Here is a 72,089-nt window from a genome sequence, read left to right on the forward strand (position 1 = left end):
TTGCTCCCACGGCTTCAACTATCATCTCTACGCTGCTGACACCCAAATCTACATCTCCGCCTCTGCTCTCTCCCCCTCCCTCCAGGCTCGTTTCTCCTCCTGCCTTCAGGACATCTCCATCTGGACATATCCATCTGAATACCTGCCCGCCATCTAAAACTCAATATGTGCAAGACTGAACTCCTTATCTTCCATCCCAAACCCTGTCCACCCCTTGACTTTCCCGACGCTGTAGATGGCACTGCTATCCTTCCCATCTCACAAGCCAGCAACCTTGGTGTCATCCTCGACTCCGCTCTCTCGTTCACCCCTCACATCCAATCAGTCACCAAAACCTGCCGGTTTCGCCTCCACAACATCGCTAAGATCCGCCCTTTCCTCTCCATCCAAATCGTTACCTTGCTGGTCCAATCTCTCATCCTATCCCGACTGGATTACTGCATCAGCCTGCTCTCTAATCTCCCATCCTCCTGTCTTTCCTGGCTTCAGTCTATACTTCACTCTGCTGCCCGGATTATCTTTCTACAGAAACGTTCAGGGCATGTACCTCCCGTCCTCAAAATTCTCCAGTGGCTGCCTGTCAACCTACGAATCAAGCAAAAACTCCTCACCCTCGGCTTCAAGGCTCTCCATCACCTCGCCCCTCCTACCTAGCCTCCCTTCTCTTCTTCTACAGCCCAGCCCGCACCATTCCCTCCTCTGCCGCTAACCTCCTCACTGTGCCTCGTTATTACCTGTCCCGCCGTCGACCACTGGCCCGCTTCGTTCCCCTGGGCCGGAATGCTCTCCCTCCATACATCAGGCAAGCTAGCTCTCTTCCTCCCTTCTGAAAGTTCTGAGAGCTACTGAGAGTTCACGTCCTCCAGCAGGCCTTCCCAGACTAAGCTCCCTTTTTCCTCCCCTCCTCCCCATCTCCTCCGCACCATTCCTCCTTCCCCTCTGCACAGCACTTGTATATATTTGTACAGATTTATTACTCTATTTATTTTACTTGTACATATTTCCTATTCTATTTATTTTGCTAATTATGTGCATATAGCTATAATTCTATTTGTCTTGACGATTTTGACATCTGTCTACATATTTTGTTTTGTTGTCTGTTTCCCCCTTCTAGACTGTAAGCCTGTTGTTGGGTAGGGACCGTCTCTAGAGGTTGCCGACTTGTACTTCCCAAGCATTGAGGACAGTGCTCTGCACACAATAAGCCCTCAATAAATACCGATTAATGAATCAATGAAGGGTGGGAAGACAGAGGGGCTTTGAAGCTGGGGAAAACTTTGCTCTGATGGACTGGAAGAGGGGAGGAGGAAATATGGGCTGACAGATTATTTTTCCATTTTCCATCACTGAGATATTTTGAAAGGGGACAGGGACATTCATAGGAGAGAATTCAATGACCTCGTCATCTCCCGTTGGGTACAGTGTCTCAGCTCTGAGATAAAAGAGGACGAACCCTAGGCTACAACCTGTTCCTTCTGAAACCATGGATTTTCACGTCGTGTCTACCCAGCCAGTATCAATGTTTCCTTCCGATCACCCCATTCGCAGAATCCCTCATCTCTTCCCAAACTGAAAATAGTAATAATAATAATTATAATCGCATTTGTTAAGCACTTGCTATGTGTCAAGCATTGTTCTAAGCGCTCGGGTAAATACAACGGAATCAGTTTGTTCCAAGCGGGGTTCATAGTCTTATTGGTGGTGCCAAAGGAGAAATTTGCTTGAAGCAAAGATTCTCTACTTTGTTTTCCCTAGCTAAGGCGGTCTTCATGGCCATAGAGGAGAACGTTTGAGATGAAAAAGAGGAAAGTTGCTTTAAGAGGAAAACCACCTGCTGCAGTTTCTCTACCTAACATTTGTAAAACCTGAAAAGACAATATTTGGGGTTTAAAAAGGAGAATTTTGCTTCAAGCAAAAACTCTCCTCCTCATTTTTCCACCCAAGGTCTTCAAGGCCTCAAAGGAGAGTACATGAGGTGCCAAAGAAGAAATCTGTTTCCCTGCACAAACATCCTCTGGTCCTTTCTCCACCTCGGGCCTTCAAGGTCTTTTAATTGAGAATGAATAAGAGAATATTTGAAGCGAAAAGGGAGAAACCTTCTGCATGTAAACGATCTCAGCTTTTCTTTCTCTGCCTGAGGATTTCGAGGCCTCTGAAAGAGGGTATTTGAGGTGAAAAAGGAGACGGTGAGTTTCATGCACACAATCTCCAATATATGCTTTTATAAACTCTTCAAAGCCTCAAAAGAGAATCTTTCCAGGGAAAAAGGAGAACTTTGCTTTACACAAATCATTTCCTGCTTTCATTGTTCTCACTAAGCTCTTAAAGGCCTGAAAAAATGCGATTTGGCATTTAAAAAAAAGGGGAATTAAAATTCTCCTTCATGCAAAACCTTTCCTGTTTATTTGTCCACCTTAGGTCTTCAAGGCCTTCGAAAGGCATGTGAGAGATTTGTTTCATGCAAACAATCTCGAGTTTAAATGGCCTGAAAGCCTTCAAGGCCTTACAAGAGAATGATTTAGGTGAAAAGGGAGAAATGTGCTTTATGTGGCAGATACCTCTCCTGTTCATTACTCCAATTCTGGCCTTCCAGGTTTTTTCATTGATACGAAATAGAGACTAGTTGGGGTTCATATGGAGAAATGTGCTTCATGCAAACCATCTACAGCTTTCATTTCTCCATCTGAGGTCTTCAAAGGCTTCCAAAGAGAATAGTTGAGGTGAAACCGGAGAAATTTGCTTCATGCAAAGCCATCTCCTGTTTCATTTGTCTAACTAAGTCTTCAAGACCAGAAAAGAGGATATTTGAGAAGAAAAAGGAGAAATGTGCTTCATGCAAAGACTTGCAGCTTAGATTTCTCTCCGAAGGTCTTCAAAGCTAGCAGTGAGAATATATGAGGAGCATAAGGAGAAATCTGCTTCATGCAAAACATCTCCAGCTCTCACCTCTCTACCGAAGGTCTTCAAGGCCCGAATAGAAAATATCTGGGGCGAGGAAGGGGAATTTTGCTGCATGCAAGTCATCCCCAGCTTTTACTTCTCTTCTTAAGGGCTTCAAGGCCCTAAAAAAAAATATTTGAGGTGAAAAAGGAGAACTTTGCTTCCTGCAAAGACCACCAGCTTTGATTTCTCTACCCAACGTCTTAAAGGCCCGAAAAGAGAATATCTTAGGTGAGAAGGGGAACTTTCTCCATGCAAACCCTCTCGAGCGTTTATTTCTCTACTTAAGGTCTTCAAGGACTTAAAAAACAGAATATATGAGGTAGAAAGGGAGAACATTGCTTCCTGCATAGACCTCCAGCCTTTATTTCTCTACCGAAGGCCTTCAAGGCCAAAAGAGGGAGTGTTTGAGGTGCATAAGGACAATTACACTTTATGCAAACCAACTCTAGCTTTTACGGCTCTCTCTAAATTCTTAGAGGTCTCAAAAGCAAGTATTTTAGATGAAAAAAGAGAACGTTTCCTTTTTGAAAACAACCTCCAGCTTTGACTTCTCTATCGTGGGTCTTCAAGGCCAGAAAATAGAATATTTGAGATGGAAAAGGAGAAATTTGCTACATGCAAAGTGTCTGCAGCTTTGATTTCTCTACCAAGGGTCTTCAGGGACCTAAAAGAGGATATTTCAGGTGAAAAAGAGAAAGGTTCATGCAATCTCCCAGTTTGTATTTCTCCAACCTCTTCAAGTCCTCCAAAGAGAACATATTTAATGCAAAAGGAGAAAACTGCTTTATGCAAACAATTTCCTCTGCTGATTTTTCTAAATCTGATCTACAAGGCCTGAAAAAAAATACACAGGATTAAAGGAGGATAATTTTGCTTCATGAAAAAACTGTCCCTCTATTTCGTCCTCCTTAGGTATTCAAGGTCTTTGAAAGAGAATATTTGAGGTGAAAAATGATCAGTTTCCATCCTGCAAACAATCTCCGGCTGTTATTGCAGTAGGGTCTTGGGTCTTCAAGGCATCAAAAGAGAATATTTGAGGTGGGACAGGAGAAATTTGTCTAATGAAAAGTATAGCTTTTATTTCTCTAAGGTCTTCAAGGTCTGAATACTTAGTATATGGCATTCAAAAAGGAGAATTTTGCATCATGCAGAAAAAGTCCTGCTTATTTGTCAACCTAAGGGCTACAGGGCCATCAGAGATAATTTGTGTGGTAAAAACGGTTAAATTTGTTTCATGCAAACAACCTCCAGCTGTTATTTCTCTACCTAAGGTCTTCAAGGCCTCAAAAGTGACTATTTCAAGTGAAAAGGAGATATTTGTTTCTTGCAAACAATTTCGTGCTCTCATTTTCTAAATCAGATCTTCAAGGCATGAAAAAACGATATGTGCGGTTCAAGAAGGAGAATTTTGCTTCAAGAAAAAGCTGTCCTGCTCATTTGTCCACTTTAGGTTTTTCAAGGCCTTTCCAAGAGAATATATGAGGTGAAAAATCATTAGTTTACTTCAGGCAAACAATCTCCTGGTGTTATTTCTGTATGATTTTGGTCTTCAAGGCCTCCAAAGAGAACATTTGAAGTGAAAATGGAGAGATTTCGTTCATACAAGCCAACTCTAGTTTTGATTTATCTAAAAGACCTCAACGCCTCCAGAGAGAATATTTAAGGTGGGAAAAGAGAAATTTGCTTCATGCAAACAAACTCTACCTTTTATTTCTCTAAGATCTTCAAGGCCTGAAGAGATAGTATATTCATTCATTCATTCAATCGTATTTATTGAGCACTTAATGTGTGCAGAGCACTGTACTAAGCGCTTGGGAAGTACAAGTTGGCAGCATATAGAGACGGTCCCTACCCAACAGTGGGCTCACAATCTAGAAGGGGGAGACAGAGAACAAAACAAAACATATTAACAAAATAAAATAAGTAGAATAAATATGTACAAATAAAATAAATAAATAAATAAATAGGGTAATAAATACGTACAAACATATATACATATATACAGGTGCTGTGGGGAAGGGAAGGAGGTAAGGTGGGGGGATGAAGAGGGGGAGGAGGGGGAGAGGAAGGAGGGGGCTCAGTCTGGGAAGGCCTCCTGGAGGAGGTGAGCTTTCAGTAGGGCCTTGAAGGGAGGAAGAGAGCGAACTAGGCGGGTGTGGGGAGGGAGGGCATTCCAGGCCAGGGGGATGACGTGGGCCGGGGGTCGACGGCGGGACAGGTGAGAACGGGGCAGGGTGAGGAGATTAGCGTCAGAGGAGTGGAGGTTGCGGGCTGGGCTGTAGAAGGAGAGAAGGGAAGTGATGTAGGAGGGGCCGAGGTGATGGAGAGCCTTGAAGCCGAGGGTGAGGAGTATATGACGTCATAAAAGGAGAATTTTGTTTCATGAAAAACATGTCCCGCTTATTTGTCAAACTAAGGGCTTCAGGACCATCAAGGAGAATTTATCTGGTGAATAAGGATGAAATTTTCTTCATGCAAGCATTCTCCGGCTGTTATTTCTCTATACAAGGCAGACCTTCAAGGGTAGATACAGTTGCTGTGCAATACTCCTCTTCAATGCCTTGTACTTGGAGAATGAATAGAGAATATTTGAGGTGCAAAAGCAGAAATTTGCTTCACGCAAACCTTCTCCAGCTTTCACTCAAAAAGGAGAAAGTTTCATGCAGACAATCTTCAGTTTGTATATCTCTAAGCTTTCAGGGCCTGAGAGGAGAAGATTTCAAGTGAAAAGGGGGAAATTTGCTTTGGAGAAACCAGTTTCCTGCACCCATTTTTCTAAATCAGATCTTCAAGGAATTAAAAAATGTACATGAAGTGAAAGAAGGAGAATTTTGCTTCATGTAAAAAACTGCCTGCTCAGTTCTCCCCTTTAGGTCTTCAGAGCCTTTCCAAGAGAATATATGAAGTGAAAAATGTTTAGGTTACTTCATGTAAACAGTCTCCAGGTGTTGTTTCTGTAAGGTCTTAGGTCTTCAAGGCCTCCAACGAGAATATCTGAGGTGAAAACGGCTACATTTGCTTCATGCAGTCCTACTCTAGCTTTCATTTCTCTAAGGTCTTCAAGGCCTGAAGAGATTGTGTGTGGCATTAAAAAAGGAGACTTTTGCTTCCTGCAAAAAATGTCCTGCTTACTTGACAACCTAAGGTCTTCAAGGCCATTAAAGAGAATATCTGTGATGGAAAAGGAAGAATTTGTTTCATGCAAACCATCCCCAGCTTTGATATCTCTATACAAGGTCTTCAAGGCAGACCTTCAAGTGCAGATATACGTCTTGTGCATTTCTCGAACTCAGGCCTTCAAGGCCTTTTATTTGAGAATGAATAGAGATTATGTGGAGAGGTAAAAAGGAGAATCTCCAGTATTTTCCTTCTCTAAGGTCTTCAAGACCTCAAAAGAGAATACTAGAGGGAAAACAGAAAATGGGTTTCATGCAAACCATCTCCAGGTTTTATTTCTCTACCCTAAGGTCTTCAAGGCCAGAAAAGAGAAGAATTGCGATGCAAAAGGAGAAATATGCTTCATGCAAAAATCGTCTCCAGCTTTTCCTTCTCTAAGGTCTTCAAGGCCGCAAAAGAGAATATTTAAAGTGTAAAAGGAGAAAATTTGCTTCATATAAACAGCTTCCACCCCTTATTTCACTACCTAAGGTCTTCAAGGACAGAAAAGAGAATATTTGATGTGAAAATAGAGAAATATGCTTTATGCATACGATCTCCAGCTCTTACATCTTTATAGGTCCTCAAGACCTGAAAAAGAGAATGTTTGAGTTGGAAATGGAGAAATGTTGGAAATGGAGAAATGTGCTTCATGCAAACCATCTCCTACTTTGATTTCTCATAATGAATGTCTTCAATACCTGAAAAGAGAATATGTGTGTTGAGAAAGGACAGGTTTTCTTCATGCAAACAATCTCCTGCTTTTGCTTCTCTGCCTAAGGGCCAGAGAAGGTAATATATGGAGTTCAAAAAGGAGAAATTACTTGATACAAAAACTCACCTCATAACTTTCTACATAAGATCTTCAAGACCTGAGGAAAAATGTACAAACCTGAAAAGGAGAAATTGGCTTCCTGCAGAAACACCTCCTGTGCAATAGTTCACTTCAGGCCCTCAAGGCCTCTGAAATGAGGATGAAAAGAGAATATTGGTAGTGAAAGTGAGAAATTTGTTTCAGGCAAAAAAAAATCTGCTTTGATTTCTCTCCATAAGGTCTTCAGAGCCTGGAAAAAAATATTTGAGGGAGAAAGGAGAGGTTTGCTTCATGCAGATATATCTCCTGTTCATTACACCACTTGAGGCCTTCAAGGCATTTTAATGGGGATTATTTGACTCGTTGGGTCACTCGGGCCCCGACCACCTCTGTTGCTGACCCATTGGGTCACCAAGCCACTGACTAACTGTCCGAGAGGTTTCGGTGAGGGGCGAGCAGAGCTTCCAGCTTGAGGTAAGAGCCCAGGACACAGGAGAGGAGAAGGGGAATGAGGCTTGGACACGAAAGGGAATTGATGGAAAGGAATCCGTTCAGGTAATAGCTAAACGAGAAAATGACTCCAGAGAAACCGAAAATACTAGCCTGATCGTTGTACCCCCTCTCCTTGGGGAATTTGGCGGGATTTGCGTGGCCTAGTGGAAAGAGCATGGGCTTGGGAGTCAAAGGACGTGGGGTCTAATCCAGCCTCCACCACTTGGGCAAGCCACTTAACTTCTGTGTGTCTGTTACCTCATCTGGAAAATGGGGATTAAGACTGTGAGTCCCATGTGGGACAACCTGATTACATTGTATCTACCCCAGTGCTTAGAACAGTGCTTGGCACATAGTAAGCACTTAACAAGTACCACGATTCTTATTATGATTATTATTATTCTTAATCCCCATTTTTCAGATGAGGTAACTGAGGCCCAGAGAAGTTAAGTGGCTTGCCCAAGGTCACATAGCAGAGAAGTGGCAGAGCTGGGATTAGAATCCAGGTCCTCTGACTCATAAACCCGGGCTCTTGCCACTAAGGTAGGCTGCTTCTTATGCTGCTCTCCAGGTTGAGCCACCAAGCCAGCCCGGGGGAAAGACTTAGGAAGGATTTAAAGTCATTTCTCCTTTTCTCTAGATTTGCAATCAGAAGATGTCAGAGAATAAAACTCATTAAATGACCGATTGATTGCTTGAAGTCATGAGCAAGATGCAGCACAGGGAAGCAGCATGGCCTAGTCTATAGAGTATGGACCTGGGAGTCAGAATGACCTGATTTCTAATCTCATCTCTGTTACATTTATGCTATGTGACTGTGGGCAAGATTCTTCACTTCTCTGGACCTCAGTTCCCTCATCTGTGAAATAAGGGATGAGACTGTGAGCCCATGTGGGACGGGGATTTGCCTGACCCAATTTGCTTCTATCCACTTCAGCGCTTAGTACAGTGCCTGGCACATAGTAAGCGCTTATCAAATACCACAAGTATTATTATTGTTATTATTATTATTGCTAAGGATGGGGAGGGGGGCTTTTTACACAGGCCCAGACCGAGATAATTAATCACCCTGAGACAGGGAAGCCCAGGGAAGCAGCATAGCCCAATTGATAGAGCATGGACCTGGGAATCAGAGAACCTGAGTTCTAAATCCGCCTCCACCACTTGTCTGCCGTGTGACCTTGGGCAAGTCATTTGACTTCTTGCCCCAACTTCCTCATCTGTAAAATGAGGATTAAGACTGGAAGTCCTATGCGGCACAGCGACTGTGTCCAACCTGACTAGCTTGTATGTACTTCAGTGTTTAGAACGGTCCCTGGAAAATAGAAAACACTTATCACGTACCATTATGAAAAAAAATCAGGTATGGCCCCGTGGATTTAATAGCGTTTCAGGAAGGTGTTTTGAAGATGGCAAGCCCTGTGGTCCGGTGAATATGAAAGGAGAGGGCATTCCAAGCGTGGGAAAGGTGGTGAGGTAGGGGTCTGAGTGGGGGGAGTTGGGAACGAGACACAGTGAAATGGTGAACTTTGGCGGAATGGAGAATGCAGATAGGAATTCTGTAGGGGAAAATAATACATAACAATCGATTGATCATATTTATTGAGCACTTACTATGCTCAGACCTTGGTACTAAGCGCTTGGGAGAGTTCAATATAACAATATCACAGGGTTGGCTGATACATTCCCTGCTCATGATGAGCTCACAATCTAGAGGGCAATATCTAAGATGGATTGCTGCAGATTTCAGATGGTCCCAAGCCCTGGAATGGGATGAAGCTCCAAACCTTAGAGCTTAACCAGAACACTATTATAAATCAAAGAAAGGGAATGATGATTAGTCTTTTGATGTTCCCAGAGTGGGAACCACGTGGGACTGGACAGTTATTTAGGTTGTGGGGGCCGGAACCACAAGGAGGGAACGATCCCGGCATTCCAAAATTCCCTGACAGTCAGCTGTCTCAGTGGAGGCCCGGGCCTGTCCTCCCACGGGGAATTCCCCAGGAAATAACCGGGCCGTCATCTGAGGGAATGGCGCAACCATCCGGAGAGCCAAGAGGGGGAGCAAGGATCCTGACAGCTCTCACACCTCGTCCAGTCTTTCCTGTCACCTCCACCAGCGTCCAGGACTGACAAGATGGAGTGAGCCTCTCTCTCAGCAGAGGTAGATACTCTCCCGCCCAGGACAGGCCCGATGACTCCAGAGAGGAGCAGGGGAAAGGTGAGGGAAATTTTAGTAGGGAACTGGATGACCGGGGTCAGAGTCACAATTTCTCTAAATCAAAAGCAGTGCCGCTTGGCTAAAAGAGCATGAGCCCGGGAGCCAATAGGACCTGGGTTCTAATCCCAGTTCTGTTCCTTGTCTGGTGTGTGACATAGCGCAAGTCACTTCAGGTATTTCGGGCCCAATCCGGACCTCCAGGGATTCCCCTCGGAGTAGTGGCTGCTTTATCTTTGGGGACGGGGTCCATCTGCAGAAGAATCTCAGTGTCTGTGGGAGAGCAGAAAGCTGAGGACTCCTCGATATCCCTCCTCTGCTGACAGAAATTTGGAGTCCGAGGGGAGCCAGGGAGCCCAGACTAACAAAGGACGGCGACCCCCAGCCCAACGCTGTCCCGGTGAGTGTGCCCTGTGGTGGGGATTGAGGGGCGGGGAGAGGCCAGCAGCCCAAAGTAAATCTGTGGAGAATCTCGCACTCAAATACCAAATATCAAGTTCCCAAGTTGATGTTCGACCAACCTGGATGTTCGACCAACTTGGTTCGACAAACCCGATGTTCGGTGGGTTTGCAGGAGCAGAAACCAAGCTTCAGCAGGGACGAGACAGTGCAGGTACCACAGCACAAGCCACTAGTACTCGAATCACTTACTGTACTCAGGTTCTCAGTCGCATGGCCTTTGTACAGGTTTTTTAGACTGTGAGCCCACTGTTGGGTAGGGACTGTCTCTATATGTTGCCAATTTGTACTTCCCAAGCGCTTAGTACAGTGCTCTGCACATAGTAAGCGCTCAATAAATACGATTGATGATGATGTACCTGGACCGGTACTCATCTGCTATTTTCTCTAGAACACCCTGTCCATCGTCTCGCTGATATCCCTTCATCGGCCAGCCATCGGCCCTCCATCATCCCTCCATCACCGCTCCATCGTCCCTCCATCCTCCCTCCATCGTCCCTTCATCAATGCCCCATCATCCTTCCATCCCGCTAGACTGTCAGCTCGTTATGGGCAGGGAATGTGTCTACCAACTCTGTTGGATTGTCCTCTCCTTACCGCTTTAGTCCAGTGCTCCGCACCCAGTAAGCTCTCAGTAACTACCATCGATTAATCATTTCTCCCAGCCCTCTACCAAGTCCGAGGCGACGTATGTAATTGGGGTTCGACACCAGACCCTTCCCTGTTTAGCCAGACTTCACTCTGCAGTTCATTTACCTCGTATAGACAGCTGCAATCAGATTCCCTGGAACTGCAGCTTGTGTGAGCGTATGTGCGCGTGCTCAGGGCAGGGTAGGAGAATCAGGGAGCAAATCCAAGGCTTTAAGGAAGGGGGTTAAATGGATAGGGAACAGTTGGGAATGTTCTCCATATCTCCCTAGGGTACGGGTTTGGGGTTCAGGGAAGAGCCGAATGAGTGACTAGAGACATTTTGGGGTTTATTCGAATACTAATTTTGTATTGTACTCTCCCAAGTGATTAGCACAGTGCTCCGCACACAGTAAGCCCTTGATAAATGCGACTGACTCTGTGCGACTGTCCTTCTGTGGGAGAACCCGGTCTGTGAGTGAGCGGGAATACATGTGAAGGCATTATGTGTTTGGGTGTATTTATGTTTAGCTGTAATTTTGGGTGTGAGAATTAATTTGTGTCCTTCAGGTTGCCTTGAAGGGTTAGTATATCCTTGCCTTTTGTGTGCACAGGGGGCTCGATAAACACCGTTATAACTATTATCAGTCAGTCAATCGGCTTAGTACAGTGCTCCGCACACAGTAAGCGTTCAATAAATACGATTGAATGAATGAACATTTATTGAGTTCAGAGCAGAGCTCTGTGTGTAGAGCATTATACTAAGTGCTTGGGAGAGTACAATATAACAATATAAGGGAGACACTCCCTACCCACAACGAGCTTACAGTCTCTGTACATAACTGTAATTTATTTTATATTAACATCTTTATCCCCCTTAAGACTATAAGATTGTTGTGGAGAGGGAACGTCTACGAACTCCGTTACATTGTATTCTCCCAAGTAGTAAGAACAGTGCTCTGCACACAGTAAATGCTCAAAAACACAGTTTCTGAATTACTTGATTGATTGATACTACAACTTCTACTACGGCTTTTGTTGCTATCACAGCTACTACTACTGTGACTGCTTTCCCCTCTTGTACCTTTGTCATCTTTTTGTCCCCAGTTGGAGAATTATGGTGTCAATCCTCCTTGGGAATTCCGTCCTAGCTAGGCGGAAGGCCTTTACCAAGTTTCTAGGTCATTTTGTAATTGATAACTCTCTTCCAATATACCAAAAGTTGCTCCTCCCATAGACTCACCAGCAAAACTCCTTTTGCTTTCTTCACCTCATCAGGATCTTTGTCTTGTGTAGAGAGTCATCATCACCTACCAATGACTATCATCTCCACGGTGAGGGAATTCCTCCATCTTGGATTTTTGGAGGTCCTGGACCTCCAGCTGGCCATGCCGCACTGTTCCTCCTGGTCTACCTGGCGGCCCTGACGGGGAATCTCCTCATCGTTACATTTACCGCCCTCGACCGACGCCTCCGCACCCCCATGCACTTCTTCCTCAGGAACCTGTCCATCCTCCACCTCTGCTACATTTACGTCACCGTCCCCAAATTCATTCACAACTCACCGACCGACAGTAGATCCATCTCCCTCCTGGTCTGTGCCGCCCAGGTCTTCTCCACGATCTGGTTTGCCTGTTCAGAGCTGTTGGTCCTCACGGCCATGTCCTATGACCGCTACGCTGCCATCTGCCTCCCCCTGAGCTACGAGGTCGTCATGAACAGACCGGCCTCTGGGGAGATGGCCGCCGCCTCCTACTTCAGTGGGGGCCTGATTGGTGTCTTGGTTTCAGCTCAGACTTCTCCCTGTCCTTCTGAGGGTCTAACATCGTCCAGCAGTTTTTCTGTGACGTCCTCTTCCTGATGAAGTTCACCTGCTCCACCTCCAGGGTGAGCATCACCTCCAGGGTGGCATTAGACTGTGAGCCCACTGTTGGGTAGGGACTGTCTCTATACGTTGCCAACTTGTACTTCCCAAGCGCTTAGTACAGTGCTCTGCACACAGTAAGCGCTCAATGAATACGATTGATTGATTGATTGATTGATTGATTGATTGATTGATTAGGCGTCGTCCGCTTCATTCTCATCACCATCTCGTATGTGCGCATTTTGCAGGCAGTGCTGAGGATGCCGGCCACCGAGATCTGGGTCAAAGCCTTCTCCACCTTCCTGCCCCACCTTGTTGTCATCACTGTTTTCCTCTCTGCAGGTGCATTTGTCTACATCAAGCCGCCCTCAGACTCCTCCTTGATCTTGGACCTGCTGGTGTCCGTGTTCTACGCAGTGATACCCCCTGCTCTGAACCCCCTTATCTACAGCCTGAGGAACCGGGACATGAAGGCCGCCATGAGCAGGATCCTAAAAGGGTCATTCACCCGGCCTCTGCTCTGGGACAAAGTGTCCTTCCTTGTGCAAATAACAACACACCACCACTTAACCAAGGGGCTGCCCTTGGACCTAGCAAGAAACTTAGCTGTCCTACTGGGTTCACAGAAAACGCTGAACGTTGATGTAATGTCAAAGTCTGGGACCGATATTGCTAAGACTGAAGTAAGATGGACAACCCAGTTTTGGCGAGGCATCATGGCCTAAATACAATAATGATATCATTATTAGTTCCACGAAAATATAATGATAAGCTCTTTAGCATGACTCTGGGGGTGGGAATGACAGTTGGAAAATGGGAGGTGGTATGGGAAAATGGAAGAGAGGATGACTGCCGCATCGTCTTTGTCAAATTTGTCCCCTCACTTCAATCAGTCTTTCCTTCCTTCCTTCCATCCTTCCTTCCAACTCTTCGTTATCCATCCATCCATCCATCCTTCCTTCTAGAGCACAGGCCTGGGAGTCAGAGGTCGCAGTTTCTAATCCCCGTTCTGCTACTTGTCTGCCATATGCCCTGGGGCAAGTCACTTCACTTCTTTGTGCTTCGATTACCTCAATCTGTAAAATGGAGATTGAGACTGTAAGCCCCATTTGGGACAGGGACTGTGTCCAGCCTGATTACCTTGTATCTACTCCAGCACTTAGAACAGTGCTTGACACATAGTAAGCGATTAACAAAGACCATAATCATTACTATTATTATTATCAGTGGTATTTATTGACCACATCCTGGCTGCAAAGCAGTGTAGCAAGCTCTCTGGAGAGTTGAAAAGAGATAAAATTCCATTGTCCCTTCTCTAGGAGATTTTGATCTAATGGGGTAGCTAGACTCAGAATAAATTATGTAGAGGAGGAAGGAGAGAAGGGAAAGATGAGAAAAGTGGATGAACACTTCATTCAAGAATGCAGTTTATATAGTCAGTATGAACTGACCTTCAACGGATTTGCAATCAGGACAAGTAAGAAGAAGCAGCGTTTCTAGTGGGTAGAGCAGGGACCAGGGATTCAAAAGGACATGGGCTATGATCCCTGTTCCACACATGTCTGCTGTGTGACCTTGGGCAGGGTCGCTTAATTTTTACGTGCCTCAGTTCCCTCATCTGTAAAATAGGGATTGAGATGTGAGCCCCACGGGGGACATGTCCAAGCTGATTAGCTTGTAACTACTCCAGCACTTGGTATAGTGCCTGATATATAGTAAGTGCTTCACAAAGGCCATAAGAAAAACTTACAGTTGGCTGCTTGATTGACAGATTGAGTGTTTCAGGTTGTGAATTAGACAAAGGTGAAAAGATTCACAGTGGCTAAAGTCTGTCGTTTAAAACGGGAACCGTTGGGAAGCGCGGGTGCAGTTGCTGCTGTTCCCACGGGAACCCCGAGGGCCGGCACTATCGCTGATGCTGCAGGGGCTTGCCCTTGTCTCCCAGAAGCCTCAGCAACCGCGTGACCCGAGGGGGCTTGGCTGGTCCAGGCGATTAGGTCCCTCGGCAGGGCCCCGCGGTATCCTCCACGGACCCCACTCGTAGCAGCTCCTGGTTTATCTACAGGGATGGGGGCCGTCTGGAGAACTTCACAGGATTTGAGGAGGAGCGGAGACAGATCGAGGGCTCCTCTAAGTTCCTTCCTGGCTGACAGAACCCAGGAGTGTTAGGGGATGGGGGGACTAGCCCAGCCCTGCAGAGGTCAGCAACCGGCCCCACACTGCCCCGGTGAGAGTGACAGGGGGTGAGTGGGATGGAGAGGTGTGGGGCACGAGAATGAGGATGGACGAGATGGAGCCAATCTGGGGCCTACGTTCGTGTTTGGACCAGGGCCGCGGCCCCCAGCGGGACACGCGTGCTAGCAGGAGGGGAAGTATTTTCTATTTCAGTAACCCCCAACCATCACATGCCTCTCCTCCTTCTTCCTCAAACCTTGCTACCATGCCAACCACCCACCGGGATACGGTGCTCCAGCCTAGTTTCAGCACTGTGGACAATCAATTTGGCTTTCAGTGGATTCCAGAATCCCTTGCAGAGGCTAAATTAGAGGAGGGGCTGAGAGAGTGTGACCAGCTTTGGACCGCAACTGGCACTCTCAGCAATTCCTCCCTGCAAGAGTTCTTCCCAAATGTTGGGAGAAGACAAATAATGAGAAAGGTTGTAATCCCTCCTCTCAAGAATTTTCCTGCCTGCTGGGCTAGGTTGACACAGAATAATTTAATCAATCAATTACTCACAGATTATACACAGTATAATCAATCAATTACTCTTGAATCATATTTATTGAGCGCTTATTGTGTGCACTAAGTAGCCGGGGCAGTCCACCCCCACGGTACCCAGCGTGTACAGGCCCTCCACGACCACCCTGTTGTAGGTGCGTATACCTTTCAGGTCGTGGCTGGGGTCGGCGTAGGCGGCCGTGTCGCCCCCGAGGTCCTTGTAGTGGTCGCGCCCATCGAAGTCCAGGCTGAATAAGATGTCGTTCCAGAAGAACATCTGTATTTTGGTCTCCTCGCTGGGGTTGATGGCCATCACGATCCCGTCGATCATCGCCATGGCCCCCCACGTGGCTGACGCCATGAGGTCACTGTGTACCTAGAAGGGACAGGGGCTCGGCTCAGGGAGAGAGTCCCCGGGGCACATGCCTCTGGTCAGTCTCTGGGCTCAGGTGCCGAGAGGCTGTGTGGGGGGATGCTGGGACCAGCTGCCCACTCCCAACCCCCCCCCTCCCCAGAACCAGCCCCTAGCCACCTCCGTACCTTGAGGATGGTTCGTTGCCTCAGCAGCCGCTCGGGCAGGTTCTTCCGGGGCAGCTCTCGCGTTGTCTGCAGCTCATCTTTCCAATCCCGCGTCTGGTGGGTCGGGGAGGGGAGGTGGGAGGGCGAGGGTCAGGGGGTCAGCACTCCGCAGAGTGCGACCTCCACCTCACCTTGGCCTCGCTGGCTTTCAGAGGGGAGATGCCACGATTCTGCCAGACCTCCACCCCAGGGTGATGGGGAGGGCAGACACTGTTGCACCCAAACCCCCACAGCCACTGCCTCAGGCAGGGCTGGTCCCGGGCCCTGCCCCCTTCAACTTGGAGGATCAGTAACAGGCCAGGGAGGGTGGACAGGCCTTGGGAACGTCTGGGTGCTGACCCCACGGGGCAGGGGGCGAGGAGGGTGAGAAGGCAGGCACCTGTCCAGGGATGTGCTCCTCGTAGCCCAGCCGCGAGGTGTAGGCGTCTTCAGCCCGCACACAGTCCATGGCGTACTGGGCCTGGGGTACCGTCCAGCTGTTCATCTGGAATGGGGTGCCGATTTTCTCGAAGGGGTGGCGCTGTACCCTGCAGTCAGAGTTGGGGGGGAGGGAGCACAGCCATCAGCCCCGGGGTACGAGGACGCTCCTCACCAGCCCGGCCCTTCACCGATCCCGGGGGCTCCCTGTATCTCCCAGGACAGCACAGCTCTTGGGGCTCATTTTCTCCAGCTGGTCGGGGGCCCCAGCTCCCACCCCCTCCCCACCCGGTGAGGAGAGACCAAAAGGAGTGCCGATGCAGTCATTCATTCAATCGTGTTTATTGAGCGTTTACTGTGTGCAGAGCACTGTACTAAGCGCTTGGCAGTACAAGTTGGGAACATATAGAGATGGTCCCGACTCAGCAACGGGCTCACAGTCTAGAATGGGGAGACAGAAAACAAAACAAAACATGTAGACAGGTGTCAAAACCGTCAGAACAAATAGAATTAAAGCTATATGCACATCATTAACAAAATAAATAGAATAGTAAATATGTACAAGTAAAATAGAGTAATAAATCTGTACAAATATATGCAAGTGCTGTGGGGAGGGGAAGAAGGTAGGGAGGGGGGATGCGAAGGAGGAGAGTAAAAAGCGGGCTTAGTTTGGGAAGGCCTCCTGGAGGAGGAGAGCTCTCAGTAGGGCTTTGAAGGGAGGAAGAGAGCTAGCTTGGCGGATGTGTGGAGGGAAAGCATTCCAGGCCAGGGGAAGGACGTGGGCCGGGGGTCAATGGTGGGACAGGCGAGAACGAGGCAGTGAGGAAGGTAGTGGCAGAGAAGTAGAGGGTGCGGGATGGGCTGTAGAAGGAGAGATGGGAGATGAGGTAGGAGGGGGCGAGGTGATAGAGAGCCTTGAAGCCGAGAATGAGGAGTTTTTGCTTCATTTGTAGGTTGACAGATAGCTACTGGAGATTTTTGAAGAGGTGAGTAACATGCCCAGAGCGTTTCTGTACAAAGATAATCCTGGCAGCATAGTGAAGTATAGACTGAAGTGGAGAGGGACAGGAAGATGGGAGATCAGAGAGGAGGCTGTTGCAGTAATCCAGTCGGGATAGGATGAGAGATTGAACCAGCAAGGTAGTGGTTTGGATGGAGAAGAAAGGGCGGATCTTGGCGATGTTGTGGAGGTGAGACCGGCAGGTTTTAGTAACAGATTGGATGTGTGGGGTGAACGAGAGAGAGGAGTCGAGGATGACACCAAAGTTGCGGGCTTGTGAGACGGAAACGATGGTAGTGCTGTCTACAGTGATGGGAAAATCAGGGAGAGGGCAGGGTTTGGGAGGGAAGGTAAGGAGGTCAGTTTTAAATGGCGGGTCGACATCCATATGAAGATGTCCTGAAGGCAGGAGGAGATACTAGCCTGGAGGGAGGGAGAGGGAGCAGAGGCAGAGATGTAGATTTGGGTGTCATCAGCGTAGAGATGATAGTTGAAGCCATGGGAGCGATTGAGTGCACCAAGTGAGTGAGTGTAGATAGAGAACAGAAGAGGACCAAGAACTGACCCTTGAGGAAGCCCTACAGTAAGGGGACAGGAGGGGGAGGAGGAGCCCGCGAATGACGGGCTTGAGAGAAAACTTCCAGCTCTGATTTCTCTACCCAAGATCTTCTAGGCCAAAAGAGGAAGGATTTGAGGTGCATAAGGAGAAATTCGCTTCACGCAAACCAACTCCCTCTCTTACTTCACTGTATAAAGTCTTCAAGGCCTCAAAAGTATTTGAGATGAAAACGGAGATCGGTTACTTCTTGCAAACAGCCTCCAGCTTTGAGTTCTCAATTGAGGGTCTTCTTGGCAAGAAAAGAGAATATTTGAGGTGGAAAGGGAGACATTTGCTACATGCAAAGAGTCTGCAGCTTTGATTTCTCTACCAAGGGTCTTAAAGGACCCGAAAGAGGATATTTGAGGTGAAAAAAGGAGAAATTTGTATTCAATCTCCCAGTTTGTATTTCTCCAATACCTTCAAGTCCTCCAAAGATAATATATCTACTGCCAAAGTCCTCCAAAGATAATATATCTACTGCCAAAAGAATAATTTGCATTATACAAACCATTTCCTGCGCTGAGTTTTCTAGATCTGATCTTCAAGACCTGAAAAAAAATATACGGGGTTAAAGAAGGAGAATTGTTCAACCTAAGGGCTTGTGGGTGTCAAAGGAAGTATATCTGGTGGAAACGGATGACTGTGCTTCATGCAAACAGTCTCCAGCTGTTATTCCTCTCTATAAGGTCTTCAAGGCAGAGCATCAAGGGCAGATACACTTCCTATGCACTACTCATTCATTCATTCATTCAATCGTATTCATTGAGCGCTTACTGTGTGCAGAGCACTGTACTAAGCGCTTGGGAAGACCAAGTTGGCAACATCTAGAGACGGTCCTTACCCAACAGCGGGCTCACAGTCTAGAAGGGGGAGACAGACGACCAAACAAAATATATTAACAAAATAGAATAAACAGAATAAATATGTACAAGTAAAATACAGGAGAAGCGGCATGGCTCAATGGAAAGAGCCCGGGCTTTGGAGTCAGAGGTCATGAGTTCAAATTCCGGCTCCGCCAATTGTGCGCTGTGGGACTTTGGTCAAGTCACTTCACTTCTCTGGGCCTCGGTTCCCTCATCGGCCTTGAAGACGGGCCTCCTGCACACGGCGTTGTTGAGGAGTCCTGCGCAGTAGCCCATGCAGGCGGTGTAGACGAGGCGCGGGTCGGTGATGCCGGGCGGGGGCAGGCTCCTGGCCTGCTCGTGCAGGAACTGCAGCGGCACGGACCCCGGACGCACGCTCATCTTCGCCCGCCGACCGGGACCTTCAAGGCCTTGTAATTGAGAGTATTTGCGGTGTAAAAGGAGACATTTGCTTTATGTAAAGCATTTCCAGCTTTTACCTCTCTGTCTAAGGTCTTCAAGGCCATAAAGGAGAATATTTGAGGAGGGAAAGAGAAACTTTGCTTCATGCAAACAACCTCCAGCTTTTATTTCTCTACCTAAGGTCTTCAAGGCCAGAGAAGAGAATATTGGAGGTGAAAATGGACAAATTTGGTTCTTGCAATCCAACTCTCGTTTTGATTAATAAAGACTTCAAGACATCCAAAGAGAATATCTGAGGTGGGAAAGGAGAAATTTGCTTCATGCAAACAAACCCTTGTTTTTATTTCTCTAAGTTCTTCAAAGCCTGAAGAGATATTATATGACATTAAAAAAGGAGAAGTTTGCTTCAAGAAGAATATGTCCTGCTTATTTGTCAACCTAAGGGCTTCGAGGCCGTCAAAGAAAATATATCTTGTGAAAAAGGATGAATTAGATTCATGCAAATAATCTCCAGCTGTTATTTCTCTATATAAAGTCTTCAAGGTAGAGCTTCAAGGACAGATACACTTCCTGTGCACTACTTCACCTCAGGCATTCAAGGCCTTGTAATTGAGAGTATTTGAGGTGCAAAAGCAGACATTTGCTTCATGCAAACTTTCACCAGCTTTTACTGGAAAAAGGAGGTTTCATGCAGACAACCTTCAGTTTGTATGCCTCTAAGGCCTTCAGTGCCTCAAAGAAGAAGATTTCAATTGAAAAGGGGGAAATTTGCTTTAGGCAAAACCATTTCCTGCACTCACTTTTCTAAATCAGATCTCCAAGGAAATAATATATATATATATGTATATATATATATATATATATATATATATATATATATATATATATATATATGAGATTATAGAAAGAGAATTTTGCTTCATGAAAAAAACCTGCCTGCTCATTTGTCCATCTTAGGTCTTCAAGTCCTTTCCAAGAGAATATATGAGGTGAAAAATGCTTAGTTTACTTCACGTAAACAATCTCCAGGTGTTATGTCTGTAAGGTCTTAGGTCTTCAAGGCCTCCAAAGAGAATATTTGAGGTGAAAAGGGCTAAATTTGCTTCATGCAGACCAACTGTAGCTTTTATTTCTCTAAGGTCTTCAATGCCTGAAGAGATAGTGTATGACATTAAAAAAGGAGACTTTTGCCTCATGCAAAAATGTCCTGCTTACTTGACAACCTAAGGTCTTCAAGGCCATCAAGGAGAATATTTGTGTTGAAAAGGGAAGAATTTGCTTCATGCAAACAATCCCCAGTTTTGATTTCTCTATACAAGGTCTTCAAGGCAGACCTTCAAGCACAAATATACTACTTGTGCATTCCTCCACCTCAGGCCCTCAAGGCCTTTTATTTGAGAATGAATAGAAATTATGTGGAGGTGTAAAAAGGGGAATCACCAGTATTTTCCTTCTCTAAGGTCTTCAAGACCTCAACATCAATTACTGGAAGGAAAATATAGAAAATGGGTTTCATGCGAACCACCTCCAGCTTTTATTACTCTACCCTAAGGTCTTCAAGGACAGAAAAGAGAAGAATTGAGATGCGAAAGAAAAAATTTTCTTCATGGTAAAATCGTCTCCAGCTTTTACTTCTCTAAGGCCTTCATAGCCGCATAAGAAAATATTTGAAGTGGGTAAGGGAAATTTGCTTCATGCAAGCAGCCTCCAGCCCTTATTTCTCTACCTGAGGTCTTCAAGGCCAGAAAAGAGAATATTTGAGGTGAAAAAGGAGAAATTTGCTTCAGGCAAACCATCTCCTACTTTGATTTCTCATAATGAATGCCTTCAAGACCTGGAATGAGAATATATTTGTTGAGAAACGACAGGTTTTCTTCATGCAAAAAGTCTCCTGCTTTTGTTTCTCTGCCTACGGGCCGGAGAAGGTAATATATGGAGTTCAAAAAGGATAAATTTCCTTGATACAAAAACTCACCTCATATTTTTCCACTTAAGGTCTTCAAGACCTGAAGGGAAAATGTATGAACTTGAAAAGGAGAAATTTGTTTCCTACAGAAACTCCTCCTGTGTAGTAGTTCACTTCAGACCCTCAAGGCCTCTGAAATGAGAATGAATAGAATATATTGGTGGTGAAAGGGAGAAATTTGTTTCATGAAAAAAACATCTGCTTTGATTTCTCTCCATATGGTCTTCAGGTCTAAAAAGAAAATATTTGAGGTGAGAAAGGAGAGGTTTGCTTCATGCAGATATATCTCCTGTTCATTACACCATTGAGGCCTTCAAGGAATTTTAATGGAGATTATTTGACTCATTCGGTCACTCGGGCCCCAACTACCTCTGTGGCTGACCCACTTACTATCTGGCCAAGTGGTTTCAGTGAGGGGCGAGCAGATTGTCAAGCTTGAGGTCAGAGCTCAAGGTAAGAGCCCAGAACACAGGGGAGGAGAAGGGGAATGAGGCTTGGACACGAAAGGGAGTCAAAGGAAAGGAATCCATTCAAGTAATATCTAAATGAAAAAATGACTCCAGAGAAACTGAAAATCCTAGCCCGATGATTGTACCCCCTCTCCTTAGGGAATTTGACAGGATTTATTCGGCTTAGTGGAAAGAGCATAGGCTTGGGAGTCAGAGGATGTGGGTTATAATCCCAATTCCACCACTTGGCTGCTGTGTGACCTTGGGCAAGCCACTTAATTTATGTGTACCTCGGTTTCCTCATCTGGAAATTGTGGATTAAGGCTGTAAGCCCCACGTGCGATAACCTGATTATGTTGTATCTACCCCAGCGCTTAGACCAGTGCTTGGCACATAGTAAGCGTTTAAGAAATACCACTATTATTATTATTATTATTATTATTATTATTATTATTATTATTATTATCACTATTATTAATCCCTGTTTTCCAGATACGGTAACTGAGACCCAGAGAAGTTAAGTGGTTTGACCAAGGTTACGCAGCAGACAAGTGGCAAAGCCAGGATTAGAATCTAGGTCCTCTACCTCCCAAGCCTGGGCTCTTCCTAGTAGGCTGTGCTGCTTCTTATGCTGCTTCTTTGGGTTCAGCTCAAAAGCCAGCCCGGGGGAGGGTTTTAGGGTAGATGTAAAGTAATTTCTCATTTTCTCTAGATTTTCAATCAGAAGACGTCAGAAAATACAGCTAATTAAATGACCGATTGATTGTTTGAGGTCATGAACAAGATGTAACTCAGAGAAGCAGTGTGGCCAATTCGATAGAGCATGGACATGAGAGACAGAATGACCCAGGTTCTAATCTCGGCTCTGCTATCTTTCTGCTATGTGACCTTGGGCAAGTCTCTTCAGTTCTCTCAACCTCAGTTCCGTCATCCCTGAAATGGGAGTTGAGACTGTGAGCCCATGTGAGACAGAGACTTGTCTGACCCAGTTTGCTTGTATCCACTCCAGTGCTTAGTACAGTGTCTGGCATATAATAAACGCTCATCAAATACCACAATTACTATTATTGTTGTTATTATTATTGGGGGGGGGGGGTCTTTTTACACGGGCCCAGACTGAGACAATTAAGCTCCCTGAGACAGGGAAGACCAGGGAAGCAGCACAGCCCAGTTGATAGAGCATGGACCTGGGAGTCAGAGGACATGAGTTTTAATTCTGCCTCGACCACTTGTCTGCCATGTAACCTTGGACAAGTTATTTCACTTCTTGCCTCAACTACGTCATCTGTAAAATGGGGATTAAAACTGGAAGTCCTCTGCAGGACAGGGACTATGTCCAACCTGACTAGCTTGTATGTTCTTCAGTGCTTAGAAGGGTCCCTAGAAAATAGTAAACACTTGCCACGTACCATTATGGAAAAAATAATCAGGTAAGGTTCCATGGATTTAATAGAGTTTTAGGAAGGAGTTTTGAATATGGGAAGCCCTGTGGTCTGGTGGATATGAAAGGAGAGGGAATTCCAAGCCGGGGAAAGGTGGTGAGATATGGGTCTGAGTGGGGGGAGTTGGGAACGATGCACAGTGAGATGCTGAGCTTGGGAGGAATGGAGAATGCAGATAGGCGGCTCTGCCACGTACCTACTGTGTTCCCTTGGATAATTCATTTAACTTCTCTGGTCCTTGGTTCCCTTTTCTGCAGAATGGGGATTCAAGAGCCCGTTGTTGGGTAGGGGCCGTCTCTATATGTGGCCGACTTGTACTTCCCAAGCGCTTAGTGCAGTGCTTTGCACACAGTAAGCACCCAATAAATACGATTGAATGAATGAATGAATGAAATAATGCTTATCAATCGATCAATCATATTTATTGAGCACTTACTATGTGCAGACCTTGGTACTAAGCGCTTGGGAGAGTACGATATAACATTATCACAGGGTTGGTAGAGACATTTCCTGCCCATGATGAGTTCACAATCTAGAAGGCAATGTCTAAGATGGATTGCTGCAGATTTCAGAAGGTGCCAAGCCCTGGCATGGATTGAAGCTCCAAACCTCAGAGTTTAACCAGAACGCTATTATTAATCACAGAAAGAGAATGATGATTAATCTCTTGATGTTGTCATAGGAAGGAGTCCCAGAGGGGGACCGAACAGTCATTTACCTTATGGGGCCCGGGACCACAGAGAGCCCACGATCCGGGCCTTCCGAGATTCCCGGACAGTCATCTGTCTCAGCGGAGCCCAGGGCCCGTCCTCCCACAGGGAATCCCCCAGGAAATAACCACACCATTGTTTGAGGGGACGGCGCAGCCAACCGGAGAGCCAAGAGAGGGAACAAGGATCCTGACAGCTCTCAACCCTCGCCCAGTCCTATCTGTCACCACCATCAGAGTCCAGAACCGCCGAGATGGAGTGAGCCTCTCAGCAGAGGTCGGTGCTCCCCAGCCCAGAACAGGCCCGTGACTCCGGAGAGGAGCAGGAGACATGTGAGGGAAATTTCAATAGGGAGCAGGATGACCAGGGTCAGTCACAGTTTCTCTATATTAAAAATGGTGTCACTTAGTGTAAAGTGCCTGGACCCGGGAGTCAAGAGGACCTGGGTTCTAATCCCAGTTCTGCCACTTATCTGGTGTGTCACATTGGACAAGTCACTTCACTTGTTTTGGGCCCCGATCCGGACCTCCGGGATTCCCCACAGAGCGGTGGCTGCTTTATCTTTGGGGATGGGGTCCATCTGCAGAAGTATCTCAGTGTCTGTGGGAGAGCGGAGAGGGGCTGAGGGCTCCTAGATGTACCTCCATCGCTGACCAAACCCAGTAGTGAGAGGGAAGACAGGGGACTAGCCCAGCCTGGCAGAGGTCGGCGACCCCCAGCCCCACGCTGCCCCGGTGAGTGCACCCTGGTGTGAGGATGGAGGAGCGGGGAGAGGCCAGCAGCCCGTAGTAAGTCTGTGGAGAATCTCGTACTCGGCCCCCAGGTTGAAGTTCGGACCAGGGCTGCATTACAGGCGGGTTTGTAGGAGTAGAATCCAGGCTTCAGCAGGGACAAGACAGTAGTAGGTTCCACAGCACAAGCCACTAGAATTAGAATCACTTCCTCCTCTCAGGTTCTCAGCCGCATGGTCTTTGTACCTGAACCAGCACTCATCTGTTATTAACTCCACAACACCCCCTCCATCGTCTCGCTGACCTCCCTTCTTCAGCCCTCCATCGGCCCTCCATCACCCCTCCGTCACCGCTCCATCATCCCTCCATCCTCCCTCCACGGTCCCCTTATAAACGCCCCATCATCCTTTCATCTATCAGCTCATTGTGGTCAGGGAACGTGTCTCCCAACTCTGTTGGATTATCCTCTCCTTAACGCTTTAGTCCAGTGCTCCACACACAATAAGCATTGGTCAATACCATTGATTAATAATTTCTCCCAGCCCTCTGCCAAGCACGAGGCGACGTATGTAATTGGGGTCCCACGCCAGACCCTTTCCTGTTTAGCCAGACTTCAGTCTGCAGTTCATTTCTCGTATAGAGACAGCTGCAATCGGATTCCCTGGACCCGCAGCTTTGTGTGTGTGTGCGTGTGTGTGTGTGCGCGCCCTTGTGTGCGCATGCTCAGGGAAGGGTAGGAAAATCAGGGATCCCAGACTTTAAAGAAGGGGGACATGTGGGTAGGGAACAGTGGGGAATGTTCTCCATCTATCCCAAGGGAACAGGTTTGGGAGTCAAGGAAGAGCCGAATGAGTGACTACATACATTTATGTGTTTATGTGTCTACCTACTTGCTTGTATTGTATTCTCCCAAGTGATTAGCACGGTGCTCTGTACACAGTAATCACTCGATAAATACGATTGACTCTGTGCAACTGTCCGTCTGTGGAAGAACCCCGGTCTGTGAGTGAGCGGGAACACATGTGAGGGCATTATGTGTTTGAATACATGTATGTTTACCTGTAATTTTGTGTGTGAGAATGAATTTGTGTCCTTCAGGTTGCCTTGTGGGTTTGGTATATCCTTGCCTTTTGTGTCTGCCGAGGGCTCGATAAACACCGTTATTTCTATGACCAATCAGTCCATCAGCTTAGTACAGTGCTTTGCACATAGTAAGCGCTTAATAAACACGATTGAATGAATGAATATTTATTGAGCTCAGAGCAGAGCTCTATGTGTACAGCACTATACTAAGTGCTTGGGAGAGTACACTATAACAAGAGAAGCAGCATGGTTCAATGAAAAGAGCACGGGCTTTGGAGTCGGAGGTCATGGGTTCAAATCCAGCCTCTGCCAATTGTCAGCTGTGTGACTTTGGGCAAGTCATTTAACTTCTCCGTGCCTCAGTTACCTCACATGGAAAATGGGGATTAAGACTGTGAGCCCCCCGTGGGACAACCTGATTACTTTGTAACATCCCCAGCGCTTAGAACAGTGTAAGCACTTAATAAATGCCATAATCATTATTATTATAACAATGTAACAGGCATACTCCCTACCTATAAACAGCTTATAGTTTCTGTACATATCCGTAATGTATTTCATATTAACATCTTTATCACCCTTTACACTGTACACAACAACGGGCACGTCTACCAACTCTGTTACATTGTATTCTCCCAAGTATTTAGTACAGTGCTCTGCACACAGTAAATGCTCACAAAATGCGCTTTCTTAATTGCTTAATTGATTGATCCTACAACTTCTACTAGGGCGTTTGCTGCTATTCCTGCTACTATTACTTTGATTGCTTTCCCCTCTTATGTCTTTGTCATCTTGTTGTCGCCACTTGGAGAATGATGCTGTCAATCCTCTTTGGGAACTCACTCCTAGTGACGTGGAAGTCTTTGACCAAGTTTCTAGGTCATTTTGTAATTGACAACTCTCTTCCGATATACCATAGGTTGTTGATCCAAAAGACTCACCGACAAAACTCCTGTTGATTTCTTCACTGCAAAACTCCTGTTGATTTCCTCAGCTCATCAAGATAATTGTCGTGTGCAGGGAGTCATCATCACTTACCAATAACCAACATCTCCACAGTGAGGAAATTCCTCCTCCCGGGGCTCTCGGTGGTCCGGGAGCTTCAGCTGGTCCACGTCGCGCTGTTTCCCCGATCTACCTGACGGCCCTGATGGGGAATCTCCTCATCGCCGCCGTCATCGCCCTCGACCGACGCCTCCACACTCCTATGTAATTTTTCCTCAGGAGCCTTTCCGTCCTCGACCTCTGCTGCATCTCAGTCACTGTCCCCAAAACCATTCACAACCCACTGACCGACCGTAGATCCATCTCCGTCCTGGAAGTGATGTCCGGGTCTTCTCCGTGGTCTGGTTTGCCTGCTCAGAGCTGCTGGTCCTCATGGCCATGTCCTACAACCACTATGCCACCATCTGCCTCCCCCTGAGCAACGAGGTCGTCATGAACAAAGTGGCCTGTGGGAATATGGACGCCGCCTAGTGGCTCAGTGGGGGCCGGACTGGAGCCTTTGTTTCAGCTCCGACTCTCTCCCTGTCGTTCTGTGGGTCCAACATGGTCCAGCAGTTTTCGTGGGCCATCTCCTCCCCGCTGGAGATCATCTGCTTCGAGGACCACGTTGCCATCGACGTGAGCGTCACCGCCTGGGTAGCGTTAGACGTCGACTGCTTCATTCTCATCATCGTCTCGTATGTGCGCATCTTCCAGGCCATGTTGAAGATGCCGGCCAACGAGAGCCGGGCCAAAGCCTTCTCCACCTGCCTGCCCCACCTTGTCGTCGTCATTATTTTTCTCTCTGCGGGTGTATTTCTCTACAACCCGCCCTGAGACTCGTCCTTGTTCGTGAATCTGCTGGTGTCCGGGTTCTATGAAGTGATACCCCTGCTGTAAACCCCCTTATCTACAGCCTGAGGAACCGGGACATGAAGGCTGCTATGGGCAGAATCCTAAAAGAGTCACTCACCCGACCTCCGCTCTGGGACAAAATTCTCCTTCCTTGTGCAAATAATATCACGGCACCACTTAACCAAGCAATTGCCCTTGGACCTAGCCAGAAACTTAGCTGGCCTACTGGGTACACAGAAAACGCTGGGCGTTGATGAATTGTCAATGTCTAGGAGGGAGGTGGCTAAGATTGAAGTATGACCAACCATCCAGTTTTGGGGAGGCATCATGGCCTAAAATAAGGGGAGTTCCTGTAGACTGTAAACTCACTGTGGGCAGGGAATGTGTTTAACAACTCAGGTTACCTGAACTCTCCCATATGCTTAGTACAGTAAATCCAGTTTGGGGGGCGGTTCTAATCCCTGCTCTGCCACTTGTCTTCTGTGTGACCTTGGGCCAGCCACTTAACTACTCCGTGACTCAGTTCTCTCATCTGTAAAATGGGAATTAAGACTGTGAACCCCACATGGGACAATCCGATTACCTTATATCTACCCCAGTGTTTAGAACAGTATTTGGCACATAGCAAGTAATAATAATAATAATAATAATAATAATGATAATAATAATAATAATAATTTTGGCATTTGTTAAGCGCTTACAGTGTGCCAAGCACTGTTCTAAGCGCTGGGGGAGATACAAGGTAATCAGGCTGTCCCACGTGGGGCTCACAATCTTAATCCTCATTTTACAGATGAAGTAACTGAGGCCCAGAGAAGTTAAGTGACTTGCCCAAACTCACACAGCTGATAAGTGGCGGAGCTGGGATTAGAACCCATGACTTCTGACTCCCAAGCCCGTGCACTTTCCACTGAGCCACGCTGCTTCTCTAAGTAAGCACTTAATAAATACCATAATTTTTTTAAAAAAATTTTATCATAGCCTAAAGGAATGGGAGTCGCTCTAAACTGTAAGCTCACTGTGGGCAGGGAACGTGTCAACCAAATCTGTTATAGTGAAATTTTCCAAGTGCTGGGCGCAGAATAAGTGCTCAATAAACATGATTGTTTGATTGATTGAGGCTTGAGTTCTGATTCCAGCTCTGCTACTGGCCTGCTGTGTGACCTAGGGACAGTGACTTAACAGTAATGGTATCTTTATTAGTAATGATTATGAAAATGTAATGATATGCTCCTTAGCAAGACTCTGGGGGTGGGAATGAAATTTGTAAAATGGAAGGTGGTATTAGAGAAGGGAAGAAAAGGTGACTGCAGCTCCATCTGTCTTGTCAACTCCATCTTCTCTCATCAATCCATCTTTCCTTCCTTCCATCCATCCTTCTAACTATTCATCTATCCTTCCATCCATTTAGAGCACAGGCTTGGGATTCAGAGGGCGCGGGTTCTAATCCCAGTTCCGCTACTTGTCTGCCTTGTTACCTGAAGCAAGTCAGTTCACTTCTGTGCCTCAGTTACCTCATTTGTAAAATGGGGATTGAGACTTTAGCTCCATGTGGGACAGAGACTGTGTCCAACATGATTATCTTGTACCTATTCCAGCACTTACAATAGTTCTTGTCACATAGTAAGCGCTTAACAAAGACCATAATTATTACTATTGTTATTATCAATGGTATTTCCTGACCACATCCTGGGTGCAAAGCACTGTAGCAAACTCTCAGGAGAGTTGAAAAGAGATAAAGTTGTATTGTTCCTGCTTTTAGGAGATTATGATCTAATGAGGGAGATAGACACAGAGTAAATTACATATAGAAGGAAGGCGAGAAGGGGAAGATGAGAAAGTGGATGAACGCTTGATTCAAGAGTACAGTGCAAACAGTAGGTATGAACAGCACTTCAACGGATTTGCAATCAGGGCAAGTCAGAAGAAGCAGCGTCACCTAGTGGGTAGAGCGCTGGCCTGGGATTCAAATGAACATGGGTTCTGATCCTGGTTCCACCACAGAGAAGTAGCGTGGCTCAGTGGGAAGAGCCCGGGCTTTGGAGTCAGAGGTCGTGGGTTCGAATCCTGGCTCCGCCACAAGTCTGCTGTGTGACCTTGGGCAAGTCACTTCACTTCTCCTAGCCTCAATTCCCTCATCTGTAAAAATGGGGATTAAGACTATGAGCCCCACGTGGGACAACGTGATTACATTGTATCCCCCCAGCGCTTAGAACAGTGCTTTGCACATAGTAAGCGCTTAGCAAATGCCATTATCATTATTATTATTATTATTTTATTATTATGTCTGCTGTGTGACCTTGGTCAGGGTCGCTTAACTTCTCCGTGCCTCAGTTCCCTCATCTGTGAAATGGGGATTGAGATGTGAGCCCCACGAGGGACATGGATTTTGCCTAATCCGATTAGATTTGTATCTACTCCAGCACTCAGTATGGTGCCCGATATATAGTAAGCGCTTCACAAAGACCATAAGAAAAAGTTACAATTGGCTGATTGAGTGACAGATCGAGTGTCTCAGGTTATGAATTAGACAAAGATGAAACCATTCACAGCGGCTAAAGACTATCACTGAAAACAGGAACCGTTAGAACGCTGGGAAGCAGATGCTGTTGTTTCCACGGGAACCCCGAGGCCCGGAAAAATCGCTGATACTGGAGGAAGCGGGCTCTTGTCTCCCAGGATCCTCAGGAACCACGTGATAAGAGAGTACGTGCCTTGTCCAGGCCACGAGGTCCCTCGGCAGGGCCCCGAGCCATCCTCCTGGGATCTCCCTCTGAGAAGACCCTGCTTCATCTACAGGGACCGGGGCCAATCTGGAGAGCTTCTCAGGGTCTGAGAGAGAGTGGAGAGGTATCGAGGGCTCCTCTGTGTTCCTTCCTGGATGACTGAACCCAGGTGTCTGAGGGGAAAGAAGGGACCATCCCAGCACCGCAGGGGTCAGAGACCACTAGCTCCACACCGCCTCGGAGAGAGTGATTGGGGTTAAGTAGAATGGAGGGGTGGGGGAGGACAAGGATGAGATGGGAGAGATGGGAGCCAGTCTGGGGGCCTAGGTTGGGTTTTGGACCAGGATCGCGGCCTCCAGCGGGGTAGGGGTGCTAGCAGGAGGGGAGGTGTTTTCTAATTCAGTTACCCCCAACCATCATACACCTCTCCTTCCTCCTCAAACCTCATAACCTTGCCAACCACCCGCCAGGCTACAGTGCTCCAGCATAGTGTCAGCCATGTGGACAGTCACTTTGGCCTTCAGTGGGTCCCAGAATCCCTTGCAAAGGGTACATGACAGGCAGGGCTGTGAAATTGTGACCAGCTTTGGACAGCCACTAGTACTATCAGCAATTCTTCCATGTAAGAGTTCTTCCCAAACATTGGGAGAAGAGAAATAGTGGTAACGGTTGTAATCCCTGCATTCATGGGCTTTTCAGCCTACTGGGCTAGGTTGACACAGTCCAATTTACTATTAATCAATTAATATTGAATCCTATTGATTGAGAGCGTATTGTGTGCACTAAGCAATTGGAGAGTAATAATAATGAGAGTAGTACTTGTTCAGCTCTTACCATGTCCCAGGCACTGTCCTAAGCTCTGGGGTAGATACAAGTTAAGTAGGTTGGATGCAGTCTTTGTTCCACAAGGGACTCACAGCCTTAACTCCCATTTTACAGATGAGGTAACTGAGGCTCAGATAATTTTAATGACTTGCCCATAGTCAAACAGTAGACATGAGGTAGAGTTGGAATTAGAACCCGGGTCCTTCTGGCTCCTTCTGACTCCTTCTGACACCCAGGCCCGTGCTCTATCCACTTTGTAACGCCATAACAGACACATCCCCTGCCCCTTCTAGAAGGAAAAAATAAATGGAAAGATGAATATGCAGGTATTGTGTGCCATTTTACAGATGAGGAAGCTGGGCCCCAGCGAAGTGAAGGGACTTGCCCAAGGTCCCACAGCAGCAAAGGGACAGAGGTAGGATTAGAAGTCCTCTGACTCCCAGTAAGCTATGCTTGGGAGAATACAATACTATAGAGCTGATAGAAGTGTATGCTGTCCTTAAGGAGCTCACAGTCCAGAGGAGAATTTATTTGCCCAGTTGTGTAAATATTGTATATACCTTATTATTTACATAGTTAACTATCCCCTTTTCTTTCTTCCTCTTGTCTGTAGTTTCTGATTCTAGTTGACATAGCAAAATAAAAGGACCCCAAGATCTCATTCCAACTTTGACACTGAATGGCTGTGTGTCACAGGCACATGTAACATTTGTGAAAAGTGTAAGCTGCTTGTGTGCAACGAATGTACCTTGGCCTTCTGTTGTACTTTAATTTGATTGATTGACTGAATTAATACTTAAATATTGAAGTATATTATACAATAAATAATAATTGTAGCAACAGTTAGAGTAGCAGGAGAAATAATAATGCTGTTTATTGATGGACAAACTGAAAGCATTACGTGGTTGGAATAATCCAACCTGTACCCCTGCTCCTGGCTTCTGGGGCAGATTTGAGGATCAAAATTAAGCCTAAAGCACCCTTTTGCAGCTACCCCTTCCATGTTATTCAATGCTATTTGTTAAGCACTTACTATGTACCAGACACTGTGTTAACCACTGGGGTAGACACAAGCTAATTAGGTTGAACAAAGTCCATGTCCCACATGGAGCCCACGGTATGCATCCCCATTTTACAGATGAGGGAACTGAGATCCCAAGAAATGAAGTGACTTGTCAAGGTCACACAACAGACAGGTGTCAGAGCCAGTATTAGAACACAGGTCTACCTGATTCCCAGGCCCGTTCTTTACCCTCTGCTGGTGGTGAATAAAGGGGGTGAATCTAAGTGCAGGGATCCATCCCCAGGCATGGGAACTAGATTTAAATACCAGTCAAGAACAGCTGGATAAAAGCTCTTCTACCAAGCTACTCCAAGCCATGGACAATAGGCAGCTAGCAGCCAGGAAAGGTCTCTCATGACAAATATCTCAGGTCTTTTCAGGCCACTCAAATCTTTTTACAGTCAATCCTTGGGGAGAGAAATAACAAGTTCAGAGAGTGAAGTGAAATTTTCTATCCCTGAAGAAAAGACTCCCATCTCCATCTTTACATCCCTGTTTCTCAGGCTGCAGATGAGGGGGTCCGGGTGGGAGCACCACAGAGAGCATAGATACCAAAACGTCCAGCCCTGAGAAGAAGTCTGCAGGTGGATGTAAATTACCAAAGGCAGCTGTGGTGAAAAACACGGTCGTGATGACTGGTGAGGCAGGCAGGTGGAGAAGGCTTTTGCCCGGCCCTTGGCGGCCGGCATCCTCAGGATGACCCGGAAGATGCGCATGTACGAGACGATGATGAGAATGAAGCAGACGACACCTAAGGCTACCACGGAGGTGACACTCACATTGACGGCGATGTGATCCTCGGAGTAAGTGATCTTCAGCAGGAAGGTGACGTCACAGAAAAACTGATGGACGATGTTTGACCTGAAGAAGGTCAGGGAGAAGGTCGAAGCTGAAAGCAAGATTCCAAACAGGTCCACACTGAGCCACGAGGCGGCGGCAGTCTTTCCGCAGGCCCCTCGAGCTATGACGACCTCGTAGTTCAGGGGGAGGCAGATGGCGGCAAAGCGGTCGTAGGACAAGGCCATGAGGACGAACAACTCCGAGACAGCAGACTTGGATGGCATAGCCCACTAGGGAGATGGATCTCCTGTTGGTCAAGGACTTGTGGATGGAGTTGGAGATGGTGACGGAGATGAGACAGTGGTCGCGGACAGACGAGTTCCTGAGAAAGAAGTACATGGGGATGTGGAGGTGCCGGTTGATGGTGGTGATGGCGACGATAAGGAGATTCCCCATCAGGGCCGCCAGGTAGACCAGGAGGAACAGTGCGGCCTGGACCAGCTGCAGCTCCCGTAACTCTGAGAAACCCAGCAGGAAGAATCCCATCACCGTGGAGATGTTGGTCATTGGTAGGTGACGATGACTCCTTGCACAAGACAAAGATATTGATAAGGTGAAGAAATCAACAGGAATTTTGCCAGTGAGTCAATAGGAAGAGCAACTTGTGGTATATTGGAAGAGAGTTATCAATTACAAAATGACCTAGAGGCTTGGTAAAATACTTCCATGTAACTGGGAGGGAATTCCAAAGGAGGATTGGCACCATAATTCTCCAAGTGGGGACAACACGATGACAAAGATAAAAGAAGGAAAAGCCATTACAGTAATAGTAGCAGTAATAGCAGCAAACGCCCTAGTAGAAGTTGTAGAATCAATCAATCAAGCAATTAAGAAATCGTATTTTGAGCACGGTACTGATTTGGAATAGTACAATATAACAGAATTGTTTATACTCGTGGCCCCCGCTGCTCCCCCGCTATTCCCGGAAGGCTCCTCTCCTCAGAGCGCCCCTATAGACGCCCCCTGCTTCCACCGCCCCCCCCCCCCATTTAAGCGACCTTCCTTAAAGTTCCCCCCATCCCCCCCTTCCCGGTCCGGTCCTGACTGACTCTCCCCCCCACCCCGAACCCCGGGAAAAAGGCCCTTGTTATCACCAAGGTACATTAACGACAACCTCATTCGCACCTACTCAGCCCTCCCACGCTAGTTGGCTGTTCACTCCTCTCCCCAGGTATCTCTGCTCCCTGACCCCCTTTACACCCTAGTTCACCCTACTCCAGCACATAATAGCTTGTATCTGCTCTTAGTGAAATCATTATCTGCAAATTTTATTATTGCCATAGCATGTTAATTGTTCAACTACCCCCTGTGATGCCATCGCCTACTTATATCATTGCTACTGTTCTATCGCTTCTGTATTTCAATTGTTAACCTCCCGCTGTACTGTCACTCGCCCTGCTGTCCTCACCATGAACTTTCAATTCCCTTGCTCCCAACTGCCACTCCCATTGCTCACCTTCCCCTTCCCCCTCCCACCCAGCATTTTCCCTCCCTCTCCCCTACCAAGGATCCCTCTATACCAGCGCCAGTCCTCCACTCCTCACTCCCAGCCCCCTCCCTCTCCTTCTACCCGCCCCCACCCCATCCAAGTTCTCCTTTCCCAGCGTCACCCCGCTTTCCACTCTCCCCGCCAACTCATCCCAATCCAAACCCTCTCCACCCCTCTCAGCCTTCCCCCTCCCTCCCTTCCCTCGACGGCTGCTGCCAAGTGTGGCCTCTGGAACGCCCGCTCCATTTTAAGTAAGATCCCTTACATTCTGGACCTATTCCTTTCCAGCTCTCTACTCCTCCTCGCCCTAACTGAAACATGGTTGTCTCCCGACGACACGGTCTCTTCTGCTGCTCTCTCCAGTGGAGGCCTCTTCTTCTCCCATTCCCCCAGACTCACTGGAAAAGGAGGAGGTGTCGGTTTCCTTCTCCCCCCCAATGTCGATTTAGCACTATCCCTCCTCCCCTTTCCTTTCCTTCCCTTCCTTTGAAGCCCACATTATTCGCCTCTACCACTCCCTCCAGATTCTTGTAGCCGTCATCTACCGCCCCCCCCGACCCCACTTCCACCTTCTTTAGCGATTTTGACCCCTTCCTCACCTTCCTTCTCTCCTTTTCCATGCCCACTCTGATCCTCGGAGACTTCAACATCCACATGGATATCCCAGATGACTCCTCTGCCACCCGCCTTCCATCTCTCCTCGACGCTGCTAACCTATGGCTCCACCCCATCTCACCCACTCACCAACTTGGTCATACCCTCGACCTCATCATCTCCTATCACTGCACAGTGTCCACCCTCACCAACTCTGAAATCCCTCTCTCTGATCATAATCTTCTCACCTGCCTCCTCACACACACTCCTTTCCCCTGTAAATCCATATTACTCCCTCACAGAGATCTCCGCTCTCTGGACCCCACCCATCTTTCTGAGCGCCTCACACCCCAACTCGCCTCCCTCACCTCCCTACCCAGTCTTAGTGATCAGATTAATACTCTCAACCCTACCCTTTCTACTCAGCTAGACTAACTCGCTCCCCTTTCCCTTCGCCGCTCTCGTACCACTAACCCACAGCCCTGGATCACTGCTACTGTCCGCCTCCTTCGCTCTTATGCTCGAGCTGCTGAACGCTGCTGGCGAAAGTCTAAACACCATGCCAACCTCGTTCACTTCAAGTTCATCCTTTCCTGCCTTAACGCAGCCCTCTCCTCTGCCAGACAAAACTATTTCTCCTCCCTTATTGACACCCATGCCCATCATCCCCGTCAGCTCTTCCATACATTCAACTCCCATCTCAGGCCCCCGGTTCCTCCCCCACCTCCTTCCCTCACCCTCAACGATCTGGCCTACTACTTCATTAACAAAATTAAATCCATCAGGTCCGACCTCCCAAAAGTCACTTCCCCCCCTTCTCCAACCCCCCGGCTCTCAACACTCTCTGCTACTCTCCCATCCTTCCCAGCAATATCCTCAGAGGAGCTCTCCTCCCTCCTCTCAATTGCTACTCCGGCCACCTGTGCTTCTGACCCCATTCCCTCTCATCTCATGAAATCTCTCTCTCCATCCCTTCTCCCCTCCTTAACTTCCATCTTCAACCGCTCACTCTCCACTGGTTCCTTCCCCTCTGCCTTCAAACATGCCCATGTCTCTCCCATCCTAAAAAAACCCTCTCTTGACCCCACCTCACCTTCTAGTTATCGCCCCAACTCCCTCCTACCATTCCTTTCCAAACCCCTTGAACGAGTTGTCTACACGCGCTGCCTCGAGGTCCTCAACAACAACTCTCTCCTCGACCCCCTCCAGTCTGGCTTCCTTCCTCTACATTCCACGGAAACTGCCCTCTCAAAGGTCACCAATGACCTCCTGCTTGCCAGATCCAACGGCTCATACTCGATCCTAATCCCCCTTGACCTCTCAGCTGCCTTCGACACTGTGGACCACCCCCTTCTCCTCAACACGCTATCCAACCTTGACTTCACAGACTCCGTCCTCTCCTGGTTCTCCTCTTATCTCTCCGGTCGTTCATTCTCAGTATCTTTCGCAGGCTCCTCCTCCCCTTCCCATCTCCTTACTGTGGGGGTTCCCCAAGGTTCAGTTCTTGGTCCCCTTCTGTTCTCGATCTACACTCACTCCCTTGGTGACCTCATTCGCTCCCACGGCTTCAACTATCATCTCTACGCTGATGACACCCAGATCTACATCTCTGCCCCTGCTTTCTCTCCCTCCCTCCAGGCTCGCATCTCCTCCTGCCTTCAGGACATCTCCATCTGGATGTCTGCCCGCCACCTAAAACTCAACATGTCCAAGACTGAACTCCTTGTCTTCCCTCCCAAACCCTGCCCTCTCCCTGAATTTCCCATCACTGTTGACGGCACTACCATCCTTCCCGTCTCACAAGCCCGCAACCTTGGTGTCATCCTCGACTCCGCTCTCACGTTCACCCCTCACATCCAAGCCGCCACCAAAACCTGCCAGTCTCAGCTCCGCAACATTGCCAAGATCCGCCCTTTCTTCTCCATCCAAACCGCTACTCTGCTCGTTCAAGCTCTCATCCTATCCCGTCTGGACTACTGCATCTGCCTTCTCTCTGATCTCCCATCCTCGTGTCTCTCCCCACTTCAATCCATACTTCATGCTGCTGCCCGGATTGTCTTTGTCCAGAAACGCTCTGGCCATGTTACTCCCCTCCTCAAAAATTTCCAGTGGCTACCAATCAATCTGCGCATTAGGCAGAAACTCCTCACCCTCGGCTTCAAGTCTCTCCATCACCTCGCCCCCTCCTACCACTCCTCCCTTCGTTCCTTCTACAGCCCAGCCTGCACGCACCGCTCCTCTGCCGCTAATCTCCTCACCGTGCTTCGTTCTCGCCTGTCCCACCATCGACCCCCGGCCCACTTCATCCCCAGGGCCTGGAATTCCCTCCCTCCCAACATCCGCCAAGCTAGCTCTCTTCCTCCCTTCAAGGCCCTACTAAGAGCTCACTTCCTCCAGGAGGCCTTCCCAGACTGAGCCCCCTCCTTCCTCTCCATTTCTTCTCCCTCTCCATCCCCCCGTTCTACCTCCTTACCTTCCCCATAGCACCTGTATATATGTATATATGTTTGTACATAAATATTACTCTATTTATTTATTTATTTTACTTGTTCATATCTATTCTATTTGTTTTATTTTGTTAGTATGTTTGGTTTTGTTCTCTGTCTCCCCCTTCTAGACTGTGAGCCCACTGTTGGGTAGAGACTGTCTCTATATGTTGCCAACTTGTACTTCCCACGCGCTTAGTACAGTGCTCTGCACACAGTAAGCACTCAATAAATACGATTGATTGATTGATTGATAGAGACAGTCCCTACGCCACAACAGGCTCACAGTCTAGAGGGGGGAGACAGACAGCAATACAAAACAAGTAAGCTGGCAAAAACAAAACAAGTAGACAGGCAGTGTGCAACGAACGTGTCTACCCACTATGTACTAGTGTACTCTCCCAAGCGCTTAGTGCATTGCTCTGCACCCAGTAAAAAACCATTGATTGATGGATTCTCTCCTTAGCTCTCATAGTTACCCGGGTCTCAGCCACCGCACTCATGATCACCAGAAAATTCTCTAGATCTCTGATGGTCTTCCCTTCTGAGCCTAAAACCGATGGCAAATACTCTTAGAATAAGGTGCTGCACAAACAGAAGAGCTAGTTTTATGAATTCCTGAAGAACATACGACTCTAATCTTCTCCCATCCCTGGGGATCCTGCCTGCTCACAGAGGCTAGGATTACCAGTGGGCCATTATCTTCAACCTCTAGAAGCAGAAAAATTGCAAAACTCAAGGTAGTGATTGGTCCACCTAGATTTATCTGCCTAGATTTATAATAATTATTAATATTCATTCATTCATTCATTCATTCATTCAATCGTATCTATTGAGCGCTTATTGTGTGCAGAGCACTATACTAAGCTCTTGGGAAGTACAAGTTGGAAAAATATAGAGACGGTCCCTACCCAACAGTGGGCTCACAGTCTAGAAAGGGGGAGACAGAGAACAAAACAAAACATATTAACAAAATAAAAAAAGTAGAATAAATATGTACAAGTAAAATAAATAAATAAATAGAGTAATAAATACGTAAAAACACATATACATATATACAGGTGCTGTGGAATATAGAGGTGCTGTGATAATAATGATAATATCATTATCATTGATGATGTATTCGTTAATCACTCACTAGGTTATTATATTTGTTTAGCACTCACTCTGCTATTATTATGGTATATATCAAGCACTCACTATATTTTTATTATGACATTTGTTAAGCACTCATATTGTTATCATTATGGCATTTGTTAAGCACTCACTATATTTTTATTATGGCATTTGTTAAGCACTTACCATATTCTTATTATATAGCACTCACTATATTATTATTGTGGTATGTGTTAAGCACTAACTATATTATTATTATGGCATTTGTTAGGCACTTAATATATTCTTATTATGGTATTTGTTAAGCACTCACTATCTTATTATGGGATTTGTTAAGCACTCATGTTATTATTATGGGATTTGTTAAGCACTCACTGTATTATTATTGTGCTATTTGTCAAGTACTTACTATATTATTATTATGGTATTTGTTAAGCACTCATTATATTATTATTAGGGCATTTGTTAAGCATTTACCTTATTATTATTATTGTGGTATTTGTTAAGAAGTCATTATCCTATTATTATGGAATTTAATAATAATAACAATAATAATAATAATATTTGTTAAGCACTTTCTATTTGCCACTAGGCACTTTTCTAAGCACTGGGACACTGTTCAGTCACCATATTATTATTATGACATCTGTTAAGCACTCACAATATTATTATTATGTGATTTGTCGAATACTTACCACATTATTATGTGGACTTTATTAAGCACTCACTATATTATTATGCCATTTGTTAAGCTCTTACTACCTTATTATGGTATTTGTTAAGCACTCACTATATTATTATTGCATTTGTTAAGCAATTATTATATCATTATTATGATGATGATATTTATTAAGCACACACCATACCATTATTATGGCATTTGTTAAGCACTTACTGTATTCTTATTACCAGGGTGGAATCTTCTCTGAGGATGAAGGATGAAGAATGAAGATCAATGGTATCTACTAAGGAACTAAGTGCTTAGTGCAGTGCCCTGCACATGGTAGGCCCTCAATAAATACCATTGATGATGATGCAGAGCACTGTACTGTGTTCAAGCTCTTAGTTCAAGCTCTGCACACAGAAAGCGCTCAATAAATACAATTGAATGAATGAATGAATGAATTCCATACAACGAGGATGGCAGATGTGATTCCTATCTACTTTTAGATTGTAATCTGCATGAGGGAAAGGGATGATGTTTAATCTCCCACCCGTGTACTTTCTTCCATCATTTATTATTCATTCAGTTGTATTAAATGAGCTCTTACCATGTTCAGAGCACTGCATTAAGTGTGTAGTACAGTGCTCTGCACACAATAAGCACTTAATGAATACAATTACGACTTCTACCATGTACCTGAACGTGAATTCATGGACCACCTATTAAGTGGGTTGTCCAAACAGCGTTTAAAATAGCGTGTTGGGACACCAACTAGTAAAAGCGGTGGCGCGGGGGGGGGGGGGGGGGGCACAGTGATACAACGATGCCTCGCAACACCTTCCAACTGGAGAGGGATAAAACAACCCACTTTCTCCATGCCTCGGCTTGTTCCAGACTCTCGTCGAACAGAGAGAAGGTGAAAATCAGAGATTTGCTCTTGGGGTTCCAACGTTCGGAGAAGAGGCGGCTGACAAGATTGGTCAATTCAATCCGTACCATCTCAGTTGGTGACTGGTATGTGAGAACTCTACGTGATATTCTATCAGTTATCAGGTTGTCAGTAAAAGTGTTGGGTTTGGAGTTTAGGGACTACAGCGGAGAAGCAGTGTGGCCTATTGGAAAGAGCCTGGGCCTGGGAGACAGAAGGACCTGGGTTCTAATCCCGGCTCTGATGCTTGTCTGCTGTGTGCCTCGGACAGGTCACTTGGCTTCTCTGTGCCTCAGGTACCTCAACTGTGAAATGGAGATTAAGACCGTTAGCCCCACGTGGGACAGGGACTGTGTTCAAGTTGATTAGCTTGACTCTACCCCAGTGTTTAGTATAATGCCTGGCACATAGTAAGTGCATAGTAAGTGAGAAGCAGCGTGGCTCAGTGGAAAGATCCCGGGCTTGGGAGACAGAGATCACGGGTTCTAATCTTGACTCTGCCACTTGTTAACTGTGTGACTTTGGGTAATTCACTTCACTTCTCTGGGCCTCAGTTCCCTCATCTGTAAAATGGGGATTAAGACTGTGTGCCCCCCGTGGGACAACCTGATCACCTTGTAACCTTCCCAATGCTCAAAATAGTGCTTTGCACACAGTAAGCACTTAATAAATGCTATTATTATTATTATTGTCAGCTGTGTGACCTTGGGCAAATTACTTGACTTCTCCGTGCCTCAGTTGCCTCATCTATAAAATGGGGATTAAGATTATGAGCCCACGCGGGACAACCTGATTACTTGTATCTACCCCAGAACATAGAACGGTGATTTGCACACTGTAAACGCTTAACAAATACCATCATTATCATTAACATATATCATAAAAAAAATATTTTTTTCCTGAAAGGATCCAGACAATCTCCTGCATCTTTAGACTGTATGCTCGTTAATTCATCTTTACTTACATTATTACATATTAAGTACTCCCCGTGTTTCAAGCACTGTTCCAAGAACTGGGGTAGAGACAAGTTACTCTGTTTGGACGCAGTTCCGGTCCCACATAGGGCTCACAGTTTAGGTAGGATTTATTGAACACACACATATATATATATATATATATATATATTCTTGGTACAGTGCTCGGACCAGAGTAAGTGATCAATAAATATGTTGATTGATTGAGACTGAGCTCTGATGCCAGTTCTGCTACTGGCCTGCTGTGTGACCTAGGGGCAGTGACTTAACATCCCTAGGATCTCTCTTCCTCTTACACTCTGAGCCCCGGTGCACAGGAATTGTGTCTGAAGTGATTGTTTTGTTTCTACACCAGCACGTGGAACAATTTAGGCACAAAACCTCTTAATAAATACGATAATGGTATCATTATTAGGATTGACTATGAAAATGTAATGTTACATTCTTTAGCATGACTGTGGGGTGGCAATGAAAGTTGGAAAATGGGAAGAGGTATGGGAGAAGGGAAGAAAAGATGACTGCAGCTTCATCTGTCTTGTCAAATCCATCCTCTCTCATCAATCCATCTTTCCTTCCTTCCATCCATCCATCCTTCCAATCATTCATCTATCCATCCATCCATCAATCCATCCATCCAGAGCAGGGGTTTGGGAGTCATAGTTCGTGGGTTCTAATCCCAGTTCTGCTACCTGTCTGCCATTTGACCTTGGGCAAGTCACTTCACTTCTCTGTGCTTCAGTTCCCTCATCTGTAAAATGAGGATTGAGACTGTGAGCTCCATTTGGGACAAGGACTGTGTCCAACCTGATTACTTTGTATCTACTGCAGCACTTAGAACAGTGCTTGGCACACAGTAAGCGCTTACCAAAGACCATTATTATCATTATTATTATTGTTATCAATGGTATTTATTAACCACATCCGGAGTGCAAAGCACTGTAGTAAGCTCTCAGGAGAGTTGAAAAGAGATATAACTGCATTGTTCCTGCTCTTCAGGAGATTATGATCTAATGGGGGAGACAGACACAGAATAAATTACGTAGAGGAGGGAGGAGAGAAGGGAAAGATGGAAAAGTGCACGAACGCCTGATTCAAGAGTACAGTTTATATAGTCAGTATGAGCAGAGCTTCAACAGATTTGCAATCAGGACAAGTCAGGAGAAGTAGCGTGGCCTACTGGTAGAGCGTGGGCCTCAGTTTCAGATGGACATGGGTTCTGACCTCGGTTCCACCACTCGTCTGCTGTGTGACCTTGGGCATGGTCGCTTAACTTCTCCGTGCCTCAGTTCCCTCATCTGTAAAATGGGGATTGAGATATGAGCCCCAAGGGGGACATGGACTCTGTCCAATCTGATTAGCTTGTAACTACTACAGCACTTAGTAATGTGCCTGATATATAGTAAGTGCTTCCCAAAGGCCATAAGAAAAATTACAGTTGGCTGATTGACTGACAGATTGAGTGTCTCAGGTTCTGAATTAGACAAAGGTGAAACCATTCACAGTGCCTAAAGACTGTCAGTGAAAACAGGAACCGTTGGGATGCTTGGATGCAGATGCCGCTGTTTCCACGGGAACCCCGGGTGCCGGCACGATGCCTGATGCTGCAGGGACCGGGCCTTTGTCACCCAGGATCCTCAGGAACCAGGTGACCAAAGGGTGCATGGCTTGTTCAGGGCACGAGCAGCAGCTCCTCCTTTATCTACAGGGACGGAGCCCCATCGGGAGAGCTCCTCAGGGTCTGCGGGAGAGCGGAGAAAGATCAAGGACTCCTCTCTGTTCTTTCCTGGGTGACCAAACCCATGAGTCCGAGGGGAAAGAGGGGACCAGCCCAGCCCTGGAGAGGTCAGCGAACCCCAGCCCCACGCTGCTCCAGTGAGAGAGACCGGGGGTGAGGAGGATGGAGGGGCAGGGGGAACGAGGATGAGAAAGGAAGAGGTGGAGGAAGTCTGGGGCCTAAGATGGGGTTTAGACCAGGGCAGCTGGCCCCATCAGGGAAGGGGTGCTAGCAGGAGGAGCCGTGTTTTCCAGTTCAGTAACTCACAACCATCACAAACCTCTCCTCCTTTCTCCTCAAATCTCACTACCATGCCAACTACCCCCCGGGCTATGGTGCTCCGACACAGTGTCAGCACTGTGGACAGTCACTTTGGCCTTCAGTGGGTCCCAGAATCCCTTGCAGAGGGTAAATGACAGCCTGGGCTGAGAATGCGTGACCAGCTTTGGACAGCCACTGGCACTATCAGCAATTCCTCCCTGTAAGAGTTCTTCCCAAATGTTAGGAAAAGAAAAATAGTGGGAAAGGTTGGAATGCCTGCCCTCAAGAATTTTCCGGTCTACTGGGTTAGGTTGACACAATATAATTTACTATCAGTCAATCGATCTTGAATAATATTTATTGAGCGCTTACTGTGTGCACTAAGCCCTTGGGAGAGTAATAATAATTATAGTAGTACCTTTTAAGCTCTTACTATATCCTAAGCACTGTTAAAGCACAAGGATAGATACAAGTTAAACAGGTTGGATACAGTCCTTGTTCCACATGGGGCTTACGGTCTTAACCCCCATTTTACAGATGAGGTAACTGAGGCTTCAGAGAAGTTAAATGACTTGCCCATGGTCACACAGCAGACATGAGGCAGAGGTGGAATTAGAACCCAGGTCCTTCTGACTCTTTCTGACTCCCAGGCTCGTGCTCTATCCACTATAGAACACATTCCTTGCCCCTATTAGAAGGAGAAAAAGGATGGAAAGATGAATATGCAGTTATTGCATACCATTTTACAGATGAAGAAACTGAGGCCAAGAGAAGTGAAGCGACTTGTCCAAGATTCCAAAGCAGCAAAGGGACGGAGGCAGAATTAGAACCAAAGTTCTCTGACTCCCACTAAGCTATACTTGGGAGACTACAATAGAGCAGGCCTGGTAGGTGTGTATGCTGCTTTAAAGGAGCTCACAGTCAAGAAGGGAACTCCTGGGCCCATGCTTTGTTCCACTACATTAGGATGGACATGAGTTGATTCGCGCTTGAGTTAGGTGAAGTGGGTTTAGAGGCCTGGGAAATGAATCGGGGTAGCTGGTTGGAGGAGGGGCGAATTTTAGCAGTGCTCAGAATTCGGAAAGAACTGTGCTCTCTCTGATTTTGAGGGGATAAGAGAGGGAGTTCCAGGCTAGGATGGAAACAGGAGAGTCGACTGTGAGTAACAACTAGAAAGTTGTTTTGAGAGCTGAGAAGACGTGCTGAAAGATGAAAAGGGGGTGAAGTGCAGTCATCGGGAAGAAAGCCTTCAGGCCCATTGTGAGTTTTTGCTCCTTGTGAAAAGACACAACTTATCATGAGAGGAGGTTGAGGAGAGGAGAGACGCAAGCCGAGCAATGCTTTAGGAAAGGATTAGATGAAGATGAGGTATGCTTATGTTTGTGTGAGTACAAGTGTGAATGCAGATATTGAGCAAATGGAGTCATTTTGATGTATATGTGGGTTTTATTTTTCTTGTTTGTTTTATGGTATTGTTAAGTGCTTATTATATTCCAGGTACCGCACTAATCACTGGGGTGGATACAAGCTCTTCAGGGTGGACACAGTCCATGCCCCACATGGTGCCTTCAGTCATAATCCCCAATTTACAGATGAGGTAATTCAGGAACAGAGAAGGTAAGTGACTGTCCCCAGGTCATAGAGAGGACAAGGGGCGGAGGCAGGATTAGAATCCAGGTTCTTCTGTCTACCAGGCTCATTCTCTCTCGACTAAATGGATGAATCTATGGGTAAAGACACCTCTTGTTTGACTCTAAAACCACCGAAAGAATTTTACAACAGTCATGAACATATCTTTATGTTCTCTTACCTCTGCTCTCTGCTATTCATTTTAGTTTCGGTCTCCTCAACCAAAAATAATTTTCTTGATATTTATTAAGTGTTTACTATGTGGTAAGCAAAGTATTAAGTGCTGGGGAAGATTCAGGGCAACCTGGTAGAACACAGTCCGTGTCCCACGAGATATTCACATTCTAAGTAGAAGATAAAACGGGTATAGAATCCTCATTTTACTACCGAGAAAACTGAGGCGTAGAGAAATTGTCACTTTCCCATGGTTATGCAGCAGGGAACTGGTAGAGGTGGGATTAGAACCCAGGTCCTCTGACTCCCAAGTCTGTGTTCTTCCCAATAGTGCACCCTGCTTCTAAACAATTCGAAGCTTGGTGCATCCAATAGAATGGAAGCTCCTCGGGGGCAGTGATCATGTGTACTAATACTGTGTCCTCTGTGTGTACTCAAGAGATAGAAAATGATTGACTTAGTCCTACTCCTTCACCCCCAATATCGTTGTCTCTAAATTAAAATCTTCCCTCCCTCTTCCTGTGCAGGGAGTCGACGTCATTCTCCAGAAATGTTCAATGTCTCCATGGTGAACTCAAAGGTCATTTTGGATTCAATAACTATCTTCTCTCCATAGAGAATCACCAGCAAGTGTCCTATCTGTTCATTCACTCATCCCATCAACTGACCCTATCTTTGGCTCTTCACTCGTCCATTGTAGAAAGTCAATGCTGCCTCCTCAAAATACCTAAAGTCTCTACCATGATGGAATTCCTCCTGCTGGGTTTCTCGGAGATCAGGGAGCTGCAGCTGGTCCACGTGGCGCTGTTCCTCTTGGTCTACCTGGCGCCCTGACGGGGAATCTCCTCATCATCACCATCACTGTCCTCGAACGGCGTCTCCACACCTCCATGTACTTCTTCCTCAGGAACCTGTCTGTCCTCAACCCCTGCCTCGTAACCATGATCGTCCCCAACTCCGTCCTCAACTCCTTGAGCAACTGCAACTCTATCTCCTTCTTGGGTTGTGCTTCACAGGTCTTCATGGTGGTCCTGTTTGCTGGTTCACAGTTTCTCCTCCTCAGGGCAACGTTCTATGACCGCTACGCCGCCATCTTCCACCCCCTATGCTACGAGCTCATCATGAACAACACGGCCTGTGGAAAGATGGCGGCCTCCTCTTGACTCACTGGGGTGATGTTTGGAATCCTGTATTCAGCTTCGACTTTCTCCCTGAGCTTCTGTGGGTCCAATATCGTCCATAAGTTCTCCTGTGACGTCCCCTCCCTCCTGAAGATCTCCTGCTCCGAGGACCACGTTTCCATCGATGTGAGCGTCACCTGTGGGATAGCTTTATACGTCGTCTGCTTCATTCTCATCATCGTCTCATACGTGTGCATCTTCCTGGCCGTGCTGAGGATGCTGGCCGCCGAGAGCCAGGCCAAAGCCTTCTCCAGCTGCCTGCACCACCTTGTCGCTGTCACTCTCTTTGTCATGACTTGTTTCTATGATAACTTGAGGCCTCCGTCAGGTTCCCCCTGGTCGCTGGTCCTGTTGTTGTCCGTGCTCTACACCGTGGTGCCCCTGGCCCTGAACCCCCTCATCTACAGACTGAGGGACCGGGACATGAAGGCTGCCCTGGGGAGAGTCCTTAAGGGGAGGGTCCTCCTCCCTCCTCTAAGGGACAAAACGTCTGTTTCCTTCTGCTGTCTGTGCCATTCCTCATCAGGGTCTGACCGTTGGGGTATCCATATAAAGAGCTGTCCAAAGAGAAAGTCCAGAGCCTGAGGATTTGTTAATGTCTGGAACAGAGGTTGATAAGCGGTGTGTGACTGTAAGCCCGTTGTGGGCAGGGATTGTCTCTCTATATTCTGAATTGTACTCTCCAGCGTGGCTCAGTGGAAAGAGCACGGGCTTTGGAGTCAGGGGTCATGGGTTCGAATCCTGGCTCTGCCAATTGTCAGCTGTGTGACTTTGGGCAAGTCACTTAACTTCTCTGGGCCTTAGTTCCCTCATCTGTAAAATGGGGATTAATACTGTGAGACCCCCATGGGACAACATGATCTCCTTCTAACCTCCCCAGCGCTTAGAACAGTGCTTTGCACGTAGTAAGCGTTTAATACATGCCATCATTAGTTCAGTGCTCTGCACAGGGTAAGCACTCAATAAATATGATTGAATGAATGAATAAAAACTGACAAGTGATTGTTTGGGTGGTATCATGGCTTAGTGGAACGAGCATGTGGCTGGGATCATGAGATTTGAAATGTCTGCAGGGTTCTGCCACAGGCCTGCTGTATGATATTGGTCCAGCTACGTACCCTCTTTGGGTCTCTGTAAAATCGGGGTTCAATATGTGCTCTCTCTTTCTCTTACACTTGGAGCCGCTGTGGATCAGGAAACGTGTCCAATCTGATTAGTTTGTTTCTACTCCAGCACTTGGCAGTCTTTTGCAAGTAAATTCTTAATAAATTCAATAATGATAATGTTGATACTGCTACTGGTAATAACAGTAATTGCATGAATTTTAAGACCACTCTTGGTGGTTGTGAAAATCAGAAAATAGGAGGGTGACAAGGGAGAAGAGACACAATCATGGAAACTATTCCCCAGATTTGCCTGCCTGTTTATTTGTTTTGATGCCTATCTCCCCCCTTCTAGACTGTGAGCCCGTTGTGGGCAGGGATTATCTCTATTTGTTCCTGAATTGTACTTTCCAAGCACTTAGTACATTGCTCTGCACACAGTAAGCACTCAATAAATATGATTGAATGAATGAATGAATTTGACTGAGCAAATCCTTGCCTCGAATCCATTCGTTCATCTAACCATGCATTCGTCAATCAATCAATCATATTTATTGAGCGCTTACTATGTGCAGAGCACTGTACTAAGCGCTTGGGAAGTACAAATTGGCAACATATAGAGACAGTGCCTACCCAACATTGGGCTCACAGTCTAAAAGGGGGAGACAGAGAAAAAAAAAACCAAGCACACTAACAAAATAAAATAAATAGAATAGATATGTACAAGTAAAATAAATAAATAAATAGAGTAATAAATATGTACAAACATATATACATATGTACAGGTGTTATGGGGAAGGGAAGGAGGTAAGATGGGGGGATGGAGAGGGGGACGAGGGGGAGAGGAAGGAAGGGACTCAGTCTGGGAAGGCCTCCTGGAGGAGGTGAGCTCTCAGCAGGGCCTTGAAGGGAGGAAGAGAGCTAGCTTGGCGGATGGGCAGAGGGAGGGCATTCCAGGCCCGGGGGATGACGTGGGCCGGGGGTCGATGCCGGGACAGGCGAGAATGGGGTACGGTGAGGAGATTAGTGGCGGAGGAGCGGAGGGTGCGGGCTGGGCTGTAGAAGGATAGAAGGGAGGTGAGGTAGGAGGGGGCGAGGTGATGGACAGCCTTGAAGCCCAGGGTGAGGAGTTTCTGCCTGATGCGCAGATTGATTGGTAGCCACTGGAGATTATTGAGGAGGGGAGGTATAACTCTGGGGAGTTATGCCCAGAGCGTTTCTGGACAAAGATAATCCGGGCAACAGCATGAAGTATGGATTCGTCCTACCATCCATCCGTCCATCTGTCTTTCTGTTCACCCATCTGTCTGTCCAACCATCCATCCAGCCAGCCAGCCAGCCATCCATAATAATAATAATGGTGGTATTTGTTAAGCGCTTACATTTGTTAAGCGGTCGGGCATTGTACAACGTGCTGGGGCAGATACAAGCTAATCTGGTTTTATACAGTCCCTATCCCACATAGTGTTCACAGTCTCAATCCCCATTTTGCAGATGAGGTTACTGAGGCATAGAGAAGTGAAATGCCTTGCCTAATGTCCCACTGCAGATAATTCACCCATCCATCCATCCATCCATCCATTCATTCATCCATCCATCCATCCATCCATCCATTCATCCATCCGTCGGTCCAACAACCCAGCCATGCATCCATCTATTAATCCATCCATCTAACAATCCATCCGTCTATCAATCCATCCATCTATCAATCCATCCATCCATCCATCAACGATATTTGTTGAATGCATCCAGGGTGTAAAGTACTGTAGTGAACGTTTTCAATAGCTTAAAATCTAACAGGGGAGATACACACAGAATTAATCAATGAGAGGATGAAGAAGAGATTGGAAAGAATGGTAAATAGATGACTATGTGCTTGCAGAGTTTATTTTATAAAAGCCACTACGAACAAAACTATAACGATGGGTGTGAGTGCAAAAATGAAGAAGTGGTCTAAGATGCTGATTGGTAGTTGGGAGATGACATAGGGAGAAGAAAAGTGAATTGTGTGCGGCATCCTGGAAGTGGTGGGATGATGGAAGGGCTTTGAAGATAGGGTAAACTGTGCTCTGATGGACTGGGATGGGGGAGGAGGAAATATGGTGCGACAGATTATTTCTACATTTTCCATCACTGAGATATTTTGAAAGAGTACAGGACCATTCATAGGAGAGAATGCAGTGACCACCTCACTCCAAGAAGAGGATGAACCCTAGGCTCATTCCTGTTCCTTCTGAAACCAGGGATTTTCCCGTCGTGTCCACCCAGCCAGTATCAGTGGTACCTTCCCATCATCCCGTTCTCAGAACCCCTCAGCCCCTCCCAAACTAATTATAATAATAACGATAATAATAATTGCATTTGTTAAGCGCTTACTACATGTCAATTACAGTTCTAAGCCCAGGGGTAGATACAACGTAATCAGGTTGTCCCACATGTGATTCACAGTCTTAATCCCCATTTTTCAGATGAGGTAACTGAGGCTCAGAGAAGTTAAGTGGCTTGCTCAAGGTCACACAGCAGAAAAGTGGCGGCACCGGGACTAGAACCCACGTCCTCTGACTCTTAAGCCTGTGCTCTTGCCACTAAACAATGCTGCTTCTCTGGGCTGATCCTCCAAGGCAGCCTAGGGGAGGGTCTTAAAATTGATTTAGAGTCATTTTTCGTTATCTCTCGATTTGCAATCAGAAGACGTCAGAAAATACAACTGATTAAATAACCGATTGATTGTTTTAGGTCATGAACAAGATGAAACTCAAAGCGTGGCCTAGTCGATACAGCATGGACCTGGGAGTCAGAATGACCTGGGTTCTAATCTCGGCTTTGCTACCCTTCCGCTGTGTGACCTTGGGAAGTCTGTTCACTTCTTTGGGCTTCGGTTTCCTCATCATTGAAATGGGGATTGAGACCGTGAGCCCCATATGGGACAAGGAATATGTCCAACATGATTAGCTTGTATCGAATCCCAGCAGTCAGTACAGTGCCTGGCACGTAATAAACGCTTGTCAAATACCACAATTATTATTATTGTTATTTTATTGTTCTTCTTCTTATTATTATTAAGGATGGGGATGGGGGCTTTTTACACAGGCCCAGACCGAGACAATTAAGCACCCTGAGACAGGGAAGCACAGAGAAGCAGCATAGGCCAGTTGATAGAGCATGGACCTGGGTGTCAGAGGACCTGGGATCTAATTCTGCCACCACCAATTGTCTGCCATGTGATCTTGGGCAAGTCATCTCACTTCCTGCCTCAACTACCTCATCTGTAAAATGGGGATTAAGACTGGAAGTCCTATGCGGGACAGGGACTATGTCTAACCTGCCTAGCTTGTATGTACTTCATTGCCTAGAACGGTCCCTGGAAAATAGTAAACACTTGCCATGTATCATTATGAAAAAAATTATCACGGAAGGACCCGTGGATTTAATAGAGTTTCAGGAAGGAGTTTTGAAGATGGGAAGCCCTGTGGTCTGGTGGATATGAAGGGAGAGGTAATTCCAAGCGCAAAAACGTTGGTGAGGTAGGAATCTGAGTCGGGGGGGAGTTGGAAACGAAGTACAGGGAGATGGTGAGCTTGTGAGGAATGGAGACAGCAGATAGGAAATCAGTCGGGGAAATTAATGCATATCAATTGATCGATCATATTTATTGAGTGCTTACTATGTGAAGTCCTTGATAGAAGCAAGAAACGCTTCCTTAGAGAAGCAGCGTTGCTCAGTGGTAAGAGCACGGGCTTGGGAGTAAGAGGTCATGGGTTCTAATCCCGGCTCCGCCACTTGTCTGCTGTGTGACTTTGGACAAGTCACCTAACTTCTCTGTGCCTCAGTTACCTCATCTGTAAAATGGGGATTAAGACTGTGAGCCCCACGTGGGACAACCTGATCACCTTGTATCCCCCCAGAGCTTAGAACAGTGCTTGGCAGAGAGTAAGCGTTTAACAAATCAATCAATCAATCGTATTTATTGAGCGCTTACTGTGTGCAGAGCACTGTACTAAGCGCTTGGGAAGTACAAGTCGGCAACACATAGAGACATTCCCTACCCAACGGTGGGCTCACAGTCTAGAAGGGGGAGACAGAGAACAAAACCAAACATATTGACAAAATAAAATAAATAGAATAGATATGTACAAGTAAGATAAATAAATAAATAAATATAGTAATAAATATGTACAAACATATATACATATATACAGGTGCTGTGGGGAAGGGAAATACCATCATTATTACTAAGCGCTTGGAAGAGTACGATAGAACAATATAACAGGGTTGGTACCCACATTCCCTGCCCGTGATGAGCTTGCAGTCTGGAGGGGAATGTCTAAGATGGATTGCTGCAGACTTCAGATGGTCGCTAGCCCTGGCATGGGATGAAGCTCCAAACTTCAGAGTTTAACCAGAACGCTATTATTAATCACAGAATGGGAATGATGATTAGTTTGTTGATGTTGTCAAGGGAGGAGTCCCAGAGTGGGAACGACACGGGAATGGGCAGTTATTTAGGTTGTGGGAGCCGGGAGCACAGAGAACCCACGATCCCGGCCTTTCGAGATTCCCGGACAGGCAGCTGTCTCAGCAGAACCCTGGTCCCATCATCCCACGGGGAATCTACCAGGAAATAAGCCGTCCGTCGACTGAGGGGATGGCACAGCCGTCCTGATGGCCGAGAGAGGGAGGGAGGATCCTGACAGCTCTCACCCCTCACCCAGACATTCTTGTCACCTCCACCAATGCCCAGAACCGTCGAGATGGAGTGAGCCTCACTCTCTGCAGAGGTAGATGCTTTCCAACCCAGGACAGGCCTGGTGACTCCGGAGAGGAGCAGGAGAAAGCTGTGGGAAATTTCAATGGGGAACTTGATGACCAGGGTCAGAGTCACAATTTCTCTAAATTAAAAGTAGTGTCGCTTAGTGGAAAGAGCATGGACCGGGGAGTCAAGAGGACCTGGATTCTAATCCCAGTCCTGCCACGTATCTGCTGTGTGATATTGGGCAAGTCACTTCACTTCTTTGTGCATCAGTTACCTCATTCGTAAAATGGAGATTTAGAACGTGAGCCCCGTGTGGGACAGGGATTGTGTCCAATCCTATTTACTTGTATCCTCCACGGTGCTTAGTACAGTGCCCAGCACGCAGTAACTGCTTAACAAATACCATAAAAAATCCTGAGTAAGCTTGTTGGTACGCTCAATCTTGCCATAATCCTTGTTTTGGCTGGAACGTGTCTTGGTTAGGAAGCAGTCTGATAATTTGAAAATTTCCATTCTACACTACAAGCCTGTTTGGACGTAGTGTGCTGTGTTGCAGGAAAAAATGGCTTGTGCACATGTGTGTAGTGTCTGACAAAGTGAATTGTTCAGCACTAGCCTTCCTTAAACACATAGTTCTGTGATTACATAACCCTGCGTTCTATAATTTTATAGCCCAAATCAATCAATGGAACGTATTGAGCATTTACTTTGTGCAGAACACTCTGGACACAATCTCTGATGATGTTTCTGAATACAATAGACATCATCAACGTGGAAAGTGTTCCGTTTTGTCCCACATTAATACGGGAGGCAGGACGAGATGATCAGGTGATGTTCCCCCTCTAGACTGCAAGTATGTTGTGGGTAGGGAATGTGTTTAACAACTCTGTTATAGTGGACTCTCCCAGGTGCTCAGGACAGTGTTCTGCACACAGCAAGTGCTCAACAATACCATTCATTGATTAATGGACTGATTGAGGTTTGTCCCAGGACAAAGGCATTATCTTGTCGTGTGGATTTCTCCCTGAATGTTTTTAATCCCTATCTGAAATCAGGTCCTATCATCTGATGCCCATGGACATCTTGCAGGACACGCCCAACGTCTCCACGGTGACGAGATTCCTCCTGCTGGGATTCTCGGAGGTTTGGGAGATGCAGCTTGTCCATGCCGCACTGTTCCTTCTGATCTACCTGGCGGCTCTAACGTGGAATCTCCTCACCGTCGCCATCACCGCCCTCGACCGGCGCCTCCACACCCCCATGTAATTCTTCCTCAGGGACCTAACCTTTCTTGACCTCAGCCTCATCTCTGTCACCGTCCCCAACTTCCTCCACAACTCCCATGACCGACAAGAGATCCATCTCTCTAGTGAGCTGTATCGTTCAAGTCTCCTCTGTGGTCTGGCTTGCTTTCTCGGAGTTGTTCGTCCTCACGACCATGTCCTAAGACCGCTAGGCCTCCATATGCCTCCCTCTGAGTTACGAGGTCGTCATTGGTCTTGGCCCCGTGGCTCAGTGTGGGCAGGTTTGGAGTCTAGCTTTCAGTTTCGACCTTCTCCCTATCCTTCTGCAGGTCCAACATCATCCAGCAGATTTTCCGTGACGTCCCCTCCCTGCTGAAGATCACCTGCTCCGAGGACTACGTCACCCTCGACGTGAGCGTCACCTCCATAGTAGCGTTAGGCGTTGACTGCTTCATGCTCATCATCATCTCATATGTGCGAATCTTCTGGGCTGTGCTGAGGATGCTGACCGCCGAGCGCTTGGCCAAAGCTTTCTCCACCTGCCTGCCCCATCTCGTCGTCGCCACCTTTTTTTCTCCAAGCCCACCTTCGCCGACTTAAAACCGACTTCCAGCTCCTCACTCCAGCTGGACCTGACGGTGTTCATGTTCTACACCGTAGTGCCCCTCGCCCTGAACCCTGTAATCGACAGCCTGAGGAACAGGAACGTGAAAATGGTGATGGGTAGGGTCCTAGTTGGGAGTCTTTTCTCCAGAGATAGAAAATTTCACTGCACACTCTAACCCTGTTATTTCTCTCCCCAAGGATTGACTCTAGAAAGACTTGAGCGGCCTTCAGAGATCTGAGATATTTGTCGTTAAAGAATTTTCCTGGCTGCACGCTGCCAATTATCAATGGCTCTGACTATTTGGTAGAAGAGTTTTTATCCAGCTGCTCTTGACTGGTATCTAGTTTCCATGCCTGGGGATGGATCCCTGCATTTGGATTCACCCTCTTTATTAATCACTATCACATGCCTCTGGAGTCACAAAGACCTGGGTTAAAATCCTGGCTTTGACACTTGTCTGCTGTGTGACCTTGGGCAATTAACTTCACTTATCTGGGCCTCCGTTCCCTCATCTGTAAAATGGGGATGAATACTGTGGGTCCCATGTGGGACATGGACTGTGTCCAGCCTGAGTACCTTGGCTCTACCCCAGTGGTTGATGCAGTGCCTGGTACATAGTAAATGCTTAACAAATATCATTAAAGAAAATTGAAGAGGTAGCCTCAGAAGGGTGTTTTAAACTTACTTTTGATCCTCAAATCTGCTCCAAAAGCCAGAAGCAAGGGTACAGATTGAATTTTTCCAACACCCTTAATGCTCTCAGTTGTCATTAAATAAACACCATTATGATTTATACTCCTACTCTTCCTGTTGCTACTATTTATTGTATTATATACTTCAATATTTAAGTATTAAATCAATCAATCAAATTGAAGTACAACAGAGGGCCAAGGTACATTCTTTGCACACAAGGAGCTTAAACTTTTCAAAAACGATGCAGGTGCCTGTGACACACAGCCATTCAGTGTCAAAACTGGAATGAGATCTTGGGGTCCTTTTCTTTTTTTTTGCCAAGTCAATCTGAATATTGGATTCATCCATGATTAACCAAATGTGCTAGGGAGCCTATTCTCCCTACCACGATATATCTCCAATCCCCAGAGTTGAAACAGAAAGCTATTATTAATCATGGAAAGAGAATGATGAATCCGTTGAGGTTGTACTAGGAAGGAGCCCCAGGGTGGGAACGACGTGAGACTGTGCAGTTATGTAAGTTGTGGGGTCCGGGACCACAGAAAGCCCACGATCCCGGCCTTCCGATTCTCTGACAGCCGCTCAGCGGAGCCCCAGGCCCGTCCTTCCACGGGGAATCCCAAAGGAAATAACCTGGCTGTCGTCTAAGGGGAATGTGGAGCCATCAGGAGAGTCAAGATGGGGAGAAAGGATCCTGACACTCTCACCCCTCGCCCAGTCCTTCCTGTCACCTCCACCAGCGTCCAGGACAGACGAGATGGAGTGAGACTCTCTCTCAGCAGAGGTCGAAGTTCCCCAGCCCAGGACAGACCCGGTGACACCAGAGAGGAACAGGGGAAAGGTGAGGGGCAGGGAAGAGAGATTTGAAATGGGAGTCTGAGATAAGAGGAAATCTGAGCTGAAATTGCCCCTGTTCCTTCCTGGGAGTTCACCCAATCGATTAATCTATCAGTCAGTGGCATTTATCGAACATTTATTGAATGCGAGTACCTCACTAAGCTTTTCAGAGCCAGGCACATAGTAAGTGCTTAACAAATACCATTATTATTATTTAAGAAAGTACTATACACAAGCGTCTAGTGCGGTGCTTTTTCGTGGTATTTGTTAAGCACTTACCATGTACCAGCTATTACACTAAGCACTGCGGTAGGCACAAGCTAGTCAGGTTGGATAGAGAACATATCCCAGAGGGAACTCACAGTCTTAATCCCCATTTTACAGGTGAGGTAACTGGGGCATAGAGAAGTGAAGGTCAGCGGGCAAGTGACAAAGCAGTGGTTGATACATAGTTATCATTTAACCTTATTTAATTATCCGCAGTGGAAAGAGCAATGTTCAGCCACATTGACGCTGATAGATGGACACAGAAATTGAGAGTAATATATTGTAGCTATAATCCGATCTTCCTCGCTCTAATGGACTTTTGCTAGAGCTTGCAATTGGATCTGTACCCTCTGAGCACTTGGTATTCACCACATCTTCAGCCCCACAGCACTTACGTCTATATATGTAATTTATTTGTTTATTTATGTCCATGTCTGCCCCCCCAAGCTATAAGATTTCTGTGGGCAGGGGACGTGCTTATCAACTCCATTATGTTGTACTCTCCCAGGAACCTAATACACTGCTCTGCATATAGCAAGAGCTCAATAAATACCATTGATTTACCGATTCCAAGCATGTAGTACAGTGCTCTGCACAAGGTACATGCTCAATAAATACCATTGATTGTTTGATTGGTTGAATGCTTTCAGGAACTTGGAATTTCAGAATAACCTCCCCATGTGGGACAGGGAAAGGGTCCTATCGGCCTATGGTATATCTACACGAGCACTTAATCCAGTGCTTGGCATATCTCAACCAATCCATCAGCGCTTAAAACAGTGCTTGGTACATAGTAAGCGCTTAACAAATACTATCTTTTAGACTGTGAGCCCACTGTTGGGTAGGGACTGTCTCTATATGTTGCCAACTTGTACTTCCAAAGAGCTTAGTACAGTGCTCTGCACACAGTAAGCACTCAATAAATACGATTGATTGATTGGTATTTATTGAGCGCTTCCTATGTGCAGTGCACTGTTCTTAGGTCTTGGCAGACATATTCTCTTCCCATAATGAGCTTACAGTCTAGATAGTAAGTGCTTAACAAACACCACAATTTATTATCATTATTTCTACTACTGTAATCTACATCTGTGAACCTATGTTTTAGAATGAAACGCCCCCTCTACTCTCCCAAGTTCTTAGTACAATGCTCTGCACACAAGGAATGCTCAATAAATACCATTGATGGTGAGGAGTGTGGTGTTGGATGCGATGAGTACTACAGCAGGGCTCTCCTTAACACACAGTTTTGTGAGAACAGAACCAGGGCATTCTAGTAGCAATGGGTGTAAATGACAAGAGAAGGGCGGGAAGCTGTGTATCCACAAGCTCTGCTGAGGCTTAGAGAGAACTAAGCATTTGTAAACTCTGGAAGGGTTTCTGTTTTGTCCTAAACCAAGCCAGGAGGCTGGTCGAGGTGGGCAGATGAGGCTTATTCAGGGACGGAGTCACTGTCCTGTTGTGCAAACCTCTTTCTGAAGGTTGTCATCTACCTCTGAATCAGGTTTTGTTTTTTTTTTATGAATTGGGTTAAGCACTTGCTATGTGTCAGGTACTCTACTAACGCTGGGGTCCATACAAGCTAATAAGTTTAGACACAGTCCCTATCCCACGTGAGGGTCATAGTCTTAATTACCAATTTTCAGATGAGGGAACTGAGACACCAAGACGATAAGTGAACTTGTCCAAGGTCACCCAGCAGAAAAGTGGCGGAGCCGGGATTGGAACCCAGGGATTAACCCCACATTCTTTGGCCTAAACCAGGACATGGCCAACATCTCCATTGCGACAGAATTCCTCCTGCTGGTTTTCTCGGATGTCCGGGAGCTGCAGCTGGTCCAGGCCGCGCTGTTCCTCTTGGCCTACCTGGAGGCCCTAACGGGGAAATCTCCTCATCGTCACCGTCACTGCCCTGAAACGGTGCATCCACACCCCCATCCTCAGGAACCTATCCGTCCTCGTCCTCTGCCTCCTCACCGTCACCGTCCCCAACTCCGTCCTCAACTGTTTTACCAACTGCCACTCCATCTCCTTCTTGGGCTGTGCCGCTCACATCTTCCTTGTGGTCCTGTTTGGTGGTTCAGAGTTTTCATCCTCACAACGATGTCCTATGACCGCTACGTAGCCATGTGACGCCCCCATGCTGTGGTATCATCATGGACCGAGGGGACTGTGTAAAGACGGCTGCCGCCTCCTGACTCAACAGTGGGCTGTGTGGAATCTGATTTTCAGCTCCAACTTTCTCTCTGCCCTTCTGTGGGTCCAACGTTGATCCCCAATTCTTCTGTGACGTTCCCTCCATGTTGAATATCTGCTCCGAGGACCACGTCGCCATCAATGTTTGTGTGAATATCGGGGTGGCGTTAGCTTTCGTTTGCTTCGTCTCCATCGTCATCTCGTACGTGCGCAGCTTCCAGGCCGTGCTGAGGATTCTGTCCGCCGAGGGCCGGGCCAAAGGCTTCTCCACCTGACTGCCTCACCTCGTCGTCATCACTCTTTGTCATGTCTTTTTTATGTGCTTACTTGACGCCTCTGTCAGGCTACACTTCGAAGCTGGACGTGCCGGTGTCCCTGTTCTACGCTACGGTGCCCCCCATCCTGAACCCTCTCATCTATAGCCCGAGGAATCGGGACTTGAAGGCCGCCATGGGTAGGGTCCATTCATCATCATCATCAGTCGTATTTATTGAGCGCTTACTGTGTGCCGAGCACTGTACTAAGAGCTTGGGAAGTACAAGTTGGCAATATATAGAGACAGTCCCTACCCAATAGTGGGCTCACGGTCTAAAAGGGGGAGACAGAGAACAAAACCAAACACACTAACAAAATAAAATAAATAGAATAGATATGTACAAGTAAAATAAATAAATAAATAGAGTAATAAATATGTACAAACATATAAACATATATGCAGGTGCTGTGAGTAAGGGAAGGAAGTAAGACGGGGGGATGGAGAGGGGGACGAGGGGGAGAGGAAGGAAGGGGCTCAGTCTGGGAAGGCCTCCTGGAGGAGGTGAGCTCTCAGTAGGGCCTTGAAGGGAGGAAGAGAGCCAGCTTGGCGGATGGGCAGAGGGAGGGCATTCCAGGCCCGGGGGATGACATGGGCCGGGTGTTGATGACGGGACACGCGAGAACAAGGTACGGTGAGGAGATTAGCAGCAGAGGAGCTGAGGGTGTGGGGTGGGCTGTAGAAGGAGAGAAGGGAGGTGAGGTAGGAGGGGGCGAGGTGATGGAGAGCCTTGAAGCCCAGGGTGAGGAGTTTCTGCCTGATGCGCAGATTGATTGGTAGCCACTGGAGATTTTTGAGGAGGGGAGTAACATGCCCAGAGCGTATCTGGACAAAGACAATCCGGGCAGCAGCAAGAAGTATGGATTGAAGTGGAGAGAGACACGAGGATGGGAGATCAGAGAGAAGGCTGATGCAGTGGTCCAGACGGGATAGGATGAGAGCTTGAATGAGCAGGGTGGCGATATGGATGGAGAGGAAAGGGCGGATCCTGGCAATGTAGGGCGGATCTTGGCAGTTACATTGAGGGAATGTCTTCCATTTGGGGGAGAAAAATCGTCATTTTATGACTTGAATGATCCCAGTATCAGTCAGGGACCTGATCGTTGTTCCCAAGCAAGAGTTACCCAAATTGTCCCAAAAGAATCAATTAATCCATCCATCCATTAACCATATTCACTGAGTGCTTACTATGAGCAGAGAACTGTACTAAACGTTTGGGAGAGGACTATATAACAGAGCTGATAGACACAGTCGGTGACTACCACTCAGGAGCACTTATTGTGATTCAATTCTGTGTCCAGAAACGCTCTGGGCATGTATACTCCCCTCCTCAAAAATCTCCAGTGGCTACCAATCAACCTACGCCTCAGACAGAAACTCCTCACCCTGGGCTTCAAGGCTGCCCATCACCTCGCCCCCTCCTACCTCACCTCCCTTCTCTCCTTCTACAGCTCAGCCCGCACCCTCCGCTCCTCTGCCGCTAATCTCCTCACCGTGCCTCGCTCTCGCCTGTCCCGCAGTCGACCCCCGGCCCACATCGTCCCCCTGGCCTGGAATGCCCTCCCTCCGCACATCCGCCGAGCTAGCTCTCTTCCTTCCTTCAAGGCCCTACTGAGAGCTCACCTCCTCCAGCAGGCCTTCGCAGACTGAGCCCCAAAGTCACACAGCTGACTGGGTGGATGGGTGAGGGTGGACTGAATATTCTGGGGACCTCACTAGCTCATATTGGGGTGGATGCCACTTTTCGAGCCCTCCGGGGACCTGAGTGGGAAGAAACCCGCAGGGAGGTACACGAATTCTCGCGCAATTGTAAACATTGTATGCAAAAGAATTCGCGGCCTTATGGCCAACATAGGGTCCCTGACCCTAAGCCAGGGAAAGAGATATGCGCTCACCACGGTGGATACTGGTACGGGATACAGGTGGGGCCTTGTATCCTCCCCAGCGCTTAGAACAGTGCTCTGCACATAGTAAGCATTTAACAAGTGCCATCATCATCATCATCATTATTATTATCATAGGGAACCCCGAACCCAGAGACCACATCACTGTACGGGATTATACCCCGGCAGAATTGATGGAGGTGCACAAGCAATACTGACAGCTGCCTCGAGAAACGCTGCTGTCCTGGTTGGACTAGGGGGTTGACGGGATTATGTAAATGCACAAGAACTAGCTAAACTAACTGGAGTTGTAGCTACTCCGCAGGTCTGGCAGCAGTTGAAGGTGGGTCAAGCCCACAGTGGTAACCACTCCCTGATGGACTGGGCAGTGGCCGTAGTAGAAGACACCTGGGCCACCCCGGTCGAGCTACTCACTGAACCAGAAGATTGGGTGGATATAGAAGGGGCATGCGTGTTACTGAGAAGGTTTGGAATAAGACAGAAAATATATGCCAGGGGATATTATAGCCCTGATGTAGCACCCTTGAATTCTGGAATATACAGTAAACTACACCGGTCGGTGCCCACCCCCCACATACAGGGAGTGTTGCTGCCCCTGGTTAAGGAATAGATGGGCAAGCCTGTCATAGATCTTATACTGGCTTTCGGGGATCTGGAGGGGCTGATTGCAAAATCTAGCAGTGCTTGAGGGGTTGCCCCGATAAAACCCATCGCTCCGGAAGGAGCAATACAGAAGGTATAATTCCAACCACAAATTTGGAGAGATTTCATAGCGGCGGGGACGAAACGAGAAAAGATAGATAAGCAGGCAAACACCGTGCTGTTCGTCTGTGGAAAAATATACCTAAGGACCAGCGGTATACCGCAGGAGAAAGCAAACCCACAGCTGTAGCACCCGAAAGTGTCAACGGGTGCCCAAAATAAGGAGGCCCATTCACCCAGCCCCGGGTGGTGCCTTCTGCACTACTGTACCCGGACCTGAGCGAATGGAGAGACCAGCTGTAGGGAAGTGGCCAAAGCTGCTCCCTTCAGGTCAGGTCAATCGGAGGGGATAGGAGGCCATATGTTACCCTGACCATTTCCTGAGGTCCCCTGAATATTCAGTCTCCCCTCACCTTGGTGGACACCGGTGCAGAAGTCACCCTTATACATGGGGACCCCAGCAAATTCATGGGCCCCCTTATGTGGATAGAAGGGTTTGGCGGGCACAGCACCTCCTCCGTGAGAACCACCCGACTATTGGGTGTGGGCCGGATGGCCCCCGCCACCTATCAGGTACTCACCACGGCAGTACCCGAGGGCATACTGGGGGTGGTGACATTTGACGACCCGGGACCCCCTCCGTCGATACCCTCAGTATCAACTTGCGAGAACTTGCCTGTAGAGAAGGGGGAGGGGGAACCGCCAAGTGGCATATGGTACTCTGACGGGTCAGCCAAAGGGAACTCAAATACGTGGGCTGTGGTTGCAGTCCACCCCCCGACATGGATACAATCCTCTGGGAAGAAGGGGTTTGTCAGTCCAGCCAATGGGCTGTACTCAGGGCAGAACGGATGCTCCTATCCAAGCACCTGTTGTAGATGCCTTGACAACCGAATAGTAGGCCGTATACATCAGCCTAGCCCCATGCTTGGGGGTGTGGGAAGCCAAGGGGTGGATGGTAGCACGGGGAGAGGAATGGGAAAAGAGGTGTGCTGTGACATCGCCCGAATATTAAGAGCCCGGGAGGCCCCCCTCACCGTGTACATGTGCCAGCTCACCGGGGAACTCCAGGAAATGAGGAGGCAGATGTGCTGGCACAAGTGCGGGAGGCACGGCCCACAAACGCCAACCAGGGGGTGGATGGGTGAGGGTGGACTGAATATTCTGGGGACCTCACTAGCTCATATTGGGGTGGATGCCACTTTTCGAGCCCTCCGGGGACCTGAGTGGGAAGAAACCCGCAGGGAGGTACACGAATTCTCGCGCAATTGTAAACATTGTATGCAAAAGAATTTGCGGCCTTATGGCCAACATAGGGTCCCTGACCCTAAGCCAGGGAAAGAGATATGCGCTCACCACGGTGGATACTGGTACGGGAGTGGTGTTCGCCTACCCGGTGGCAGCAGTCATGCAGGTTACTACTATATAAGGGCTTCAGGTGATGGGGGCTGGATACGGCTTGCTGGACTACATAGATTCGGATCAGGAGACCCACTTTACGGGGCACGAGGTTGCGACGACTGGGCCACGTCACATGACATTATGTGGCCCTTACCCAGCTGGAAGGTGACACCACCACTCCATCACCGTTGACCGGTGGAACCGACGTGTGGTGGGATGCCGCGCCTAAAGGACGATGGTTGCCTGCCACTGTAATTGCATCCGGAGAATACAATGGGACTTGGGAGACTTTGACGGCCTTCAACGCCACTGTGCAGGTGCCTTGCCACATGCTGAATACTTCTCATGATTGGAGTGTGAACGTCACGATGTCAAAGACAAGTATCACAAATGTCATCGCGGTGGACACCACGTCGTGGCAGATCACCAATGACCCGGGCACGAAAGTGGCATGGCTGCGCCTCAACCCAATAACAGAGAAACCGGATGGATATGATGATCAGGGAACATTAGCGGCACCCATCACGCTGCCTGGGAGATGCCCTTCCTGGATCACCCCTCCATGGCACAAGTGTGGTTATTGGCTGAACGCCCCTGCCCCGGGCTGGGAAAACCCCACAGATTTTTCCTGGAACTCGGGCATGCCCCTGCTGGTTGTTGAGGCAATACCGGACAATGTGGATAATGGATACCCCGGGACCAGGGTCACATACCTATAGGCAGCCACCCTGGAAGGGGCTCGCCTGTTCACCCACACTCGATGGACTACCAAGGCAATCTCCTGGTCGTTGGAACCGTGGTGAGTAGATACCCATCACCCAAACTGCTTCACTGCCTTGGCCCAGCTCCAGGCCTGGTGGGTAAGGAACGGCTCGCCAGCAAGGGCTCCCGGATGACGGAAGAAAGACATCACTGGGTGGGTCGGCAGCGCACTGGGAATACGGAACCAAGCGGACATATAAGGCCTATGGGATGCCCGAGGCCGAGACCTTCAATATGAAAGCCAGATCCAGCAGCTAATTAACACTGAAATGTTTCAGGATACTGGAGCTCTGAAAGCTTGGGCGGGCATACTCACAGGAGAGCTAGCCCGTGGGGCCCGAAACCTCGCCTGGTCGGATGCCTGCATTCAGACTCGGGACTGCTACCATATTTCACCACCCTAACAGAAGAAGTAAGCCGAGCACAGTGCCCACCACCGCCAGCCTGGCTTGCCTGTATCCAGCCTCTGTCGCATGGCCGGCCATTCAAGTACTATACAGCAGGTGTACCTCCCATTACTATAAACTGAGGGTACGCCACCCTATGGGCAACCTACCCCTGCGAGCCATCGCCCTAGTGGGATTAGGGATAGTGAAGGATGGAAAGCAGGTGGTCCCCCTGAGAGAAAGGTGGGGATGGTGGAATGGGTACAGGAATCAATGGGAGCCCTTCTCCCCTTCTTTATATTCCCAAGTAAAGAGGGATTTGTTCTTCTCACGTGACCCCAGCGGGCGTGAGAGCATACAGGAGAGTTGACCGATTTCCATTGCCAGGCTGGAAGAGGGAGACTACTGGTATATGGGTAATGGGAAATTCTGTTGGATGTGTGGAGTACATAAAACATAACCATGATCAATTAACTTAAATTGATTAATTTAACACGTGTGTAGTAATATGTCTTTAGTAGGGTTGCACATTGGTAATTATATCGACCTCTCCGGATGGGAGCGGCATGAACATCACACCCTCCTCTGGGACGTTCTGACGGATCTAGTGGACCCAGTAGCTTGGCCAGAGCAAGTGGAGGAGACCATGAAAGTGATACGACAAGCCCTGGAGGACGCACAGCAAGACTGGAACAGCACTGCGCTCTGCCTAAACGAGGCCGGACTGCAGATAGAAACACTGAACCAAAAGATGGTGACAGACTGTGGGTGGTTCTCATGGCTGTGGGGGTGTGGGAGTGTGGGAACGGGACATTGGTCCCAGTGAATCGTGCTAGGGTGCGTTGTGCTCTGCCCAACTTTGGTGCTAGGATTCTGTTACTCACGTAAGCCCTCCATGAAAACTATCGTGGTCCCCAGCTCCAGGTTGCTCTAGGCATATGGAGGGGCCGCAGGGGTGGAATGTAAGAAGAGTGCCTTATCTGTGAATTCACCCCCTCTCTCTGTCTGAGCAACCCGCAGCGCAGGCCCTCCACCAAAACTATCGTGGTCCCCGGCTCCAGGTTGCTCTAGGTGTATGGACAGGGTGCAGGGGTGGAGTGTGGGAAGAGTGCCCTATCTGTGAATTCACCCCCTCTCTCCGCCTAAGCAACCCACAGTAAGGACACAGAGCTGCTACACTACAAGATTGGAGAGTGGGAACTGTCCCAATCAGATAACAATCCCGGGAATACAGGGAGGGCTAACCGGTATGAGGGGCTTTGCATATGAGACATTGCTGCTATTTTTAGTTGTAGGCGTTTAGACAGAGCCCTGCAGAGCCTGCCCTGCTGTTTAGGACTCGGGCCTCCTCCTTGGCTTGCTTGCTGCGCTACAGCTATGTGAGTACACCTAATAAAGAGGCAGAATTGATCACTCTGGCTCCGTATCTGGCCTTTGGCTCGACGCCCAATCTAAAGAACCAGGAGCCGTCCTCTGATCAGTGACTCTAGCTGACTTGGGGGGCATATTCCCACAGTAGGCATACAATCGTATTTATTTAGCGCTTACTATGTGCAGAGCACTGTACTAAGCGCTTGGGAAGTACAAGTTGGCAACAATCAGTAGTTGCCAAGTAGGTAAGTAGGCATGATCAATCAGTCAATCAATGGTATTTATTACACTCTATGTGCAGAGCACTGTTCTAAGCACTTGGGAGATTACAAAGAATTAGTAGACACAATCCCTTCCTTCAACAAGCTTACAATTTAACAGGGGAAAAAGCCACCAGTATAAACTACATACAAGAGGAAGAAAGAAAAGGGGATATTTCACTGTGTAAATAATAAGGAATATACAGTATTTACACAAATGCTAAGAGGGTTTATGAGTACTCGAGTTCATAGGTGGTACAAGATTCTGACCAGGCAATTCATTCATTCATTCAATCATATTTATTGAGCACTTACTTCCCCCTCGTCCCCCTCTCCATCCCCCCGTCTTACCTCCTTCCCTTCCCCACAGCACCTGTATATATGTATATATGGTTGTACATATTTATTACTCTATTTATTTATTTATTTATTTTACTTGTACACTTCTATCCTACTTATTTTATTTTGTTGGTATGTTTGGTTCTGTTCTCTGTCTCCCCCTTTTAGACTGTGAGCCCACTGTTGGGTAGGAACTGTCTCTATGTGATGCCAATTTGTACTTCCCAAGCGCTTAGTACAGTGCTCTGCACATAGTAAGCGCTCAATAAATACGATTGATTGATTGATTGATTGATTGACTTACTGTGTGCAGAGCACCATATTAAGTGCTTGGAAATTACAATTCAGCAATAGAGACAATCCCTGCCCACAATGGGCTCACAGTCTAGAAGCGGGGGGACTAAAAACAAAACAAGTAAACAGGTATCAATAGAAATAAATAGAATTATAGATTATATACACAACAAAACAAGTAAACATGCATTAATATAAATAAATAGAATTATAGGTACGTGCATAGATACATATGTGCTGTGGGGCAGGAGGGAAGAGCAAAGGGAGTGAGATGGGTGATGCAAAGGGGAGAGGGAGCTAAGGAAAAGGGGGGCTTAGTCTTGGAGGAAAAAGGGAGTTTGTTATAATAGCTGTGGTATTTATTAAGTGCTTACTATGTGCTAAGCACTGCAATAAGTACTGGGATGGATATAAGATAATCCGATCCCACATAGGACTCACAGTAGCTCTCAGTAGGAGCGAGAACAGGAATCGAATCCCTATTTTTGCAGGAAAGGGAACTGGTGCACGGAGAAGTTAAATGACTTGTCCAAGGTCACACAGCAAGGAACTGTGAGCAAGATACCAGCAGTGGGAAATAGAAAGGCAAAGGAGAGTAAGTAGGTTGCCTTGAAGGGCAGCACTGCTTAATGGATAAAGCACAAGCATGGGAGTCAGAAGGACCTAGTTTCTAATCCTGGCTCTTCCACTTCTCTTCTGTGAGACTTTGGGCAAGTCATTTCACTTCTCTGTGCCTCAGCTACCTCACCTGTAAAATGGGGATTAAGACTATAAGCCCTATGTGAGACAGGGACTGTGTATAACCCAATTTGCTTGTATCCACCTCAGGACGTACTACAGTGCTTGGTACATATTAAGTGCTTAAGAAATGCTGCAATTATTATTATTATTACAAGGGACTAAAGTATGTGACCTGTGGTGTAATTGTAGAACAGAGGCACAGAAAAGTGAAGTGAATTGCCCAAGGTCAGACAGCAGACAAATGGAGGAGATGAAATTAATAATTATAATAATGATGGTGATGATGATGGTATTTGTTAAGGGCTTACTATGTGTCAAGCACTGTTCTAAGTACTGGGGTAGATACAAGGTAATCAGGTTGTCCCACGTGGGGCTTGCATTCTTAATCTCAATTTTACAAAAGAGGTCACTGAGACCCAGAGAAGTTAAGTGACTTGCCCAAAGTCACACAGCTGATGAGTGGCAGAGCTGGGATTAGAACCCAAGTCCTCTGACACCCAGGCCTGTGCTCTACCTGCAAGGCCGTGTTGCTTCAATGACTTTGAGAGCTCACTTCTACTTCATTGACCTGTTGTATTGGACTCTCCCAAGCATATAGCACAGAGCTCTGCACATAAAAAGCGCTCAACAAACACACTTGATTGACTGACCGATTGATTGATTGCACTTGTAATTTCTTACTGTTACCCGGAATGTAGCAACCCCAGTTCCTTGTGAATGGAAGACATGTACAGTGATTAGGAAACATGTACAGTGATTAGAGATGACAGGATAAAGCTTGCAGCCAAGTCAGTGAGAAGGTGGGGTGAAGGATGAAGTCAGTAAAGTTGAGGAATGAGAAGCAGCATGGCCTCATGCGTAGATCACAGGCCTGGGAATCAGAGGACCTGAATTCTAATTTCAGCTCCTCCACTTGTCTTCTGTATGACCTTAGGAAATTCATTACGCTTTTATGTGCCTCTGTTCTCCCTCCTACTTAGACGGTAAGCCCCATGTGGGACAAGGACTGTGTTCAACCTAATTCACTTATATCTACCCCAGCACTTGGAAGAGTGTTCCACACACCGTAAGAGCTTAACAAATACCATTTCTGATCTCTGAGCAGGGAGGAGAGTCCCGGATCACAGAGACTGTAACAGCCATCCAGGCCCTAGCTGTTACCATTCCTCCTGTCAGGATCGTCCTCCTCATTCAATCCACACCCTTCTGTGTCACCCTTGCGCTTGGAGTTGCTTCTTTCATTCACCCCACTATCAGTCCCACAGCACTTAATGTCCATAACCATTTATTTATTTATTTATATTCATGTCTGTCTCCCCTATAGCCTATACGCTCATCGTGGGCATGGATTGGGCCTACCAACTCTGTTATATTTACTCTCCCAAGTGTGCACTTAGTAAGCACTCAATAAGTGCAATTTATTCATTTATTGATCGATAACCCCACCAGGCCTCTGCTCTCCCCATATTCAAAATCCTTCTGAAATCTCACCCCATTCCATGCTGAGAAGCAGCATGGCTTAGGGGAAAGAGCACGGGCCTGGGAGTCAAAGGACATGGGTTCTGATCCCGGCTCCACCACTTGTTTGCTGTGTTACCTTGGGCAAGCCATTTAACTTCTCTGTGCATCAGTGACCTCACCTGCCAAATGGGGATGAAGACTGTGAGCTCCACGTGGGACAACCTGATTACCTTGTTTCTACCCCAGCGCTTAGAACAGTGCTTGGTTTATAGCAAGCACTTAACAAATAACTGTAATCATCATCATCATCATCACCCAGAACGTTTCCCCATTCATTTCTCTTCTCTCCAGATCACACCCACCAACTCCGTTTGCTTTTGTATAGATTTCTTAAGCTCGTTATTATCAGGAAACGTGTCCGCTAATTCTGTCGTATTGTACTCGCTACCCAACCCCTTGTACACTGCTTTGCTCATAGTAAGCACTCAATTAATACCACTCATTGATTTTTTACACGCACTATTACTTAAGCACTTACTTTTCCTTCTTCCTTCTGTCTATAACTTTAATGTCTGTTTCCCCGCTCTAGATTGAAGAGAGGGTTTATGTCTTGATTTTCTATCGTAGTCTCTTAAAGATCTTAGCATATGACTCTGCATACCTTAGGAGCTCAATAAATACTACAGATTGAATGATTGATTAAATTACCTCTTCATCAGTTTTGCAAAAACTCTGTGGTTATGCATGTTTTTGTAGACCCAGCTAGGAGGTGGTTGAACTTTTCCCAGAGGCCAGTGAGGACTTTTTTTAAGATATTGGTTATGTGCTTACTTTGTGTCCACCACTGAGGTATATGCTGAGTTGGATTCAAGCTAATCCCAGACTAAGCTCCCCCTTTTCCTCTGCTCTCCATCCCTTCCCCATTGCCCCGACTCACTCCCTTTGCTCTATGCCCCTCCCCCCGTTACAGCACTTGTGTATATTTATACATATTTATAATTATCTTCATTTATATTAATGATGTGTATATATCTATAATTCTATTTATTTATATTGATGCTATTGATGCCTGTGTACTTGTTTTGACGCCCATCTCCCTGCTTCTAGACTGTGAGCCCATTGTGGGCAGAAATTGTATCTATTTGTTGATAAATTGTACTTCCCAAGCGCTTAGTATAGTGTTCTGCACACAGTAAACGCTCAATGAATATGATTGAATGAATGAATGAAGGAAGGAATAATCAGGTTGGATAGAGCCCTTGTCCACATGGGTCTCACAGTCTAAGTAAACAGGGCATAGGATTTCATTCCCATTTTACAGATAAGGAGACTGACACACAGGAGACGTGAAGTGACTTTCCCAAGGTCACCCAGCTAACATGTGGCTAAACGCTGGGGTAGATACAAGATAATCACGTTGGACACAGTCCCTGTCTGACATGGGACTCTCAGCCTTTCAGAGGGGGTAACTGAGGCACTGGGAAATGAAGTGACTTGCCCAGAGTCACACAGCAGATGAGCGATGAAGTCGGAATTAGAATCCAGGTTCTCTGAATCCCAGGCCTGGGCTCTTTCCACCAGGCCAAGCTGCTTGTGGTCTCCAGACACTAACTGATCTTGCCAATCTTTCACTCCCTACCTCTGTGTTGAGGGCTCTGATTCTCCATTGATTACGCTAAGTAACCAGTCGTACTCCCCCAATGAGGATATGAAGATATATTCTATTTTTGATTTGGTATTTGTTAAGCACTTACTTCGTGTCAAGTACTGTTCTAAGCGCTGGGATAGATACAAATTATTCAGGTTACACACAACCCCTGTCCCACAAGAGGTTCACAGTCTACAAAGGAGGGAGAACTGGTATTGCATCTCCATTGTACAGCTGAGGGAAATGAGGTCCAAAGAAGTGAAGTGACTTGTCCAAAGTCACCCAGCAAGCATTCTGGAGATCCGGGACTCTCATGCACAGGTTCTTTCCCCTAAATCATGCTGCTTCTCCTACTCAGAAGCATAGCTCTCTCAACCTCTCTCTGGATATGGGTATTCATATGAAGAAGAAGATGCTGTTGTTGCCATGGGAATATCACAGGCCAGGACCGTTGCTGCAGTTGGGAGTACCAGGTCCTAATCTCCAGAGGTTTCTCGCGTCGCCTGGCTAACGCGGTCCCTCCATAGGGTCCCAAGCCGGTCCTCCAATGTTCCCCCTAGGAGCAGCGACTGCTTTACCTACGGGGACGGGGCCCGCCTGGATAGCAGGTCGGCAACCATGGGAGAGCAGAGAGCAGTTGAGAGCTCCTGGCTGCCCCTTGGTGGCTCACCGAGGAATCCGAGGGGAAAGAGGAGGCCAGCCCAGTACATAGGAGGTCAGTACCCCCCGCCAGCCCCAGCTGCCCTGGTGAGAGTGAGCGGGGGTGGAGAGAGGCAGGATGGAACCAGAAGGATGAAGCCAGAGATGGAGCCATTCTGGGGAAATTCTCTCACTCGGGGAACAGGTTACTGTTCATTCATTCATGCAATCGTATTACTGAGCGCTTACTGTGTGCAGAGCCCTGTACTGAGAGCTTGGAAAGTACAATTCAGCACCAAATAGAGATAATCCTTGCAAAAACAGTCTCACAGTCTAGAAGTGGGGAGAGAACAGTTCAGACCAAGACCGGACCCCAAACAGGGCAAGATTGTAGGAGGGGAATGTCTTGCTAGCATTAATAAATAATAAATTATTTTGTAAATTTTAAGAGCTTACTGTGTGCCAAGAACTGTTATAAGCTCTGTTAGATACAGGTTAATCGGGTTGGACAAAGTCCCTGTCCATCATGAGACTCACACTCTTATCCACATTTCACAGATGAGGTAACCGAGGCACAGGGATGTGAAGTGACACAACAGACTTGTGAGAGAGCTGGGATTATAACCCACATCTTTCTGACTCCCAGGCCCGTGCTCTATCAACCAGTGGCCCCATCACCACAGATCTCCTCCATCTAGCATCCTCATCCTGGCTACCATGACAATCGCCTACCAGGTTCTGATGCTACAACCGATCATCGGCACAGTGCTATCGTCACTTCGGCTGTCAGTGGTTCCTGTATGTCAAAAACGTTTTTAGGGGGAACGTGATTGTCAGGGATGAGACAGCGTGACTGATTCTGGGTAAAAAAAAAGGTTCCATCATCACTTCTTCTGAACGGAAGTTCTCCTACGAATCAATGCCTTTCCATGGCAGAAGAGTGTGCATACACATTGCAGTTTAGAGCTATGCCAACGATCTGGCCACCTACTTCATTAGAAAAATTAACTCCATCAGTTCTGAGCTTCCCAAAGTCACCCCTCGCATTCTCCACCCCGCTCCCCCAACCCACTCCTCTACTTTCCCAGCCTTCCCAGCAGTATCTTCAGAGGAGATCTCCTCCCTCCTCACCACCTGTGCTTCGGGCTACATTGCCTCCCATATTATCAAAACTCTCACCCCTTCCCTCCTCTCTTCCTTAACTTCCATCTTCAACCGCTCACTCTCCAATGGCTTCTTCCCCTCAGCCTTCAAACATTCTCACGTATCCCCCATCCTAAAAAAACCCTCTCTTGACCCCACTGCCCCTTTCGGCTATCGCCCTATCTCCCTCCTACCCATCCTTTCCAAACTCCTAGAACGAGCCGTCTACACTCGCTGCCTCAAATTCCTCAACTCCAACTCTCTCCTGCAACCCCTCGAATCTGGCTTCCGTCCTCTACACTGCACCGAAACCGCCCTCTCAAAGGTCACCGATGACCTCCTTCTTGCCAAGGCCAATGGCTCCTACTTTATCCTAATCCTCCTCGACGTATCAGCTGCCTCTGGCACTGTGGACCATCCCCTTCTCCTCAACACATTATCCGACCTTGGCTTCACAGACTACGTTCTCTCCTGGTTCTCCTCTTATCTCTAGGCTGTACATTCTCAGTCTCCTTCGTGGGCTCCTCCTCCCCCTACCATTCCCTTACTATAGGGGTTCCTTAAGGGTCAGTTCTTGGTGTCCGTCTGTTCTCCATCCCATCTCACTCCCTTGGTGAACTCATTCGCTCCCACGGCTTCAACTATCATCTCTAAGCAGATGACACTCAAATTGACATCTCCTCTCCTGTTCTCTCTCCCTCCCTCCAGGCTCTTATCTCCTCCTGCCTCAGGACAGCTCCACCTGAATGCCCGCCCACCACCTAAAATTCAACATGTCCAAGACTGAGCCCCTTATCTTATCTCCCAAACCCTCACATCTCCCTGATTTTCCTGTCACTGTGGACGGAACTACCATGCTTCCCATCTCAGAAGACTGTAACCTTGGTGTCATCCTTGACTCCGCTCTCTTATTCACCCCACACATCCA

The sequence above is a fragment of the Tachyglossus aculeatus genome, chromosome 4 (assembly GCF_015852505.1).
Source record: "Tachyglossus aculeatus isolate mTacAcu1 chromosome 4, mTacAcu1.pri, whole genome shotgun sequence".
Classification (NCBI taxonomy): domain Eukaryota; kingdom Metazoa; phylum Chordata; class Mammalia; order Monotremata; family Tachyglossidae; genus Tachyglossus; species Tachyglossus aculeatus.